Genomic DNA, 72,089 nt, shown 5'->3' on the forward strand with positions numbered 1-72,089 from the left:
GTGGCCAAGTTTCCCGTGGTCCCATAAAGTTTGTTTCCAGCCACCAGTCCTGGCTGTCAGTGATCTGTGCTGTTGTTTAGCTGTAATTTACCCATAAATGTCTTCCAAGAGCCCAGTAAGCAGTGAAAGTGTTGGTAATGCTGCTAGACAATGTTGACCTCCCATGGTTCAGAAAATTCTCTCATCTGGCTCCCTTTAGGTCCTGAGGGTGCCAAAGTAAAGAGGTCTAACCTGTAGCATTTACTGTCTCTGGTTTGCTAGGAGACTCCATCCCATCCTGATGAATGGTGTCCTGACCTCAGTTATACACATCTCAGTCACCTCTCATCTGCGCTACAGCAAGGCACTGCAGCCTGGGCATGAAGCGTTCAGTGCTCAGGAAATTCCAGGTACTACAGAATGACACATCATATGATCCTAGCTGCACAGACTACCGGAATAATGTCAGACCAGTGCCCTGTTATTTGCACTAATTTCTCAGATGATACAGAGCTGGGGTCTTGAACTCATGGCTTGTTGGACATCTACAACCTAAGAATTTTCACAATCTGGCCCAGGAGTCCCTGCAATCCAGAGGCATATCCAGACCTGTCCTCCAAGTCCCACCCCCACCCTGCCCTCTCCCCTCCATTTCAACCCTTTCCCCAGGCATGCTCCCCTGAGGGACACAGCTTTGGGGATTACTGTGGGGAGAGGCTTGGCATGGGGTTGGCAGCAGCAGGGGTTGGCCTCCCCACATTTATTGCACTGTGACTCTTCCTCCCCAGCCAGCCCTCAGAGTGACCCAGAGTGTGCCGCGTGGGGCTGCGGTGGCAATTTAAAGGGCTCTGTTAAATAAAAATAAATAAATAACCCCTAATCCTGCCAAACCATAACACTGCACACACACACTTTCTCACCCTGAGGAGGTGAGGAAAGAAAACAGAAACTTTATATGAGAGACATGTCCCATAACATAGCACTGGAAGGCAGTTGGATGAAGTGAGAAAAGGTGGTTTTAGAACCTGAACAGAACAGCACAGAATCCAGACAGTAAAGCTCTCCCACAATGCCCAGCAATGTATTTTAACGCTTACCTGAGGGGACTGTCGGCCACGTGGAAAAGACAATTTTATCTCTGTGAATAATGCCCAGCCTCTTCTCAGACTGCCCCCACATGTGAGTTCAAATATTTGTTCTTTATTACAGAAATGTCTGTCTGTTAAGAACCAGAATGAGACAACCGATTCACTTCACAGAGGCCACTGAACAGTTTTTGGATGGTCTGTGACTCTGCACATGGGCTGGAAAAGAAGTGTAACTTAATGAGAGACTCTTTATGACATTGCTTAATCCCTCGTGCCCTTCACTCCCCCCGGTCAAATCATTTTAACACTTCCAACAAGAAAAGATGCTAATGAAAAAAGATGGCTCTTGGTACAGTAATTTTATTTCCCATCAAAGGGGGTTGTAATATTTTGTAAAATCTCTGTTTTTAACCACATTTTGCATTAACATTCATACCTCAAATTATTTATTGCTCAAGCAGCAGCTTAAGTCATTTGAACAAATTTGTGAGCAATAACCTTTACCTCATATCTTCAGATCTTTGCAGTAATTTCATAGGTGCTAGTTCTTTTCATTATTTTCTAGCTCATCACCTTTAGTATCATTTTGACTCAGAGCTCATTTCTTTGATGTACAATAATTTGTTGTAAGAACATAGAGTATCAAGACACAGGAAAACCTTCATCATTCACCATGAAGTGTGAATTGGATTTGATGATCAGAGGGAAACCAAAAAGAATTATTTATGGTGCCTCTCAGCTACTTCTCTTGCCCATAGGTCAGATTGTTACCATTTAAATTATAATGCTAGATTAATTTAGCTCCAAAAAAAATGCCATTTTGTTTAATACCAGAGGAGGACAAGTATGGTGGGTTCATACACTGAGCACCCATTCTGGTTCCACTAAAGATATGGAAATTTTAGACCCTGTTGGAAGCAGGATTGGGGAATGCGTGTGTAAAAGCTATTAGATGTGGTACACAGGTGGATGTCTGTACTCATGTGTAGCGTGAAGAAGCTTCTCTGTGTTTTATTAAAAAAAAAATCTTATTTCCATAATGTCTCACTGCCAAAATGTGCTTTGCCTGCTTATGTAGCGTGTGATAGATTTGAGGGTAGAACACCCCCATCTTTGTATAGTGAGGAAGTGTCAATGTCCCATTTGTCCGTTTCTCTCCTTCCCGACCCAGGCCTGTCTCCGCCCCTCCACGTAACTGATACGCCCTCCTATTTTCAGTCTGCCGAGCCACTGTAGTTTCTTTATGCAAAAACATCCTTCCCTAAGACTAATTTCTTCCTCAATGCTCTCAAAAAGTTGTTCGGTTCCGTTAGCGTCTGCTCTTCACAGGGAGACGAAAATTGCTGAAAACTTATTTTGCACCACTCACCATGCTGCAGTGCTCCCCAGCCTGCCCTCTGAGTCTTTAGGTGGAGTTACTGGTTTTGATTAACAAACCCCAAACTGGACAAGGACTTTTCTATTGGAGAGACACTCTCTTTCTCTGCGCACAAAACTGTCGTGGCTGAGATCGATGGGTGCGCTCAGGGTTGAGCTCTTTAAAAGAGAACTAATGTTTCTGTGACATCATCATTGTTGTCATGCAACAACCCACACTGAGTAATTGCTTGATCTTCCCGCGGTAACCCTTGTCCTCCCTCACCATGTTCTGTTCCCCTCCCAGATATCTCATCGCATCTAAAAGACAATTCCAAGGACATTAGGAGACTGACCGAGTTTTTCCATGGCTTGTGTGAAATGTGTAGAACGCAGTAGGGTCTGCAAAATAAAGGGTAATAATAATAATAATGAACAATAGACAGCCCCACAAGATTCTATAGGTTTCTGTTATGAACTGGGGTGCGCACATGCACCCACATTTAGGCACACAAATACAATAGGAAAGGGTGAAATGTAAAACCTAGATAAACACAAGGCGATACATATGGAATTTTTCAGGCGAAAGAACCATCTTTTAAGGGAGATTGCATGTATTTCAGTGAACCCTTGATTTAACAGACTAATGGGGGGGAGGGGTGTCTGTTAATACTGGAAGTCCATTAAAGTCCGGAGGGTGATGCCAGGTTGGAAAGCAGGCCATGGAGGGTACCTTTCCCTGTGCTCCGACTGGTCGGGGCCAGGTTTCCCGACATGGGTTCTGCATCCTGGCCACTCCCAGCCTCTAGTTCCTAGGTGATGGGCAAGTAGGATGGGACCGAATGGGGCTGGGGGGGGCAGTTCACCAGCTCATTTAAACACATGGCCCTGGGACCGGATGGATGCTAGGACACTGCCTACCTGAGGGCGCTTCTGTGTGGCACCATAAGTCTTTCAGCGAGCACCTTTCCAAAAACCTAGCCACTCTATGCCATGTGCAGCCCCGTTGCCTCACCTCCCCATCCTAGTCAGCCACCCTAGCAGCACATAGTCCAACAGCTGCAAGCCCCAGACCCTCCCCATCTGTAACAAACCCAATCACTGGGCAGCAGCCACTCACAGGCCTCCAATCAGCATCCCCAAAGGCCCTTTTGTCACTGCAATGAGAACAAACCAGCGCACCCGAGCTGAGGAGTAGACACACAACAGGGGGCAGGTCTCTCCCTTAGCACCCCAGGCTCACTCCCTCCTGGCAGCTTACCTGAGGCTGTGCTCTGCACTCCTCAGAGCTGGTACTCACCGTGCAGGTCCAAGAGCTGTGGGACCATCACTCCAGTGCAGATCCAGTGCTCCAGCAGAAACACAGCCTTCAGGCACTCAGGGCCAGATGGCAGCAGATGGGCGAAGCCAGGGTAGGGGAAGCATAGGGATGCCCCAAGCGAGTACAGGGATCATGCCTGCCGACTACTACACGGGCACAAAGTCCCGCTTCAGAGAGGCCCCAGCCAAGAAGGTGCCTGCGGTGAGAGTCTTCGGCGCCACCTCAGCACATAAAGGACCCTTGCTGTTCCCATGGGTGCTAGGCCCAGTCACCAGCCCATCACAGAGCTCACTCTGAGATTCAGCCATGGTGTGCACCTCACCTGCCACTGCTACCAGCCTCACCCGTTGGCCACCAGGACCATGTGGGAGCTGCTCTGGGTGATACCTGCCTGGAGCCAGCAGGGAGCACTGGGTCTCCACAGACAGCAGCGTCCAGGCAGCTCTCTCCAGGCTGCTGGGTGGGTGGGGAGGGAGCACTGAGAGCAGGATCAGGATCTGCAGGTGCAAGGATGAGTGGGCAGGCTTGTGCCTGGAGAAAGTAGGAAATCACTGCATTTGCACTGCTCACACGGGAAGCTGCTCTACACAGGCTTGTGAACCACAACTAAACACAGCTGTAAAAAAAAAAAAAAAAGGAGATTTGTGAATAACCCAGGCTGTGAGCTGGTGCGGTTTGGCTCTTTAAAGAAAGACAACAGAGCGGACAATAGGGGATGGTTTCTCAGTGGCCAGACAGCATCAGCCCCAAGGGACAGTATCCGTTATTTCCAAAGTCTGTTAAATCAAGGTCCGTTAAATCGAGAGTTTACTGCAAATGCCTTTGAAACTATTTGGTGTGCTTTTGCATGATATTTTATACGTTATCCAAAGTCTAATAAAATAACCAAAAAATGAAACTGTGGGCCACTTAGTTTTAATGTCACGGACAGAATGCAGAGTATTGCCCTCTATGAGTCTATAAAGACTGATATATACATATGTATTTCAAGTGTAACAGTATTCCAAACTGTTCTTAATATATTACAGAGGCTAAAGGAAGTAAAAACTGTCACCATTCTGGCTCATTAAACACAAAGGAAAGAGCTCAGTGTACCTACAAGTCAGCTCCTATGTAAAAGTTACTTGTTACAGCTGCATAACAATTTTGGAGCTAAGTGAAGCACAAAGATGTGCTTATTTGCATATCAATATGCGGCATACTCATCCAGGGCAGAGCAGTTTCTCAGTGCTGGCATCTGAGCTTTGGAAACAAACTGAGGAAAGGTTTGGGTATTGCTGAAAACAATGAAACTTGAGTAATTTACATGTTACTATTTATAGGACTGCATTGGTAAGGGCACATAGAAAATACTAATTCTAACAGCAGCCATCAAAGATTAAGGCTGAGCTTGTGTATAATGCAGCCAACTCTGGAGCTTCTTTAGATTCATAACAAATAGGCCTGAAAAAAAAAACATTTTGTAATAAGAGATGGGGAGGGATAGTTCAGTGGTTTGAGCATTGGCCTGCTAAACCCAGGGTTAAGAGCTCATTCCTTGAGGGGGCCATTTAGGGGTCTGGGGCAAATAGATTCAAAACAAAAAATCTGTCAGGGATGACAATAGGTCCTGCTGTGAGAGCAGCAGACTGGACTTTATGATTTCTCAAGGTCCCTTCCAGCTTTCTGAAATGTGTGTATATGTATCCATTCATTGTTTTCTGTGTTCTAGCATCCATATATATATATATATTAATATTTTGCAATTATTGGATATCTTCCATCCAGATCTTAACCCATTTTTCAGACTATTCTCACAGTACCCACAAAACATAGGCTAATAATACTATTGCCATATTAAAGACTGGCAAACTAAGGCACAGAGAAATCACATGACTTTCCTGAGGTCATGCAGGAAGCCTGGGGGACAGCTGTGATTAGAATCCAGATGCTCAGAGTCCCATGCATATGTTTTAACTACAAGATCTTTTGTTTTTAGACTTCCTGTGAAATGAAGGGCTTTTTATAACTCTTCCAAGCCAATTATGTTAAACTATGGTGTCATAAAAAATGCCAAGCTGCCAAATAATTACTAGAGAAAACAGTAGTCCTACCATATCAGAAGTTTCAAGGCATCAAAATCTTTGCCAAATTAATATACTTCTCAGGGCCTCATGCTGTTCAGAGGCTACTACTGAAAATGAACAGCCTATTCTACACACATTTCTCAAAGACCTGAAAGGGAAAGTGAGTGGATGCATCAATGTTTATAAAACAAAGAACATTTCAAATCACATCTAGCTAAGAGGAAACTTAACTCGAAAATTTTTATACTTGACTCTTCAAGAGTATTTAATGAGGTCATTATTGCACAGGAATATTTACTCCTCAGTCAAATTGCTTTCCGGCTCTGCCATAATAATTTCAAATTGAAAAAAACAACTGTAAACTATTTTTTAATTAATGGTGATTCTTTATTCTCCACTCCCCACTTTCTCTCCCACTGTGCTTTTCCTTTAATATTAATTACAGGGAAAATAATCATATTCAGACATTAAGCACCCAGAAGGGCATTCAAAGGTTGCATGTCAGTTTATAACAAGTTGAATTTTGCCTCTTCACACAAATTCAGAGGAAAAAATCAAACTCTATTTCCCTCTCTCTCTTTTCTTTAAAGCAATAAATCTTCAAAGAAAATAGAAACTGAGGATATATCTTGTCATTCTGCAGCAGCAGGATAGTGGTGATGCAGTAACATAGTGCAGTTATAATTCAAGAATGCAAAACTCTACATGGCTAGTATACTAAATGCTACTGTCTGTTGAGAGTGTGATACCAAGAGAACATTGAAAAGGAATCCACCGTTTGCCAGAAATACTTGTATACCTCATCCCTTTCCAAGAAGGATAACTAGATACAAAAAGAAATCTCTGGCAATATCTAGCACTATTTTTTGTGATAAGATAAGAAATTCATCACAGTGCTTCGTTGTCATCACTACTTATCTAAACATCGCTATTAATAATTCTTGATCATTTTTATTTATTCACATACTTCTACAGCAGTGTATTACACTTTACAGATAAATAAAAAAGCACATCTCTACCCAACGGAAGATTTCCGTCTACATGTTATTCATTTAACAGAGGATAATGAGATACATATGTATCTAATCACTCTACAAGTTAAATCGCAAGAATAAACTTATGAGAAAGTAGACCGCTCTTCTGATTAAACACTCGTCTACTTCAAGGTCCACGAACAAATCTGTGTCAGGAGAAAAAACCTCCTTGTTGAGGAGGAATGTGGTATTTACTGTACATGCTTTCCCCTCTGTATCCATCTTCAACCTCTACAGATGCTATAAGAAGGCAACAAGACCTAAAGGGGAAATTTACTTATTGCAATCAGATAGCCAGTCTCGCTCCCTATTTAGACCCATTCTGATTGCGTCAAATTTGCAATTCTGGCTTGGCAGTTTCGTGTTGCAGTCTGTTTTGAAGTTTTTTTACAGACAGAGCCCGGGGGTAACCAAAAGTTACCTCTACAGGCAGACCCAACAAAGAAAGCAACAGAGTGCCACTGGCCATTACCTACAGCTCCCAGCTGAAATCTCTGCAACATATCATCAAAGATCTATTGATGATCCCTCACTCTCCCAGACCTTGAAAGACAGGCCAGTCTTCACTTATAGACAGCTCCCCCACTTGAAACATATACTCGCCACCAACCATGCACCCCAAAACAGAAACACCAACCCATTAGCCAATCTCTGCAAAACCCATTGCCAAGTCTGTCCAAATAGTTACCCTCGTGACACCATCATAGGAGCTAACCGTATCAGCCATGCCACCAAGAGTCCATTCACCCACACATCTACTAATCTGTTAAGTGCCTTCATGTGCCATCAACACACCTTTGCCAAGTACATTGGACAAACTGTACTGTCTCTATGCAAATGGGCACAAGTAGACATAAGAATGGTAACAAACAAAAATCAGTGGAAGAACATTTAACCTCCATGGACTCACAGTTACAGACTTGAAAGTTGCCATTCTCAAGCAAAAAACCTTTAAAAACAGACTGTAATGTGAAAGTGTTGAGCTGGAATTCATATGCAAATTTAACACCATCAGAATGGGTCTGATTAGGAACTGGGAATGACTCTCTCATTATACAAAGTAATTTTCCACTTTGGGTATTCTCATCTTCTTATTCACATACACCCTGATTGAATTAATTCTGATGTGACACTTCCATCACTGTATCCCTACCATCTGTTTCTTTTTCTTTCAAATCATGCATCTGACTAAGTGAGCTGCAGCTCATGAAGGCTTATCCCATAATAAATTGCTAGACTTTAAGGTGCTACTGGACCCCTTGTTGAGTTTGGGGTCCTGCTCTGCTTCTCAAGAATCTTCCTGAGGTTGACTCTTGGTCATGAACCACTCCACAGAGCATGATACTGTCCAATCTACTTTTGAACATGTCTGTGACTGACTGAAGCAGGGTATGAGGTCTCCCCGACTTCTAGTGAAGAGAGGGACAAGAGTATGTAGTGGCCAACTTTTTTTGCATTGGTTGACCCACCATGCCTGAGTATTCAGTGTGATGGGGCTCCTTTGTCCAGCTGATCATTTTTGGCTGATGATGGGCCACAAGTCATTATCCTTGTTGCATGAATCTAGGATGTCAGGACTGTGCTTGGCCTCCCCTGACTGAGGGATCCACCCTCAACTACGGGGAGACGGTGCCAGAGCTGAGTGGAGCTGAGAGCAGATAGGGATAGATACTTGCATCTTGTGGTGTAGGCCCTGCCTAAGGGTCCTAGAGACTGGCAGATCCTTTCTCTCTCAAGTGTGCAGTAACAAAACTCATTAAGACTCAATTGAGCATTTTGTTGCAGGCTAATAGAGCTGAAATCACTGGTAACCAGATCCAAGTATTAGCACTGCTTTGGGACTGTGTCTCTGTTTCAAGAGACTGGCCAGTCAGCACTAAAAGAGAGGCTCCTGAACTAGCAGCTGAACCACTGGTGATGTGGGGGACAAGGAACAACATGCCCCCCCAATGGTGTGGTCAGGAAGAGCAAGGGGCCAGAGCCTCTGGGCAGCCCAGGGGACTAGTAGGGGAGCTGGCACTGGCAGTAGTACTCAGACCCTCCACAGTGCGGAGAAATGTAGTAACCCGGCTCTGCTCCACTGCCTGCCAGCCACATTACTCAGAGGAGGGGTGTTCCCGCACCTGCTCCCACCGGCCCCTGCTGCTGCTGGTGAGTGAGGGGAGGAGCAATCCCTGCTATAAACCCCAGACCACCCCACCAGTCCCTCAGGATTCATCAGTCTAGGGAGGGGGCTTAGTGGAAGAGGCAGGGCAGGGACAGAACAGAGAAGGGAAGGAAACAAGCGGGATAAGGGTGGAGCCTGGGACAGAGGAAGTGTTGTCCCATCCCTCCTGCTATGGCATAGGGAGGAGACATATGGAGAGGATCACATGGCTGATGCCACCCCAGGTCCTTCCTAACCAGGCACCCTTGAGCTGAACTCATTGAGAGCTCTGTTAAGTGGTGAGACTGCAATTCACCCCAGAGGGAGCAGAGCAGAGGAGGGTGGCTGATGGACCAGTGGGGGCAGAGTAGCTGGCAGAGCACAATGGACAGCAGGGAAGAGCAGCAGACAGCTGGCAAAGCAGTTGATGCTGGAGCAAACAAGATGCACTTCCCCACCGCTACCAGGGTATGAGAGGAACTCACAGAGGTGCACCTCTGAACTCCGGACCTTCACCGACCAAGGACAACAACTGTGAGTAAGGGGGGGTTGGAAGAGAAGGAAAACGTACATTAGAGGAACGTTCAGTCTTTGGGCTAAGAACGTGAGGAAAAAGGACGCTGCCCAACACACTTTGGGTGCATGTTTTGCGCATGTTTTTATGCTTATTAATCCTGTCTCCAGCATTTTCCCACATTAATGCCAGGTTGTTTTCTCCTTTTTCATTAAAAGTTTCTTTTCTATACTCTGACTCCATGCTTTTGAGGGGGGGAAGTATCACCTCTGAAAGGGGCCCAAAGGGGGATGTGTAAATTGCCCCAGGTTCCTGGGGTTGGGGCTTGAGGTCCTAGGAATTGGGTAAGGGTGGGTGTTTAAATTAACAGGGTGACACCTTGAGCCCTACGGATTGCATGCCCCTGAGCGTGGAAGGGATGAGAAATTTGTGCGGGTAACAACGCCGTGTGGAGATCCACTCCAGGCAGCTTGTGCATGGGTGCATTGCAAGCCATTCTGGGTGGGGCACCGTGCCGAGAGCTCTGGACAGGGCACCGTGCCACACAGAGAGCCACTATGGGCCACTTGATCATGACCACGGGCTGGTCTGGACAGGGACACCATGTTACATGGGAAGTCGCTACGGCTGGCTCTTTCATGGCCGCACCACGCCCCTCTCTGGGTGGGGTGCCACATAGGGAGCCGCTCTGGGCAGTCTGTGCATGGCTGCACCACATGCCTTTCGGAACAGGAGGCCGTGCCGCGTGGTGACCCACTCTGGGCAGTGGGCACTGGGCGGGAGAGGGGAGGAACCACCAGCTGCTCCCACGTGGGACGGAATGCCAGCTAATTAAGAAGTCCGTCTGTTTGAATACCAATTAAAACAGAGTTTACTGTAACTGGTTTTGTCATTCATAGCTGATTCAGAAACTGAAATGCATTTTTTTGCCACAAGATGGCACAGTCTAGCCTCCCATGGAAACACATAAAAACAAAAAAGCAGCCAAGTAGCACTTTAAAGACTAACAAAATAATTCATTAGGTGATGAGCTTTCGTGGGACAGACCCACTTCTTCAAATCATCTGTGTATTCATGAATAGTTCAAATGACTGTCAAATGATTGTTGTGCAGGCTTTGCAGAGAATACCCACTGTAAGAGAAAAGCAGGAAAGAAACAGCCAGGGGCCTGATTCTCCATGGACCTGCACTACAGTCTGGATCCTAAGTTTAGGAGAGTCAAAGACAAAACTCCCCCTAACTTCGGTGGGTGCAGGAAAGAGCCCTGTGACAGCAGCCCTGATCCTGCATTCCTTAGCAGCCAAAAACATCACCGACTCCTACAAAATTTTTGAATATCCAAGGAATGCAGCATCAAGTTCCTGGAGATATTCTAATGCCTATCTGAGTTTACTAGAATGCCTCAACTGATTTCAGTGGACTTTGGATCAAACCCCTTGAGAATATCTCCCTTACTATTGCTGTTCACAAACCCTGACCTAACTCAGGCTTCTTTGGTACGCTCATGTTTTAAAAAGTGTGGCTCTACAGATGATTAGAGAAAAGCTATGTCATACTGAGCCTCTAGGAGGACTAACATTATGCGAAATACTAGGCTAAAAATGATGTCATTTAGATACGCACCAGCAAATGTCTCAAGAGCTGAAAACTATCATTTGTTTTCACATAATCACCTGATGGTGCAGTATTTGCAGAGCCACAAGAGGAGCTGCGGGGGACATGACAGTTCCTTGAGAACTAGATTGCTGTGGGACATATAAGCTGCGTCTACACGTGCACGCTACTTCGAAGTAGCGGCACCAACTTCGAAATAGCGCCCATCGTGTCTACACGCATCGGGCGCTATTTCGAAGTTAACTTCGACGTTAGGCGGCGAGACGTCGAAGTCGCTAACCTCATGAGGAGATAGGAATAGCGCCCTACTTCGACGTTGAACGTCAAAGTAGGGACCGTGTAGACGATCCGCGTCCCGCAACGTCGAAATTGTTGGGTCCTCCATGGCGGCCATCAGCTGGGGGGTTGAGAGATGCTCTCTCTCCAGCCCCTGAGGGGCTCTATGGTCACCGTGGGCAGCAGCCCTTAGCCCAGGGCTTCTGGCTGCTTCTGCAGCAGCTGGGGATCTATGCTGCAGGCACAGGGTCTGCAACCAGTTGTCAGCTCTGTGTATCTTGTGTTGTTTAGTGCAACTGTGTCTGGGAGGGGCCCTTTAAGGGAGTGGCTTGCTGTTGAGTCCGCCCTGTGACCCTGTCTGCAGCTGTGCCTGGCATCCCTATTTCGATGTGTGCTACTTTGACATGTAGACGTTCCCTCGCTGCGCCTATTTCGATGTTGGGCTGAGCAACGTCGAAGTTGAACATCGACGTTGCCGGCCCTGGAGGACGTGTAGACGTTATTCATCGAAATAGACTATTTCGATGTCGCAACATCGAAATAAGCTCTTTCGATGTTGGCTGCACGTGTAGACGTAGCCATAAACTAATTCAAGGTTGTCAACAGCATTCACAGAGCAGCTGGAGATAGGGGAGTGCTGGTTCCAGGCCTGAGAAACAAGCACAGATTGGTAGGACCTCATTGTCATGCAGGTTTGAGATGAGCAGTGGCTGTAGACAAGGGTGACTGGTGAAAGGGCACATGGGGGAAAACCAGCCATGTGATGCCCCCCCACAACCCAGGGAGGGGCTGGGGCAACCCCCATCTTTCTCAAGCCCCACCTCTCCCCACACCTGCCCTGCCCCCTCCACCCCCATCTTGTCCCCTAAATGAGGGGCCACAGGGGACTAGTATGGCCAGGGTCTGGCAGCAGCAGTGGGGGTCTGGCTCCTCCATATACACTGCAGTGGGGGAAGTACAGCAGGGTGGCCCCAGTTCTCTCTGCTCCCCTGGCCATATAGGCCCACTCCCTGCCAATGAATGTGGGGACAGTCACCCCTGCCCCGATCCACACTGCTGGAGGAGCAGAGTGAGCTGGGGAGGTATTGTTCTGCTTCACCTGCTGATGAATGTGGGGGAGCCACGTCCCTGCTGTAGGCACCAGGCCCCCACTAATTCTCCTGCTCACTCCTGGCCAGCTGTTTGCGGCTCCTGCAATGGCGTCTGGGAGCACACGACCCACCTTCCCCCACATGTTGCCTCTGGCTGCAGAACTTTCAGATGCACAAGGCCACGTTCCTGCCTCTCGGCTGAACTTGCCCCAGCCCTACACTGCAGGGACACAAAATGTGAGCTGCACTGACAATGGTGAGGTGAATGGTGATTGCACCATGGAAATTTGCAATATCAAATTGCCACCAGTCAGGCAAGAATCAGTTTGGAAATCTAACACAAGGGCTGTTGTCAGACAGTTATGTGGGATCATTAATCACCTCCGATGCAGGACTGACCAGCACCATCCCTAGGATGAGGGTGCAGGGTCTGGGGCATCCCCCTTACCTCAGACCTTGCCCCTACCCCACCTCTTCCTGCCCCTTCTGTGCCCACACCCTCCCACTCTACCCTGATCTGCTTTTTCCCACCCCTCCTCCACCTTCTCCTGCCTCCATTGACCCCTCCCCACAAGCCCTCTCCCCTGAGAGACAAGACGTGGGATATTGCCAGGGATATTGTCAGGCTCCCCTGTACTCACCACAGTTTGGAAACTGGAGCAATCCAGAAGCCTTCTCCTCTGTGCCACCATCTCCCAGCCAGGTTGCTCCGCTTCACCACGGCACAGGGAGGGGGAAACCAGCCCATTCCCTCAAGCCCTGCATTATTTGGGGGAGCATAGAGCAGTGGGCTGGAGCTAGGGCACTCTATTTGCTGCCACCACGGTGAAGCAGAGTGACCTGGCTGGGAGATGGCCGCAGAGCACAACAGGCTGCTAGGGTCACGTTCCATCCCGCGGCTCCCACCACCACAGTAAGTGCAGGGGGTGGGGTGAACTCTGGAGCCGCACTGCACTAGGCCCTCCAGGTGACCCTGGTCCCTGTGAATGGCTGGGGCAGCTTCTGCAGGGCCCCACAAAGTGCAGGGTCTGAGGCAGCCACCCCAAACATCCTCTGGATGGGATGGCTTAGACTGTGACTTTGAGCAATGTGCAGGACAGAGTTGATGGGTTTAGAGCAATGAGGCTGCAGGACTGCAGTGGGGAGGGATGGCACATATATCCTTATTTTAGTAACAAGCCATCTTGCCCAAAAGGGCTTCTTTTCTATGGTACTGGAAACACTGGTGGATCACTAGGGACACTTCACCAACAGCCATACTGGTCAGCCAGGTGCATGACAAGTATATGGTTTAGACCACAGAACTGTTGCGCAAACTGCAAGCAGGAGCTAGGGTAGTGAGCTGAAGAAGGGAGCCTGTGACCTCTAGAGTGGGACTGGAGATGAAGAGTTTGGGGAGAGGCATTTCACCCCATTGCAGCCATGAGTCCCTGAGCAAGGCTTAGTGGTCCCCACACAGGGCCTAAAGGGAAGCTGCATTGCTATGCAGCTTAGATGCAACTTAGGTCTATGGGCTTGTGATATGGTATCTACCCCTCCCTGCTATGGGGAGTTAACCACAGCAGGGGAGATGAGTCCTCTGAGCAGGCTAGAATGGCTGCATGGTCTGCAACCAGAGAGGGATTGTAGGGACCAACCAATTGAGACTCAGCAGGGCTCAGAAAAAAGGAGTTGGAAGGCCAGAGTCAGGCAAGTCATGACTTGGGTCTCCCAGAGTAAGGACTAATTCCTAGCAAGAAAAGACACTGACACCATGGAAAGTGCAATTTCTGGACAGAAAATGGGGAGAGAGGGGGAACTCCTAGCTGTCTGCAGGGTAGTAGAGGCCCTGAAGTAAGAGCAAAGACAATGCTAGGGCCACAGGGAAGCAGCCTGGGAAAATATACTGAACTGTTGGAAGGGGTGCAGCAAGTAGCTGCTAACTGCTGGGTCTCTGGTTCAGGACCTGGAGAGGTTGGTGGGCCCAGTTCCCTCTCACTCATTCCTAAGAAGTGATAGATAGACTGTGAGGTGCTGGGCCCAGAAGAAGGAAACAGATGGTGACATGACCAGTGGCCTGAGTCATGAAGAGGACATAGAAGCTCCTGGAAAAACTGTTGGCAGAAGCAAGCTGAGGATGGCAGGGCATCATCCTTGAGCAAATCCCCAGAGCAATCAAGATGAGGTGCCATTCCAGCAGGGAGCTGTAAACTGTGACTGGCCTGCAGAGGGAAGCAAGCATGCGGTTCTTGTACCTACAGGTCTACCACAGTCTTCAGCATCTTTCTTTGTTGCCTGAGAAGCCCCTCTATGTTCTGGCACATCTCCCTTTCTTTTTTCTGATTAGACTCCTGAGGCATCTCCACACTTTCCTTCTCCATGTTGCATGCAAGAGTGATCCTCTAGGCCCTGGTAATGTTCTCTGACACAGCATGTCCTGAAACCTCTTCATTCTCTTCCTTCTCGGGTGTTCTGTGGGTATTAAGGGGCAGGCCCTGAAGGCCATAATAGTAGCATCTGGAGATACACCATACAGAGGTACCATTGTGTAGCCAGACAAAATCTCTCCACTACAGACCAGCTTTTGCCTCCCCTCTAAGATGCCTCAGAGCACACAGGGCACTGAACAGCAGTTAAAGAGCACAGTCTTTGATGCCTTCCTAAAGGGGCCCAGATGTGCTGGCTCATCGTGACCCTGAGAAACAGAAAACACAGATAGAGGGCTAGCAGGCTAACCGTTAATGAGGGGGCCTCAGGAAATTACCCCAGCTGGCATTGATGGATTTGATGCGCCCACACAGCCATCCCAGAAGAGAAATCTCCGCCCTTGTAAAAGAATGTCCTGTACTCCCAAATTCTTTATCTCCTGTCTTACAAGTGCAAATTAAGTAAGAATTGCCCTTGTAAAAACTGGCATCACAAAAGACAGACCAGTACGATCTGACACCATAGATAAGAAAGAGAATACGTGAGGGGTATAAAGATGGGCCCAGCAGCACTCTAACTCTGAGTGCATTCCCACCAACTACCTGCTGGTCGGGTCAGGTGATTGCCTCCCGAGGTCCGCAACTGGGGACACCCAACCTCGTATTCGTCTTTCCGCGGAATTGAGTGACCGATCCAGGCTTGGCTACGCTGGTATCGAGAGACGCAGGGAGGGTGAAATATACTCATATTAAGGAGGGTAAGATGTACCCACATTAAGGTCTCCTTTTGGTGCGCACAGTTAAAGAATTAGAGCTCTATAGATAGATGCTGTTGCATTAAGATGTCGTGGTATTGAATTGTAATGTAACCTGTTAACACCTGTACTCTGCTAGCATATAAGAAGTAGACAATAGCCTTTTGTAACCATACGCTTATAACTGTAGCTTAATAAACTTGTAACTAGTTAAGATCTAAGCCTGATTGCTGTCACTCTCTGTCACTACAACACAGCCGGCACAATAAAAAGAACTTTAACCATTTGGTTACCACAGCCTGGCCATAGGTGAGAGTGCTAGTTGCTCCCTGCCTAGCAGTGAAAGACTCAGGTGTCTAGGACCCTGGGGCATCCATCAGTCTGGCCCAGACAGCCCGCTGCGAAGGAGCCCTGCGCTCTAGCAGTTGAAGACTCAGATGGTAACAAGGGCATAGTTGGTACCTCACCGCACATTACCCGGCCACCGGCTAACACATTGTCAGTGTTTTTATGGCAGAAATAAAAACTTAGGATACTGAACTTACTCCCCTTGATCCCCATAAGCTGTATTCACTTCTCATTGGGATGGATACAGAACAGCACCAATAACAGCACCAGCCCTGGTGAGTATGATCCTCAGGGAGGCTAAGGGCTCAGGGAAATGAGGTGGAGATAGCTCACAGTTATGCGTATAGGTGTATAAGGCAATAGAATTACATTTTAGGGGATACTTCACTCCTCAGGGTAGCAGAAGGAGAGAGAGCATAGCTGCTGCTTGAGTCTCAGTGCCATCCAGACCCATATACTGATAGCATTTGTATTGCAATAGTGCCTGCTTAAGTAATCACTGAGTAGGGTGAGAAGATGTCCTGCTGAGGTGAAAACAAGACAGCCATCTCCAGAAGCCTTCAGCAAAGGATTGCAGAATACCTCTGGGATGGAGTGTGACTCATCGCTGCATCGCCTCCTGCTGGCTGTCCCAGGAATTAGCTCTGTTTACCAATGCACCCTCTTGTGCTGGAGTCTTGCTGCTAACTCTTCTGCTTCTGGACTCAGATGACTCCAAGGACCATAGCATCCTTTCTGGGACACAGCCCTTCATCAAGGCTTCACTCTGTGCTCTCCCCTCCCAGAGGAATGTCACAGTCCTCTCATCCAGACACTTCCTGAGTGATAGGTGGGGTTGGGGACGTGGACACAGGCTCACCAACTACTCTGGGTCCCAGCCCAGGGATGCTGTAAATGACAGCTGCTTATGGTGCCCCCTCCAACTCCTGGGTATATTTCCCTGGGCCACTTGCCTGCTGCATGTGCACCCTCTTCGCCCTTGCCGCAGGGCCTCAGCCTCCCAGGAGCTGCCATTAGTTTCCTGGGTCTCTCTACCTGCAGCACTGCTCTGTCCAAGGTACTTCCTGCCCTCTGCTTGCAAGGCAGCCAGTCCACCTCCCTTCTCAAGCTCCCTTCTTTATATAGGCCAACCCCGCCCTGACTGGCTGCTCCTATAAGCCTTTCTGTAGTTGGTTGCCTCCTGTGTAGCCTCTCTAGGACTCTATTAACCCCCCAGATCCCACATAGGACAGGCAACCCATCACAACCTACATCAAAGTTTCATTGTAATCTCTATGGAGGATTCATATCATGTCTTCATACACTTAAATAATTGCTCCACTTGGCCCTCTCTGCCTAGTTCTAGAGAGGAACAAACAGCGATAGAAACTCTACCTCTCTTGGTTATCCCACTCTCTCTTTTACCACCTGTAAAACGGCGTAAATCGCCAGTACATCCTGCTACTTTGTAGGTCCCATCCCTGTGATTTCAAAGCCAACTGCATACTTAGCAGAGGTTCCTTCTCTCTCTCACCTGTGCTCAACAGGCAGGGCTGGCTGGATTCCAGCAGACAGAAAAAAAAAAGATACTGGCTCTTTGTCAGCTAGATCCCCTCATTGCCTGTCCCCATCCTCCTCCTCTTCCTTGTCCACATGCTCCTCCTGGACGTTAACTGCAGAAGCCTATGACTGGGGTTCCCCCGAAGTATCCTCAGGGCACTTTGGGGTGCTGGTGGAGAGGTCTCTGCTAAGGATGGTGTGAAGCTCTTTGTGAAGGTGACAGGTCTGTGGCTCGGCTCCACATTGATTGTTGGTTCCTTTGCCTTCTGGTACACTTGCTGCAAACTCCTGTCATAGCACTTCTCCTGAAGGCCCTGATCAATCTGCTCATGGATGTCTCAGGGTGGATCTGCATAGGCTCTTCTCCTTACAGACCCAGGAGATCCAATGCCTGCTGTGTACTCCAAGCCTGTCTGCATCTGCAGCACGTGGCTGCCATCCAGCTGACAATTGCACACAGTGATGGAGAGCTGCTATGCTTGGCTGTCAAGCAAGCAACCAGGAATCAGGATTTCAAAAAGCTGTAGGACTTTAAAGTGGAGGGGCAGCTTCCTGTCCTCCTGGTGCTGAGCCAGCAGATTTCACAACCGTGACCAGACAGAGAGCCTGACAGATTTGCTGGGCTCCTGGAGAGGGAGAGGGAGCGGGCTCCATGCTCCCAGAAGCAGCAGGATCTGGGGCAGAAGAGGCCAGGCTGGCACAGCCAACCCTTAATATGGCCCAGAGTGCACTGTGCTGGCCCCCTCAGTCCCTTAGCCAGCCCTAAGAGCTGCCTGGAGTGCACCATGGAGAGCTCCAGTGGTGATTTAATTGGCTCACAGCTGTGTCCTCTACTACTCTTATGGTAACAGTGGCAATAGTCAAGAGCCTTGGGCCCTTTTCAATCACCAGTTCCCAAGACAACTGCTCCCTTTACCCATCCATCCCTTCATTGGTAGGCCTGTGACCAAAACAGTCACTCTGGAGCATTGTGGGACAATTCTTGGAATCCAGTAACAGTTTGTTTACATAATGCAGTGTTACACTGACACTGCATTGGGATAAGTGCATCTAGATTGTATTATCCAGTTATAGCACTAATCCCTGGAGCTGGCAAAAACTGACCTCTGCCATGCAAATAACTTTTTGTAGTTATGTCCTCAGCAGCCCTGACAGCTGACGTGGGCCCTGGGGCAAAGTAAGGAGAAGGTCAAGAGCAGTCAGCTCTTGGTGCCACACAGACCCCAGCACTGCCCACCCTCACACCCGGACAGCCACGTGCAGCTGGAGTAGCACTACTGTGTCACTTCAAAAGATCTCAGAGCTCCAGCCACTGCTGCTGCCTGGGGTTACCCTCTTTGCTGCCCTCCCCTGCCCCCATTGGTGGACCTGCACGTCCCATATGATGGCCCAGTGAATCAATACCAGTGTCTAACCAACCGCATGAGTCACAATTTTATTGCATGGTTCCAGAAGAAATTTTAACTCAGACAAAAATGGGGGAAATGCAGTGGCCTGAATCCCTGCTTATTTTGAATTCTTGTAATTATTCCAATTAACTGCACTTTCCAGTGATTGCCATCTACCAGCACTAGGCATAAAGAAAAGGAGCTCTCACAACCCTTACTTAACCATGGATCAGAGACATGGCAAACAGCTGATCAGGGATGTGGAAAGTGTTTACAGATTGACACATTGATTCATTTTGTTTGCTTTGAAGTATTTTCTTTCATCCTTTTTGTCCTATCCCCCTTTCCAAAACTTCTCACTAAGTTCTACAATAGGAGTTCATCCAGAAGGAGTCCTTTAGTTTCTTTCATCGAGAGGTGAGGCATGAATGGGATAGCATGCAGAGTCGTACACCACACACCCTCCTCACACTGATTTGCCACTTTGTATTGAACAAGCTCAGCAATGCTGTTGAAGCTGGCTGCCTTGACTCTATGTGCTCCCCCTATCTCCATCAGCAGACAGGAGCTACCTTTGCTTTGAGGCTCATTGGTTCTCAGCTATTTCAATGGGGAAGCTAGTAAAGAATGTTGTGTGATCTAGATAATAGAACAATGGATTGGGTGCTAGGAGATCTAGATTCTGCCACTATCCTACCGCATGAACTTGGACGAGTCATTTGACTGATCTGTGCCTCAGTTTCCCTGTCTGTAAAATAGGGTTAGTAATACTTGGAAAATAGTAAATCTTTCTCACAAAAGGATTTAAAACACACCAAATATATTAATGGAGTTTTTTTCCAGGGAGGACAGAGAGAAGGGTTTCCCTGTCAAGGGCACCACCGAATTCCACTGTATTTTTTGGGGAGAAAAACACACGTGATTTTCAAAAATGTAAAGAATTTTGAGTTTTCAGTTACTTTCAGTTTCCCCACACTACAGCCCCAAGTCCCTGCATACTGGAGTAGGGGATTATATCTTCAGCAACACCTGGAAAATGTGTGACGCCCACAACATCAGTTGGGAACTTGACCGCCTTTATTTCTTAGCTCCCATCATTTGATATGGCTGAAGGTTGCAGAAGGTTAAAATCTCTTTCCTGTGCCAGCGTGTCTACTGACTGCGCTGCCTGCTGCTACACCTGGCTGTCCCTAGTACAAACTGAAGGGAGGAGGAGGCTGATTGTGCTCCAGAACAGCACTAGTTGCCGCAATTTTCAAATCCGCATAGAAAGCAGCAGGGCGAGCTAACCCGTGAGACTACAAATCCCAGCATGCAATACGACACACAGGCCGACGTGATCCAACAGGCGCTGGAGCCAGTAGAACCCGCGGATCCCAGGATGCGCCGCAGCCTTTTGCAGCGGCGTCTGCCGGGAGCGGCCGCCTATTTGCGGCCCCAGTGGTTGCTGGGATTTGTAGTCTTACGCTTCTCCGGCTCACTGCCGCCTGTCAGCAGAGAGGCCCGCGGAGCCGCCTGGCGGTGCAGGGGGAGGGCCTTTAGCTGTGGGTGGGGCCCGGGCTCGCTAGTCCCAGTACCCGCTGTCGGGCCAAACCCCACAGTTACCGGGCGTTACCCCGCCCCTTTTCCCGCCGGCGTGGGCCTGGCCCCGCCTCCCTGTGCGCGGGATGGGGGGAGGGGCAGCTGGCGCGTCGCGGCCAGGGCGGCCCGAGGGCGCGCGGCGGGGAGCAGGTGAGGAGGGGTCGGGCCCCGGAGCACGCGGGCTCTCTGCGCTGGGAGGGAGCCGAGCCCACCCCCGAGAGGTGGGGGAGCGGGAGCGGGAGCGGGAGCAGGGCAGACCCCTGCGCGCCGGGGAGGCAGATGACCGGTACTGCGCCCTTCCGAGCCGACTGGTCACGGAGCCACCTGCTATGGGCAGCCCCGGCACCTCGGGCGGGGACCGGGGGGTGAGAGGAGCCAGGATCCAGCGCGCGCTTCCCGCCGCAGATAAGCGGCGCTCAGAGCGTTGCTGCTCCCCAGAGGTGGCTGCACATTAGCGGGGGGAGGTGGGAGGCGGCTGAAACGTATCCCCTGTGGGAGTTACCCCCCTGTTGTGCGCCTCGGGGGCTGAGTCGGGGCTGGGACGTCCGATCTCGCAGCGGGCGTGGGGTCGCGGCTTTGGGAAGCCTTGCAGGTGGGAGGCGCACGTGGGGACTGTATAGTCCGTAAAACCCTTGTTGTTTGGTTCTGCTCCCGTGGAAGTTTTGCCATGAACCCAGTGGGCTGGAGAAAGGGCTGATAACATAGGCCAGGTGTGAAGGCCTCAGTCTGGCGATAGTGCAGGTGATGTAAATGCCAGGTACTGTTTTTTAAAATGAAAGTTACATGCATTATAAAATACTCAATTGGCCTGTATCTGATGTGTTTCAGGCAGTGGTCCACACGCCTCTAGGAGTTTCCAGACTATGCCTGAGATTTCCAGAGGCATGTGCACCTCCACTCAAAATGTGTTAAGGCTCCACAGGTGAAAAAAGATCGAAAAGTACTCACCTGTATGCTATTATCCATAAATTATCTAACAAGAAAATGTTCAAATTACCAGTTTCCAGATAGTGGAGCATGCTGTGATAGGGGGAGGGGAAGTTTTTTCATGTTATTTTCTTGTGCTGTATAATTAGAGGCATCTGTTATGCATATTCATCTCAGATTTGGAAAAATTAATGCTAAAGGAAAAAGAGCAATCTGCACATGATTGGTATAGTAGAATTTGGGTTGCAGCACGGTGTCAAATATTCATTTGCTTAATGTTTGGGCACATTTTTGAAATGTGTTCTGAGAGTTTTTGAGTAATACAAACTAATGAACAGTTGTCATTGGTTGGGTAAAGGGATAGTTGAGATTATTTGGCTTTTAAAATATTCATATTCATGCTTCAGAACCATTAAGACATGAACACAGTCCATGTAAGTACACTTCTTTATTGCTTCCACCTTTTTCCTGTTGATTAATAATATCCTGTATGTTTTTACTGTGCTTTGCACAACTCGCCTGAGCTTCATTGGGTATCTGTGCAAAGTAATAGATGGTTAAATGGGCACTATTCATTTAAATTTAGCCCCAAATTTAGTTTTTGTTAGAACAAGCTTTCATACAGGTTGAACCTCTCTAGTTTGGCATACTCTCATCCAGCAATATCCATAAACCAGCATGATTTTAGTCAGCTGGACTATCACTTATCATGGGTATGTCCAAGTTTCCTGTGATCCCATAAAGGTTGTTTAAAGCCACCAGTCCTGGCTGTCAGTGTTCTGTGCTGCTGTTTAACTGTAATTTACCCCCTAAACCTCTTCTAAGAGGCCCAGTAAGCAGTGGAAGTGCTGGTAATGCAGCTAGACAATATTGACCTCCTGTGGTCTGGCAAATTCTCATTCGGCAGCAGTCGGGTCTCCAGGGTGCCAGACTGGAAAGGTTCATCCTGTAGTAGCTGAGCTCTGCAGACATGTTCCTAAATTTTAAAAATTCCAGTGTTTTAATTCAGATAACCTTAACTGAAATTGACTAAAACAAAACTGACTTTATTGTCCAACTAGAGAAACACTAAAATTAAACAGAGCATAAATAGTGACAGGTTAATGTGTTTTTTTTTTTAAACCGTCAGTCTAAGGTTCTCAATAAAATTTTGTTTATAATATTGATTTGTTTATAATGTATGATTATCATTTTTAATCATATTTGTTGGTTTTGGCTCTAATTAAAAAGATGCAGATTTTTAAATTTAGCAGCATCCACATAAATACAGACATTACCACTTTATGCTGTGTAGAACAGTGTTTCCCAAATGATGTTCCGTGCTCCACAAAGTGAAAATAAGGGTTCTGCAAGAAAATGATCAGGGGTTGGCAACCTGTGGCTCCGGAGCCTCATGCAGCTTTAAGGTGTCATTTGCAACTGTGGACACTGCCACGGCTGAAACAGTAGACTTAAATTTAATTGGTTTAATGGCCAGCAGGACAGAGGGAGGGATCCAGCCATTAAACCAACTGAATTTAGTTCCTTTATTTCAGTGGTGGCAGGACAGGGACTTGCAAAGAGCCCCTCACTTGCAGAGTAGCTGGTGTGCGTGCAGTTGGAGCTAGGCAAGGGGAGCCAATGGCTAGCCAGAAGGGGAGCCAGGTGAGTCCTGCGGTTACTGCATTATCCTCACCTTTCCTTGGCTGCAACTGGCCTCTTGCATTGCCCTAGGGTGGCCAATGAAATCAGGGCCTCGGGACTAGAGTCGAAGGACCAGCAGTGGTTGAGGAAGGTTTGTCCACCATGCTGGGTGAGGTGACGGGAGGAGCTAACGTGGGTGGAGTTTGTTCAGGTGGGATTAGGCCAGTTAATACTGGGGTTGGGGGGATGAGTTTGGGGCTGAGAATAACCCCTGTTGTTAGAGGTTGGGCAACATTATTTCAAGTTTAAAAAGGTTCTGTGGCCAAATAAAATTGGGAAACGCTGTTGTAGAGTTCAGATCCTTCATTTCCAGAAGAGAAGAGATGGGTGTTGTAAATGTGTACGCGTCTTTGTTTTGATGCAGAGATTCTGGAATCCAGTTCTTTTGTGGTGTTTAACAGTTTATCATTCTCACCCACCTTCAAGGGTGACTGCTCTTTCTATTTAATTCTTTGCTTGCTGTTGAGGTTGAACTAGCCCAAGCAGAGGTTTGGAGGAGGAACAAATCTCTTCTGAAGAACATGGAAATCAAGGTCTGGATAAGATGGAGAAAAGTTGTTTACTTTGCTGAAGCACTAAAAAGAATGCTTTGAACTTTTTAATGTATGCATTTATGAAGTGGCAGTGGTGTAACAATTCCACTGCTTTATTGTGACAAAATGTGTTTTATTCAATTTTAATTCAGTAGATAGATAGCTCTTGTAAAATGGTTTTTAACTGGTCATTGTGGCTGCATTAGTGTGAGTCTCTTACCTGTCAAAACACTTTTAGGCAACTATCAAAATGATTTTTTTGTCTCTCCCCCACCCTTCCTTTTCATAAGATCTTTTAGTCCAAGTAATTGTATAGCAGAGATTAGTACTGAGTTGAGATCTTGGGCTGTTAAATTTACATTGTTTTCCTTTGCTTATAATTTGGCTTCTGTACAAAGACTCTAGTTTTTATTGTATTATTGAACTCTGCCATTAGCAAATCATGGTAGGTCAATGCTTTTATTGTTGAGTACTTAAAGACACATACAATGTGCAAGAACACAGTGCTTCATAGTTGTTCATGTTATAGTTTTAAAGTGCCTGAAGGAGTTGTTATGCAAATTCTTATTGTACTTAATTGCTTCCAGCTTAAACTATGTAAAAATGTGCCCAAGTAACTTATGAATGCCTTTATAAATGCCTGCAATATGATATGTACTATACGAAAGCATAATTTCAAGCTCATAATTCCTTTGCAAGGATACTTGTCATATTTTAGTGCATATGAAATATATGCAAATGAATCCTCCATTCCAGCCACACCTGTGGGTTATTGTCTTTCCTTTGATTCATGGTATGTAAATCATCATAATTGTTAGTATGGATTTGGTTCATATTGTATGGTTCTTAAGCCTTGCAAATCTTGTAATTGGAAACAATTCAGGAGGGAAACTTCAATTATGTTTATGCTAAAAAATTAGTACAGTAAGGTCTCAGAGTACGCAACCCTGTTCTTACATGGCTGACCCGGATTCCTACAGTAAAACCTGGAAATGCACAATTTCTAGTTGCGCTTAACTCACTCCCCCCACAGCCCTGGCTCAACTCCCCCTGGCTCCTCATGGCCCCGGCTAAGCCCCCCACACCACCCTCGCCTCTGACTCTAGCTCAATGCTCCTCAGGCGTGACTCCGGTTCAATTCCTCTGCCGGCTCACTCTGCGTCCCTGCGCCCGGCTGCGTCTCACCACCCCCATGCACAGCTCCACCCTTTGCCCCCCTGCTGCCCTAACCCACCCTATGCTTAGCACCCTGCCTGCCCACCTCCCATGGCCCAACTGACCTCCAGGCTTAATCCTCCCTTACTGCCCCCTCACCGCAGGACTTATCTTTCTGCTGCTTCCCCAGCTGCAGAATGTGTGTTCTGCTGTGGAAAAAGCCAGACCCCACTTACATGAACTCACGCGGAATGGAACACTTGCATACTCTGAGACCTTACTGTAATTACAAAATTGAGGTTGTATGTTGTTTTAGGTATCAGTGTAACCTACAAGTTTTTTTAATTTCACTAGCAGACTAGTTGTGCAATGGACAGCTGGGGACGTTTTCCCTTGGGGAGACTAGCACCATGCCCTACTTCTTCCAGCCAAGGGGCCATCTCTTGATTTTCTGCCACCTCCCTTTAGGTCTGGCCAGAGCAGGTAGAAGCTAAGAGCTTGGCCATGGTCAGGATCTCTGCTAGCATTGGCAGAGCCCCCTTCCCTAGCTAGAGCCTAGAGTCTCTCCCCTGTTCCACCCCTTTCTACACCCTATTCTACCCCTTCTCCTGCTATTCCACCCCTATGCTGCCTCTTCCCTTCAAGATCTTGTTCTGCTTGCTCCATTTCCTTCCTCACCTCTCTTATGGCCCTGAGCCTGGAAAAACTCTTTACCCCTAACACGGCCCTGGGGCTATAACGGGGAGTGAGAGCTCCTCCTGTCCTGTGATCATGGCAGGGGAGATTTTTCCAAGAGTTCCATATCCACCTGTACTCTTCCTTTCCTGGCAGGATGAAGTTTGGATAGGTTTAGCCTCCCTCCAACCTCCATATTCTGCCAATCATGATGCAACATTATTTAAATATATCTTTTCCTTTGGTTTTGCACAGTGTGATGCAAGTCATACCAGAACTATCCATTCAGGTTTTAAAGACTCTGAGAGGTGGGGGGGACCTCTCTGACAAAGTACCTTTTAAAAATTAAAGATTAGGTTTGAGAGACACTTAAAATGATAGCGAAGTCCATATAATGGTGTTTTGACTTATCGTAATGTAATTGTGGATTTCTCCAAATAACAGTATTTTAATTTTTCATTCTTTGTAGAAATATTAAGAAAGATGGTCACTTCATAGTTTTCTCTGTTTCCAGATGTTGCATTCTTGAAAAGAAGAGAATGAGCCTTAAACTTTTGGACTGCGAAGTATAAATTTGCAGAAGTTTTCTAATGAAGAATGGCAACTCCCTATGTTCCTGTTCATATTCCTATAGGAAATTCTTCTACCAACTTTACAACAAACAATAACCAAAGAAGTTCTTACTTTCGGAGCATCTCAACAAACTCAGATTCTTCAAGAGGGCATCTGGAGGACTCTACCCTTGGTAGTTTTAAAAAGATGAGTGTGCCTGACCAAACTGGCTCCACATCATCTGTCTGTAGTAGCCCACTTGTTAGGACTAAATTTATAGGTGTGGATACATCAATTGAATATTGTACTCAGCCTATCGAGGACATTGAGCAAACTACAGATTCTGGGAGCTGGGAAGATCGACCTTCTACGCCTACCATACTGGGTTATGAGGTGATGGAAGAAAGGGCAAAATTCACTGTAAGTTTGACTCAAAGAAGTGGAGTTCCTTCTATAAAAAGAATGAGATTTTATTTCCTAATGCTTTTTCATTTCAATAATGAAATCTTCTACTTGGGTATCTTGGAGTTCTTTACAAATATTAAGTTAGCTTCAAAATACTACTGTGAGGTGGGAGAGGAGTTCCCTTATTAGGAAAGAAAAGCTACGTGCCTTGGTTTCCCAAGTCATAGACACTCTGCAGTAGAACCAGTCCACTGCTGTATAGACTGATAGATTCCAAGTCCAGAACTGGCCCTTGGGATTACCTGTTCTGACATCTTGTATAACACAGGTCCACTGAACTCACCAAAAATGATGCAGAGAGTATATCTTTGAGAAGAACATTCAATATTGATGTAAAAATTATCAGTGATGGAAAATCTACCATGAGCTTTCATAAATTATTCCATTGGCTAATTAAATTAGTCACTGTTAATAACACCTTTTCCCTGTTTGATTTTGTCTAGCTTCAGCTTCTAGCTATTGAATAATCTTATATCTTTCTCAGCTACATTAAAGAGTCAATTATGAAATATTTGTTCCCCAGGTAGATACCTAAGGTACTGCAATCATCAAACCATACCTTAATATTTTTTATAAAGATAAATACACTGAACTTTTTGAATCTCATGATAAGGCATCTATTCTGATCCTTTCGTCATTTATGTGGCTCTCTGAACTCTCTTCCAGTATGTCAACATGCTTTTTGAATGGTGTTCATCAGAACTGGATGCAGTATTCCTGCAGTGGTCGTACCAGTGCAAATGTAGACAAAACGTGACCTCCCTATTCATACGTGAGAGTCTCTCATATATGCATCCCAAGTTGCATTACCTCTTTTGCCCAATTGGTAATTTATGTTCTTCTGATTACCCACTGGAATTCCAAATCTTTTTCAGAGTTACTGCTTTCGTGTTCCCCCACCATGGGAACACCTGCACTCTTTGTTTGTAGAGGTTTACATTTAACCTATTAAAAGGCACAATGTTTGCTTGTGCCCAGTTTACCAAACAATCCTGATTGCTCAGAGTCAGTAATCTGTCCTTTTGCTTGCTTACCACTACCCCATTTTTTATTTGCGAATTTTATCAGTTTTTCTTCCAGATGATGGATAAAAATGTTAGTTTAGGGCCAAGAACCCATCCCTGTATGACTGGATCTAGGAACACACCCACTTGATGATTTTTTTTTCTGTGTACAATTACATTTCGGGACCATCATTCCAGTTTTTCCACTCACAATGTATGCTACCAAGTTAGAGACCTTACAGAAGTGTAACCGTATCAAAAAAGTGATCAAACTGGTTTCATAGGATTTATTTCTCCTAAACCCTCATTGGTTTAAGTTAATTGCAATACCTTCTTTGAATTTTTATTCAAATTCTGTATTAGCTGCTCCATTATCATAAGACCATTCTTCCTCCTTTCAAGTCAGAAATTCCTTACTTGGACAGAAATACCAAGCAAGTGATATTTTGCTATTTGGAGAGATTCTTCACATTTTAATGTCTGAAAAATATTTTTTAGAGGAAAAAAGCATTAAAAGACAGACATGGTCTTAATCTTTACAACTGTTAAGTAACTTGGTAAAATGCCACAACTACAGATTGAACCTCTCTAGCCTGGCACCCTTGGGACCTGACTCATGCCGAACAAGAGAATGTGCCTAGCCTTGGAGGTCAGTCTAGCAGTATTACCAACACTCACACTGCTTATTGGGCCTTAAAAGGCATTTATGCGCAAATAACTGCACAGAACACTGGAGACCCGGGACTGGTGGATGTAAACAAACTTTGAGACCGTGGGAAACTTGACCACACTCAGGGTAAGTGGATATCCAACTAACTAAAATATTGCTGGACAATGGATGTTGCCAGATGAGAGTGCTAAACAGAGAGGTTCAACCTGTATTTGTTTTGTAGCTTCTGGTTTTGCCAGTGTTAGCCCCTTTAAAAAAAATCTGTTGTTTTCCAAACACTTCAATGTGAGTGCAAGAACAATAAACTGCCAACAGCTATATCTGGCATTTCATGTCAAAATATCAGTTAACTGTTCTGAATGTGTCCAAAGCTGCCAATTGTAACTTATGACATCCCTTTTGAATTAAACAGATGAAGAAGGCATTTTTCTTCAGTTGGTGAGGCTCTTCACTTTCCTGAAGATTATGGCTTCTAAATGGAAAAAAAATCACTTGTGTTTTGAGGCTAGTGTTACACCAAATGGGTGTATTGTACATGTAGCAATGATCAGGAAAATAATATTAATCACAAACAATTAGATGGAAATTATATGGGATTGGAAACTGGTAAGTGGAGATGTTTGTCTCTAATTCAGCTTCTGTTGATTTCAGGTTAATCATGACTAGAAGTCAATGCCGTCTGACACACACACATTTTTAAAGGTGAAATTTATGAAGCTCTTTATGCAAAGTTGTTTTCTACTTATAGTACTTTAAAGGGAGTTAACATTTATTTCAGTGACTTCATGTGTTACTCAACTTTTAATGTTATCCTTGCAATTATTCTAAAAGAACAACTTTAAGATGTGTCCCATATGTATTAGCTTTTTGGCAAGAACAATGGGTGTCCTGTGGCACTTCAAAGACTAACAAATGTATTTGGACATAATCTTTTGTGGGCAGGCACCCACCTACACCAGCTTCAAAACTGCAATAAAGAATGGATGGTGTTATGCTAACAAGTCAGTTTGTCTGAAAAGGTGCTAACTGTGAAGTTGTTTTATAAGAACAACCATACTCACTTCAGCTTCTTTTAAAATGCAAAGATAAGATCCTCAAATGCAAAAAGATGAAGATATAAATAAATGCCTCTGTTCTGCAAATACTTAAAGATGGGTTTAATGAATTTTGGATAATCCTAATTTCAGAGGAGCTACTCTAAGCATGTGTATATTCACAGCATCAGGGCCAAAGATTTTTAAAAGCACAAACATGGGAAGCTAATAAGAGATTAGGCTTTGGACTACAATAAAACTCTTAGTTTGGGAGAAGAGGTATCTGATGTGTGCTCCAAGTATTATATTTACACTGGTACTTTCATACTTAATTTTTCAGGATTTTTGTTCTTACTCAACACCTTGCTTCTCTTCCTATAATTGTTGCATTTGAAAATGTACAGTGAGGAACTGTTCAGTGTCTGTGTTTCATATTTTCACTTAGTTACTGAAAACAGAGTTATTTCTATATATACTGTAAACAATAAATAATCATTGAATCAATTATCCATCAGTTGCATCAACAATCAGACCTGTGAACCTTAAATAATAAGGCGCAAAGAAGAAAGAGGGAAAGATAAGAAAGTTTAATAAAACTTGTTGAAAAGTTATTGGGAAGAAGACTTCTTGCTGTAGTGGTCAAACACTGTGGTTTTTAATGTCTGTTTTTCCTAAAATCTAAATAGCCTTCCATTTCCCCTTGTTACAGTTTTGGAATGTAATGACTCCTGCAAGGTTTGCTTTGAAAAGTTAATATTTAACTCTTATTATGGAAAACTTGGCTTGTAAAATTTGGTATAAATGTACTGAGGTACTTACTGTTAAGTGCTTGGTCTCATGTAGTGAGGTGGCTGAGCCCAATGTTTATTTTATATGTAAATCTTCTCAGCTTAACAGTAAAGTTATAAGCTAGTTATCAGTTGGAAAACTACATGAGTTTGCAGAACAATATAGGAAATCACTGGGAAAGTATCACTAGCTTTGGAAGATTTGAGGGATCTGAGATTTAACTGAGTTTCTTGGAAGATGTTGACTCGGAAAATATTCAGGAGGTGGACAGATCCATTATTTTCTGCATATATGTCAGCAGTCTGTCTTTTTTTTTTTTTTTTTTTTTACATAACTCTGACTGCAGATCTCTAGTATTTTAAATGGCTAGGTGGACCTTATTCTTGTGCTTGTTTATTTGCTTGATGACCAAAAACTTTCATGTTGTTGTTTGTCTGCCATCTCTAAATATGTTGAAAATGCAAACTGTCAGTTACACTATAAACAGATAGTAACAAAGAGGAAGCCGTGCTAGTCTATACACTATCAAAACAAAAAGCAGTCAAGTAGCACTTTAAAGACTAGCAAAATGGTTTATTAGGTGAGCTTTCGTGGGACAGACCCACTTCTTCTGGTCTGGCTATGGTCTGAAGAAGTGGGTCTGTCCCACGAAAGCTCACCTAATAAACCATTTTGCTAGTCTTTAAAGTGCTACTTGACTGCTTTTTGTTATAAACAGATAGGTGTTTATATCTTTCCTAACCTACAGTTCTCCACCTTTGTTTTGTGGCATCAGCAACTTGTTTGTGTCAGTGTCTTGGTTTTGTAAATTAATATTGTATCATGAGTCTGAGTTTAAAAGATATTTCAGACCACTGAACAATGCAGCTTACATAAAGTGGTTTCTATCAGTCTCATTGAGAGTTCTATAACTCCTCCTCCTCCCTAACTTTCTTCAAGTAAAGTTATTTAATGATTATAATTCAGTCCGGTTGGAATTCTGATACTGTTGCATAACCACATGGTCAGCAGAGAAAAAAACAAAGCTGACACATACCAGTCAACTGCATTTGGCAGTGTGTTGGGCTGTTTCACTGAGGTGTGGACTTCTGGGCTTGTGCTGGAGCCTGAGCTCTGGGACCCTGAAGGGTGAAAGAGTCCTAGGCACCAGCTCTGTCTGGAGCCTGGAAATCTACACAGTGGTGAAAGAGCCCCATAGTCCAAGCCCTGCTAGCTCAAGTCACTGTTTTCACATTAAAGTGTAGACATATCATAACGATCTGTTTGTAGATGTATATGAGTGTTTTCATATCATCCTGGTTATTTATTTTAAACTGTAGTACAACTGTCTACAATTTTACCTTTATGAAAAACCAAATGGGTGAAAAGCAGTTTAACTCTGTCTGAGGAAGATGCATGTAGATTCCTCAGCAGTAGAAGGATCAGCTACTGAGACAATAGTAGAAACTATTTCCCTAAAAATTAAAAATCTGTTATAAAAATTTGAAATATTGTGTTTTAAAAATGGGGGGGGGAGATGGTTAAGGAAAATGAAAGAAACAGTATGAGTAGAGTATCCTGAGGAGAAATTTTTTGCAGGTAAAATTCCAGAAATTTCTTCCTTTTTGTCAGTTTAACCAAATAACTGTATCAGCCTGTATTGTGCAACTCCCCTTCCCCTAACCAGTATTAACTAAGCTTTTCATTACTTTTCCTTACAGTGGGAAATCAAGGTTGTCATTTTTGATTACTGGAAGTGCCTTCACGTTGCTTTTACTGATAAGCATATGCGTTCTTGGTTGACTGTAGACCTTATGTACTTAGACACTACCTAATATAGATCCATGATACTCCTGTTGTTTTCTTTTGGATAGTGCTTAATATTTTCTATCAGTACAGTAAACCCTTGACTGAACAGACAAATGGGGGGAGGGATGTCCGTTAATGCTGGAAGTTCGTTATATTGGAATGGTTATATTGTATGACGATGCATTGACCTTCCTAGCCCATTACTCACTCCAGTCCTCTGTCCCCCTGCCTTCCCTTCTACCCTCCTGCCCCATTCTTCACCTCACACCTCCATCTCCCTCTCCCAGTTACCAGGAGAAGAGGTGAATGCCAGCCTGGCTTCTTCCACCTCCTGCAGCTCTCAGCGCTCTAGCTCCTCACTGCCTGCACGAAGGTCGAGTGTGGCTGCCCCTAGCCTGCCAGTGGGCAGCACTCTCTGACACCATGGCAGCTGCTCAGCGCCCTTGCAGGCAGTGGTGGCCGGGTGCTGACAAGCTCCATGCCCACAGGGTTGGGGTTGGAGAGCTCTTGCGCCCTACTGCAGCCCACCCCAGGTCCTGTGGCCCCAGCTATTGTAGTGGCCCTTCCAACTCTGGTGGCCCCAGCCATTCTGGCAGCTCTTCAGCCCTAGCCATGGCTCGGGAGGGTCACAGCATGGGCGGGACATCTGGGAGGCATAGACAGCATCTTTTAATTCCAAAGTCTGTTATACCTGGGTCTGTTAAATCAGGGGTTTAATGTACATATTTAGCTGCATGATGGTCATTCATTTCTCTATACCATTATCTCTACCTCTTGTCACTTTCCTTCCTTCTAGGCCCAAAAAGGCTGAGTGTGTTAATCACAGTAAAGGATAGAAGAATATTCCCCTGTTGACTTTGTGGGGGGCGGGGGTACACTCTTGAGCAGCCTGCAGGGGAAGGACACTGTCCTTTGCGGCAACATGAAAATTCACGCATGGGTGGAATCCCCTTTCCGTGCCTCAGGTCTGTTGCCTTGCCATTGGGTTGGCATGGTGGGAAATAGGCAAGGCAGCTAGCTCTCGTGGAAGTCCCCCTTTCCTATTTAAACGTTCCTGGGCTTTCAAAGCTTCTTCCTCCATTGTAGATAAGGCTAAAAGGGGACCGACTTCCAAAACAGCAAGACCTAGAATTTTGCTGGCGAGTGGGGGCTGGAACACATGAAGCTGTCAGAGTACAGTACTCTTCTGATAACTGTTACTCTGCCCGCTTCGCCCCAGGAATAAGTAGAGTGAGTCAGAGCCTGCTTGATAGCATCAATGGTATGTGTAAGTGGGTATTTCGTCTCACAGATGACCGAAAAGTAAAGCTGTAGTACAAGCTTATTCCGACTGACCTAATTAGTTACAGCATATTTTATTGATGTGTCTTTGGTAGCAATGCCTTCGACTTCTATGGAAATAACTTGGGGGGAAATCCTGGCTCTGCTGACGTCAGAGTTTACAATTAACTTCGCTGGAACTGGAGTTTCACCCTTTGTTCTTAGAGAGAAAGGAGTTCCCTTTCCAAATTAGTCTTCTGTTCCTTAGCTTCCCAGTTATGATCAGGGGATGTTAATTTCCTTTTTTGCTGAGGCCTACTAAACTTAAGGCTTTTTAATCTAGAGAATACCTTTTAGCTAACATTTTTGTTTAAACTTTTTTGATTTCTGTCATCCTTCCACTTTCTCTCGCAGGAGTGTAGTTATTTCAAACTTCCAGTTGTCTGACAATAGTGGGAAGATGCCCTGCTTGTACCCTTTTTAATAGTTATACTGTTGATTTTTACATAATAGGTTTACAAAATACTGGTAAAGAAAAATCCAGAGGAAAGTTGGGTGGTTTTCAGAAGGTACACTGACTTTTCCAGGCTTAATGACAAGGTGAGTAACATGTTTAAACTAGCCAGTTCTCAAATGATTTGTCTGACCTTTCTATTTCTTTTGTTTCCTTTATTTCTGACTTTGCATATCTTATGTTGTCTTCTGCTTTTTAATTCCTTTACCCATATAAAGAATTAGTTTGCTTAGGCAAATGACTGGAAAACACTGGGAATTACCACTTTTAGAGAACAGATGGAATTTTTTTCAAGTGAAACTGTTCTAATGCTTTGTAATATACGAAATGTATGTACTTGAGTGCAGGGTATTTAACTCTTATCCAAGTGTTTAATTAGTAAAATTGGTTGGTTGGCTAATCCTCTAGGCTTCCTGTATAACGGGCGTCAAAATACAATAGATCTTGAAAGTGCTGCAAGACTGCTAAATGTAAATTAGTTGGTCTTCCTGAACAAATACCATGTCCTTAACCCTAGGCAGGTCTAAGCTAGGAAAAAAATCAACTTAAGATCTGCAACTCCATCTGTAAAAAGAGTGTTGCTGGAGTTGACGTATCTTAGGTTGACTTTCTCCGCTGCCCCCACAGCTGTAGGTTGACTGGAGAAATGTTCCTGTCAACTTCCCTTACTCTTTGTGATTTGTGAGATCTAGTGGGGTTGATGAGGATGTCCTCAGTGTTCTATTTAGTGCACTCCTACTACATACACTAAATCGAACCCTGGAAGATCAATTAATGCTGCAGTGAGTGTAAACATATCCTCCATCTTCCTCTTACTAGAGCAATAGAGTATTATTTATGTAGCCTCCTCATTTTAATAGTACCTCTAACACAGTAGAATCATATTGATTGTTCAACAGTATGATCCGATGCTCCTGATTTATATGAACACCTAAAGTATGACATATATTTGTGGGAAATGCTAGTCTTCTATGTTTGTCTTCAGAGATTTGGGAGTTAAGGTTCCATAAGGACTGACTTTTTTTTTTTTTTTTTTTTAATTACAAAAAGCTGACATAAGTGAAGGCTAATACTGGGGAGAGCAGCAGCTTAACTTTGAAGTTTATGGAAATAATGTCCATTTACAGTGAAATTCTGGTACTTCTGCTGGACATGTTTGTTCAATGTTTGTAGAACACACATTTTCACATATTCAACCACATAAGAGTCTACAAAGAGAAATTGTGTCCTCTTCATTCTCCAGAATAACTGCATTACATTTTGCCTCTTGCTGTTTGGCATTTCTGTTTCCTCTTCGTTATGTTCACTGATGAGTCTTTTTTTTATTTCTAAACACATTGTAATTTTGTCTTTTCATCCTTGTTAGTCTTTTCACTTGTTTTGTTCTTTCTTTGCTCTTTTTTTTTCCTGACTACCCAAGCAAGAGACTATTTAGGAACACAGACCCAAAGAAGTTTGTGTGCAGTAATGAGTATAACCAATGTCCTGGTTCTTGTCTTGCAGTTTAAGTAACAACTGACACAGTACACATATATAACATTTTTCTTGTGTGTGGGTTGGTTGGTTGGTTGATCTGCAAGCCCACCTGTATAATAAGGTGTCAAAATGCAGTAGATATTTAAACTACTAGAGGACAACTAAATGTGAATTGGTCTTCCTGGACTAATTTCAGAGCCATAACTCCCTCTTTCTCAGTCTGTGCAGTGATTTGGCACTTGCTAAACCAGATCATACCCTCTACTTTCTCATTTTCTTTTTCCTTGGCTGAAGTGTTGGTGGTTTTGATTCAGTTGCTAGGGGCCTCATCATCTATGTGACAAATAATGTTTTGTTCGTCAGACCATGGCAAAAGCCAGAATTGCTAGCCATAGAGATTTAACTCCACATTCTTTTCCAGGTCAAACTGATTTGTTTTGGTGGAGAAGCTGGCTTTGCCCCCAACCCTGGTATTTAAAAAACTTATGTGGGACAGGCAGCCCTGGCTGGTGATCCTATGGATGGGACTCCCTGTCCCACATAAGTTTTTTAAATATCTGGCAACCCTAGGTGAGAGAGATTTAAGCTTGGGGGATGAGTGGTCCTGAGAGGGGTTTAAGCTGGGGGACAGGGAACAGTGTTTTGGGGCTGAGAGGGGCTTAAGCCGAGGGTTGGTGCATTTTTCCCAGGGGAGAAACTCCCCCATCCCCCACCCCCTTGTTTTGAATTGCATTGGGTCACAAAGTGTTCTTGAGCTGCCAGAATGGCTCCCAATCTCAGACAGGTTGGGAATTGCTGAAAGGAATCAGCACAAATTTGAACGTGAATATATAACATATATTATCCATACCAAGTGTACGTTTGTTCTGGGCCCACCTTGTGCTTAAATCCCTATTTAGAAAGCACACACGATGAATGACCCCCCTTGTGATAACTCACATTAATATTCAGTTCAGGACCATTGTGCGTAGGTGAATAAATAGTAAGTTCATCATTTTGAACATTTATGCATGAATGACTTCTGTTCCCTTTCATACTTGTGCTATTTTACCAGAATATAAAAAGTAGAAGTTCTAGTTATCCTGACATTTCAAAAACATTTTGTTGTGTTAATATTCAGCGAAATACTTAGCGTTGGAATTTTGCTCCAGCTGTGTATCTTGAAATATTAATGCTCTATGCCAGAAGTGCCTCATGTATGTGTCAATAGTGCTTTTGATTGGTTGGCCCAAAAGGGGGTGACTTGCATTCTTCTGGATTTGTAGTGGTTTTTATACTTTATTTGTATAGCCCCTTTCATTCCAATGAATCCTAAAGTGCTTTCCAAACTGTATGTAACACCAATAAAATATTAGGTTCTATACTACTTCACATTTGCATAGTGCTTTATCGTTCCTAATGGTATAAAAATGAAAGCATTGGAACACAATCACAAGGTACCTCAAGGTCTCATCTTTCAGATGGAGAAATCAAGAGGTCAGTTGACTGTCCAGGGTCAAACGGTGAACAGCAAAACTGTGATTAGAACTTTACACAATAATGTGGATTAGTCATTTTATGTATTCCAAATATTCATGTTGCTTAAAACTCCACCATGAAGCTTCTAGGGGTTCCATTCCAGTCCCAAGCCTGCATGAAGCAGGAGGGTTGATCAGATGAGTGGTGAGATGAGTGTGCAAGAAAAATATGAATGAAATCTGATGCCAATACAAATAAAAGATAAAAGATGCTGGCTCAGACGTTGCACGAATAAACAAGGTCCGTGATAACAATTGAGTGATCAGGGTTGGGTCATTAAATTGGCTACCAAACGAAAATTACAGCTCACATACATACTGTCAGTTGGAACGTGGAACATCCAAACACTGTGGGCAACTGCAAATTAGAGCTGCTTCGGAAGGCGATGGAGGGATACTGATGCAATATACTTGGACTGACGGGGATGCGTTGGGCAATGTCAGGAGAGAGGTGCATTTGTGAAGTCAGTTGGTCAAGGAATGAAATGAAGAATGAGGCAGGAGTTGGATTCCCTCTTAGCAGAAGAGCTAGAGGAGCATTTTTAGGATACAAACCGGTGAGTGCAAGAATGATGGTAGTGAGATTCAGAGCAAAAATGTTCACCATCTCAGTCATTCAGGTGTATGCACCCACACTGGACAGTAGGGAGGAAGAGAGAGAGTTATTCTATAAAGACTTGACAAAGATGCTGGAGGAAATACCGAAAAGAGATGTGTTTGATTATTGGAGGAGATTGTAATGTGAAGGTCGAAACAGATAACTAAAGTTGGGAGAGAGACATGGGAAGGCTTGAGTACAAAGAAAGGAATGAACAAGGAGAGAAATTAGTAGAGTTTGCTACGGAGCATGAGATAGTGATCTGCAACATGAGATTCCAAAAAAAGGAGTGTAGGAAGTGGACATGGTGATCAAATGATGGGGAGTCCAAGCGCACGATAGATATGATTTTGATAAGAAGATGGGTAACATCAGTACAGCAGTGCCGAACTTTCCAAGGAGCAGGTATAGACTCAGACCACAGCACAGTGATTGCAAACATCAAGATGTAACTCAAGAGAAAGGGTAAGACACAGTTTAAGAAAAGATGCGGCGAGGCTAGGTGAGAAAGAAATAGGAAATGCATACAAAGCACCGCTGGAAGAGAAGATTAGGAATGCAGCTGCAGAGGGAGTCCTAGGTAAGAGAGTTGAAGGGATAGCCATGGCGATAGAAGAGGCAACTGAGCAGAGGAGGAAGAGAAGATCAATAAGAAGTGGATTATGCAGGAGACCCTGAAGTTGGTCTAAGAGAATAGAGTGTTGAAGATCAGAAGGGATGTTTCTGAGAGGGCAGAACACCAATATAGGGTGAAATGCAGTGAGGTAAGGAAAGCAACCAGAAAGGATAAAGTGAAATGGTTAGAGGAGCAGTGTGAAGATATAGAGAGATATTATGACAAATGTAAGACCATGGGGATGTAGAAAATGATTAGGAATATTAATAGGAGGTGGCAGCTGAAGCAGATGGTGATCAAAGACGAGAACAAAGAGATACGAATGAGCGAGGAGAAGATTGTGCAGCAATGGAGGAGATAATGCACTGATCTATACAAAGTGCAGTTGGACCTGAATGTCTCAGAGAGACTGATTTGAAGAACTGAAAGAGAGATCGCCACTGAGCATCGAGAGCAAGATGGATATTTCAAAGGAGGAAGTAGAAAGAGCAGTGAAATGCCTAAAGAACAACAAGAGCCTTGGAAATGATAAGAACATGGGAGAGATGATCAAATACAGTGGAGAAAGTATGATTCTGGAAATATACTGACTGTGTAGTATAGCATGGGGAAAAAAGGAAAGGCACCTAAGGAATGGACAAGATCCGTGCTAGTGACGCTACACAAGTAAGGAAGTGCATTGGAGTCAAGAACTAAAGAACAATTGCCCTAACAGGTCGTCTAGGCAAGGTTCTGAAGATGACAGTGACGGAGAGACTAAGATTGCAGATAGAAGAACATCTAGCGGATGAGCAAGTAGGGTTCAGGACAGATGGAAGTACCATACAACAGATGTTGGCGCAAAGATTGATAGCGGAGAAAGCTCAATGAAAGAACACAAACGTATGCATCTGCTTCATCTTTTTTTTTTTTTTTTTTCCTCAGAAGGTATTTGACAGTATAGATCAGAAAGTGACTTGCACGATGGTGGAGTCATATGGAGTGGATAGCAGAATGATATGGTGGGTGAAGGATATCAATGACAATGTGGAGGCTGCAGTGAGAACATGCAGGGAGTTGGGAAGTTGGTTTAGAACGAACAGAGGTACGAGATAAGGAGATCTGATATCACTGAATATCTTCACACATCAAGAGTGCGATGGACAAGGTCAATGGAGAGGTAGAAGGGATATCTGTGCATGAGAAAAGAATGAACAACATGAGGTTCACGGATGATACAGTTATTGAGGAAGATGAGGAGAAGCTAGCGAGAAATTGCAGGTGCTAAATCGGGAAGGGAAACGGTATGGACTGATTATGAACATCAGTAAAACAAAAACAATGGTATTTAGAGATAAGGAAATAGGGAGGAAGATTAGTGTAGGTGGGATTGAATTAGAGAGCACAGAGAAGTTTGTGCCTGGGGAGCAACATAACATGATCTAGACTAAAAGAAATAGAGGCTAGAATAGCAAAAGCAAGAGCGAGTTTGAAGGCAGTGGTTAAGATCTGGAAAAGCAAAGTGATCATCTTAGGAATGAAGCTGTCTCTCTCAAGTGTATGCATTCAGCAGCATGTTGTACAGATGTGAGACATGGACGATAACACAAGATTCAAAGAGAAGAATATTGGTGTTCAAGAGGAGTTGTTCTAGAAGGATCCTGAGAATCGGATGGATGCAGATGGTCAACAACGAAGACTTAGAGTGGAAGATACAGCTGAAAGAGAACCTTCTGCATAAGGTTATACAACGCAAGTTACAGCTATTTGGGGATATTTTCAGAAAGAGCATCAAGTGAAAAGTCAAGACCGTGGTGTTTGGCATAATGGACAGTTTGAATACAAGAGGCAGACCCCACAGAGAATGGATAGATGATATGGTAGATTGGTGCGGAGCTAGTCTACAGAAACTAAGCCACTCCATGCTGGACTGGGAAAGATGGAAGGAAATAGAGAGGCATCAGACACTAATGGGTGCTGAGCTCGCGGGTGGTGATCATGTTGCTTAAATTGCTGGGATTGTGAAGGAATTTGATTCTAAGTGCGGGGGAAGCTGTTTAGTAGTTCATGTAAATGAGTATTTCAATAGGTACTTTTTGTAATCCTTCATTTGTTTTTGGTTTCAATTTCAGTTAAAAGATATGTTTCCAGGCTTTCGATTGGCCCTTCCACCAAAGCGCTGGTTTAAGGATAACTATAATCCTGACTTCTTGGAAGATCGACAGTTGGGACTACAAGCATTTCTGCAGAACTTAGTAGCTCACAAAGACATTGCTAACTGGTATGTGTGTAACCCTACCCCCCCCGCCCCCCCACACACACATAGTCCAACACCTGGAGATGGCCCATCTATCTGAGCAGTGAGGTGTAGAATTTTGTTGGCAGTCTGGTGAGTTGGGCACTGCAGTAAACCAGTATACAGATGTTACTACATCTTTTTTTAGACTTTCTAAAGAGGAAATTATGGGATATTTGATTTTAGATGGTTAATTTCCTTCACATTTAAAAATATTAAAGGTGAGAAAAATACAAAAGCATGTTTATTCTGAAATAATTTCTCTGTGATGAATACAGAATTAATATGTTTCAATTTTAATTTAGATTTGAATGAGAGAGTGTTAAGCTTTCATAGTTTTAAGGTCCTTCACTCTACTCCATAGTCACTTCCTATAGTGTAAAGTGGCCGAAATAGTCATTTGCAGCTCTGGATGCTGCCACCACTGAAACAATAGAACCAAATTCAGTTGATTTAATGCCCAGCAGGCAATTAAATAAATAAATAAAAGGGAGGCATTCCCTCCCACCGCCCTGCTGGCCATTAAACCAACTGAGTTTAGTTCTGTTGTTTCAGCGGCGGCAGGGCAGGCATCCACAGAGGAGTCAGTGGTGGGCAGCATCCAGAGCTTCAAGTGACTCTATTTTCACTCTGGGACAGAGCAATCTGGCCCCAGAAGGGGGCACTAGAGTGGGAGGTTCTGCATCCCCCGTCCTCCACATTGGCTGGCTCCCTCCACCCAGCCAGTGTAGGTCAGCAGTGGGGTGGCATGCCAGGTAAGGCAGGCAGATCTGGATGCTGAGAGAGGAGGGGAAGGCAGAACAGACAAGGGGAGATGGAGGGGAAAATGTCGCTGCTGGGTTTCTCGCAGGGGACTCCTGTGCAGCAGCCACCAGCCCCTCTATCTGCCATTGCTGCAGGCAACAAGTTCCCCCGTACCCACCCCCCCGCCCCCCAGGCAAGGCCCGGCCGCAGAGTTTGCAGGAGCACATGGCAGCCTGGATCCAGGAGGAGCACGTGCCCACATGTGCTGCCTCCAGTTCCTGGCTGTGCTAAATGCCAGAGCCCCAGCCAGGGTAGGTGCTTTGTCTTCACCATATTTTTTACCTTGGCACAGCTAATTACTCTGATGTGAAGCTCCTTTTTTTTTTTTTGTTTGTTTGTTTTGTTTAAGCTTTGAAGACAAAGCTTTAGGTCTTGTCCACACTTGAAATGCTACAGCACAACCATGTGTTAGCACTTCAGTGCAGTAGATATTACTTACGCCATGCATCTGTAGACATATCGAGGGTCTCATCTCAACGTCTGTCTGCACTAGCTTCCAACTTCGAAGGGAGCATGGTAAGTAGGGCTAATTAAGCTAATTCTCCCCCACAGTAGCTTCGAAGCCGCAAACTCCTGGCATTCATGTAGCCACAGCTAAGCCGCGGGCACTTCAAAGTGCCCGGGCTACTTCGAAGTCCCTTTTACTCCTCAAAATCTTGGAGTAGAAGAGACTTCAAAGTAGCCCGGGCACTTCGAAGTACTGGTGGGTTACCTGTGGCTACACACACGCTGGCGCTTTGAAGTTGCCAAGGGGGAGAATTAGCTTAATGAAGTGCTGCATGTGCACCCCAGCACTTCATTAATAATCTCCCGACAAGCTACTTACCATCCTCCCTTTGAAGTTGGGAGCCACTGTAATTGCAGCCATTGTGACTCATATTGAAGAGGGCTCTCATCCATCTGAGAGACATGTTCCACCACAGAATATCCTGTAGTCTGGTGGAATGTATCCCAAGTCAGGAGACCATGAGTTGTCTCAGCTCTTTCGCTGACTGCTGTTAGTTTCTGTATACTTCAAAATCAATATTAACTGAGATTTCCTGCTCCTGTTATGGGGGCAATAATTATTATTAGCATACCTGATAAAGTGTACAGGATCACATCAGGCAGAGCAAAAATAGAAATCCAGTCTGTAAACTGACAAATCCACTTTGCCACCCTAAGTTGCAGAAGAAATATGCCAAATGATGTGGTTTGATGCTACTTCAGGGGTGGGCAGTAATTTTCCCAGATGGGCCACTCTACTAATTTTGGTACTGGTGTTGGGTCAGCTCTGGGCCCTCCAGAAGGGGCGAAGCCTTGGACGGAAGAGTTGAGGCTGGGGACTACAGAGACAGAGTGCTGTGGATTTGAAAATCATGGACAATACGTATTATGACCCCTTGTTAAGTTAATGCCATTCTTGAAAGGAATGGTTGGAGTGGTTGGGTGTATATCGTAAAACATTGTTATTTAGAAGTGAATTTGTGTGTTTTGTCATATCCATTTTAGTATTTTGGTTAATGAGAGATTTCTGTTGGAGAAGGGGTATTGTTTTGGAGTGTTTGTAGAGTGTATTTGAAGAAGACCGAGTGTGTCAGTGTCAGAGATCTTGCCTTTTCTCTACAAATACTTGAAGATCCTGTCGCTGTTAGCTCCCCAAAGTTTAGAATTTGATTTAATAAGCTTATTTTTCTAGAAAGTACACCTTGCTCTTGGAGGTGTAACATTCATCCAGACTGGGGGACTGGATGTCACGTGGCATTACTAATAAGCTAGAGAGCTTTCACTGGTTTGAATTTTTCCCAGCTGAGCTAGAATTTAAAAATATTACCATTGAATGGCTATTTGGAGGAGTCTGGATCTCAGTTCCAGCTTTCTCATCACACCAACATGTTGCTGAATTGCTGAGAGGCCAAAAACTGCATGTTCTTTTGAGAGGAAGTCTCTTTGCTTCTCCTTTCTTGCCGTATTAGAGGGTTGAGACATACTTGCAGAACAACGTATGGGAAACTTTCCTGCTAACTGGACTTCATTTACTAGGGTTCTGAAGGTGATACCTTTCACTAGCAGTGAATTCACACAGTAATTTAAAATGGAACTGTATGGTGCTATGGAAGTTATTTGGAAATATGCAAATTAAGTCTTAATTTTAATAACATGTCACATGGAGCAGCACAAAACTTAGTAGCTATGCATCTCTCGTGATCATTTTCCTGGTGCATTTGAGAGCTAGACCAGCTTGAGGTATTCACCTACATAAGATATTCTACCAATCCATGTAATGAGGCAGAAGGCAGAAAGGAGTGTCACCTGTTAAGTAAGGGATTTTGCTGTGCTTTGTTCTTAAGAGGCACCAGCATCTCTCTTGTCCCTCCACCTACGCTAGAGGGAATCTTAAAGGGAGGCAGTTTCCTGCTGTTGCTTTGTAGGATAGTGTCACATATGTGGTTGCTGCTTCCTCTGCTGCTAACTGGATGCAGCATAATCTCCCTCCATCTTTCATTTGCCACTGCTGCCTTTTTCTGTCTTATTGCCTGCTTGTAAATAGGCAGGTATTAGCCGACTCCAGGATTTGGTAGCTAAGATCCCATGGGAAGCAAGTCTAAGGGGGAAAGAGAGCTCAGGGAGTTGGCAGTTTTTCAAAGAGATGTAGGAGCATAAGAGCAAACTATTCCCATGTGTCAGAAATATACAAAAAGTATGGTCAGAGACCTCCCTGGCATAACCAGGAAATCTTCAATGATCTGAAATGCAAAAAAAGTCCTACAAAAAGTGGAAACTAGGTCAGATTACCATGGATGAATATAAATAGGTCCCTACCAAATTCACTATTCATTCTGGTCAATTTCATGGAGGGTTGTCAAATTGGTCAGTTTTCTAATTTCATATGTGTATATGTGAAATTTCTTGGTGTTGTAACCCTGCGGGTCCTGACCCAGAATGGAATTATGATGGTGGAGTGGAGGAGAGGCAGTTTGCAAAGTTGTTTTGGGGAGGGCGGTCCAAGATAGCCACTTTTTAGTCTATTCTGCCTTCAGGGCAAGGCTAGAGGATGTTCCTGGAAATTGCCAATTAGTTGGCCCCCTGAGAAAAATGGGTGCCTTAGCACCAGAAGAAGCCGTAGGGGGTGAAGCCCCTACACAGTCACCTCAGCGGAAACCATTGCGGGGGAGAAGAAAGACCCAAACTGCATGCCACAAGCGACAGCAGGAGCCCTGAAGAAGGAGGGGGCAGAAGCCTGGAACCTGGCTAATGTTCCTTTCTAAGAAACCGCCCTAATTTTTGCACTGCCTCTTAAGTGGCCGTGCTGGGAAAGGAAAACTCTGGTCCTTAGACAGCCTGGACAGAATAGCAGCTGGGAGCCCCAGGCTCCTAGCAGCATGAGAAGATCAGATTTCATGGAGAAGAGCAGATTTCCGTCTGTGACACATTTTTGACAGCCATGAAATTAGTATGGCCTTAAAAATAAACAAATAGGAGACTGTACAAAGAAATTTAGAAAGGCCAAGGCACAAAAGGAGCTCAAACTAGCTGGAGGCATAAAGTATAACAAGAAAACATTCTACAAATACATAAGAAGCAAGAGGGAGACCCAAAGACCGGGTAGGCCTGTGGCAGGAATGGAACAATAACGGAAAATGCAGAATTGGTGGAAGTGCTGTATGACTTCTTGGTTTCATTTTTCACTAAAAAGGTTGTCGTCATTGAACATCTAAGATAGTGAATGTCAGTGAAAATGAAGTAAGATCAGAAACTAAGCATCATAGGGGAAGAGCTACTTAAAAATTACCTGTGGCTTGTCTATACTTACCAAAAGATCGATACACTGCTGTTGATCTTCAAGTTTGATTTTTCGTATGTAGTAAAGATGCAGCAAAATTGACCTCTCTGGGCTTGTCCATCAACCCCTGTATTCCATGCTATCATGTTGAGTGAGGGACATTGACTCAAGACTAAAGTGGCTTGGACTTCGCTAGGGAAGTAAGTTGATCTTGATATGTCAATTGTAGCTACACAAATGCCAAGGCTAGAATTGCGTATCTGAAATTGACTTATTTCCCTACTATACACTTAGCCTTATGGAAGTTAGATGTGTTCAAGTCCTGGGTCTGAGGAAGTGCATGACAGAATACCCAAGTTGCTAACAAAAGAGATATCTGAGCCATTAGCAATTGATTTTTGAAAAGCCACAGGAGAGACTCCAAAGGACTGGAAAAGTGAAAATGTAGTGCCCATCTATAAACAGGAAAGTAAGGATAACCCAGGCCATTACAAATCAGTCGGTTTAACTTCAGTACCCAGATGGACAATGGAGCAAATAATTAAACTGTTAGTTTACAGGCACTAATTACCTTATCTTCTAGGTAACAATGCAGATTTGTCAAGAACAAATCCTGTCAAACCAACCTCATAACTTTCTTTGACGGGATAACAAGCTTTGTGGCTAAGGGGAAAGCTGTAGCTCTGTTATATCTAGAAAGGTTGTAGAACATTATCATTGTCTAACGTGCTCCTAAAAATCTCCAATACGTAATCCTGCCTTCAGGACTGGACTGGATGGCCTCTCCGTTCTCACATTGACACAGAATCATAGGACTGAAGAGACCTGGAAAGTCCCCTAGTGTGAACTGGAAGTGTAGAGATAAAGGAAAGGGAAGAAGGCTCTCATTTCACTCTTCCTCCTCCCTATAGTTCCTGTTTGGAGGGGTAGATGGGGCAGTGAAATTAAATTTAAGCACCATAGTAATACAAATAAAAATGTATCCCCAAGGAAGTTACAGTCAATGGTAGTCATAGTTTTTAATTTCTTCTGTGAATGCAAAACATAATGTACATTTTTTGTCGTTGACTCTGCCAAAAAACTACAGTAAAAAAATCACAGGACAGACTTTCAAGAATTCAATATAACCTATTGTAAATAGAAATATTTACTTAACAGACTGAGTACTTACAAAGGATTGTTATGCTTTTTGGTTATCCTGGTTCCAACACAATAAGAGCTTTACACTATTTGTCACCTTATTCTAATCCCACATTTTGTAGTGTAATAGAATTACTACTAAAATCATGATGAAACTGAATACTTTAAAATTCTTTGGATTGAACTTTGTCATATCAAGGGTGAAGATATTCGAAGACCATGGTGAACAGCAATGCTTCTATGTAATAATTCTTCCGCATTAGCCATATACAGTCTCATTCAACAGAGCTCCCGTCTTATAAAAAGACTGGCTCAACCAGATAAAGATGGATTATAGAGCCATGTTAAGAGGGTCAGCTGTTTAAACAAACAATCGACTGAAGGTATTGACATGCTGCTCTCACATGGTGGTTTCTGCAAAAACGAGTCCAGTGGCACCTTAAAGACTAACAATTTTATTATGGCATCATGCCTGCTAACAAGGATTAGGGGGTGCTAGGGCCTGGTGATACTAACGGGTGCAGAGCTCCTAGTGCTGTATGTTGCTCCCAGAGCACTGACAGCTGGGGCTGTCGGAGTGTGCTTCAATCTGGGTGGTGCTGAGGGTTGACTGTCCCCAGTCCCTCCTCTTGTTCCCAAGGCTTCTCCCCTTCCAGGGCCATGGAGCAGCTTCCTACCCCCACCTTGGCCAGGGATCTGGTGAGGCTGTTGGCTGTACTGTATGGAATAAGCTTTCATGAGTGGCAACCCACTTCATCAGATTCATGAAGTGACAGAAAAACAAATAGATAGCAGAGATGGGAGTGTTCCATCAGAGCTAATTCAGTCAGGTTCAAAAAGACCCAACTTTGTGTGGTTGAATAACTATTTGACATGTGAAAAATGTTGGGTGGTTTATTTTTTTTCCTAAAAAATGAATTATTACTCTGTAATCCAATCAGTCATGGCTGGAGCAAATCTAAAATTACCAGTTGTATTAAATCCAGTCACAATTCATACAATTACAGAGTGATTTTAAGTTCTGTAAGAATATTTAGGTCTCAAAATTCTTAGGAAAAACTGTTTTTAATTTCAGAAAACTAAACGAATAGTTTTATACCGCTCGTAATTTGAGTAGGAAAGAAATTTGAAACTTAAGTAATGTAATAGAATTCTGGATGCAATTCTAACTTCAGAATTAATACTTTGCCTCTTATATGCGTTCCAACCTCGACTTAATCTCTATAGCAGCCAGCTGACTTACAAGAAAATAATTGTTTATGGTGGTCCTAAGGGATACTGTTCCCTACTGTGATTAGAAAGTGGAGCACTGGGGCAAGTGAGAATTCAGACAAAATATTGTCAAAAATAATTCCTCGGAGCAGGAGTTCACTCAGACAGCAAATTGGAAATACCATCATGTAGTCATTCAGAAGTGAGCTGAAAATACATTTAGGAACATACTCAGTAATCCAGGACCTTTTTGTGAGATTTGTGGATTGCAGAGTAAAAAGCTGAAAGAGGGAAAATAACAAAATTAATGGTTACGCATAGGGTACACATAGGGTAGAGAGTGTGTTTCTGCATTTCTTTTGGTTGCCAGTCTCAATTAAAGTTAATTTATTAGACATGGCAGCTGAAAAAACTTGTTCCTGTTAAGTTTTATATGTTCTCTTTCTTTCATAACTGCTGAACTTCTGTTCCTCTGTTTCAGACTTGGGTATGAAGGTAGGAGGTGGAAAATGGCATTCTTTGCAGGCAGCCTGTAGGGCAGTGGTTCCCAAAGTTTTCAGCATCACACCACCCCCCCCCCTTTTGATTTTTTGAGAGACCCTCACACCGCCCCACCCCTCTCTTACCACGGGCCAGACACCCCAGCTGCCTGCCTGAGAACTTCTCCCTCCCCCAAAACCAGGTACTGGCAGCCCGTCCCCTAACACCATCTTCCTCCTCCTCCCCCACAACCCACACTCACACACCTTTGCAGGAGACAGCTAGTTCCACATGGGCCTTTGCCGGCTGCCTGCTTTTTATAGCGGCTGCATTGGGTCACCCACCTGAAATGGCAGGAGCTGAGAGCTGGAAGCAAGGACCAGCTTTTTCTTTGGGTGGGGAATGACTGGGGGAGGCTGGGATGCCTTGCGCCCTCCCCCCTCCCCGGAATTTCTTCATGCCCCCCCCCCGGGGGAGGCACACCCCCCCAGTTTGGGAAACCATGCTCTAGGGAAGGAAGAGGGGGAAGTGAAATAAGGCCCCCCAGACTTGTTTCTACTGCACTGGGTCTAGCTTTAGATGCTGAAAGAGTGTAAGGGGTTGCATTCTTAACATAGGTTTTAGTTCAAGTTAATGATGATGCTGTCTGTAGCAGAATAAACCTGAACTACAGAAGTCAGGTCTTGGTAACTCAGGAAAGGAGGTAGATTTGAGAAGATTTTTAAAGAAAGCATTTGTAACTTAAAATCTTTTTTTTTTACTTCAGTAAATGCACAAAAGCTATTTAGTACAAGTACTATGGTGCTCAAATTAATAATTACATACACAAAGACAAAGGAATGCTGATATATTATCTATTGCTGTCAACTTCTAGCTTCTGTTTTTTAACACAAGAAATGTCTGATTTGAAAGATCAGTGTGTATTAGTTACAAATGTTGTCTATAAAATACAGGTTTTAGTAAGGCCATAATATCCACTTGCATATAATTCTTCTGTGTAAACCCAAATTTGGTAGCTGCCTTAAAAAAATATTTACAGGATAACAGTTAATGGATTTGGATTTTGAACCAAGATCCTGCAGATAGCTCCATATTGGGGCACTCTCGTGTCTGTGCAGAGCCCTACTGATGTAGTTGAAGAGCATCCCCAGAGTGATCCATGTGTAGATTCTAGCACTTACCTACTGATCTAAATAGTACTGTGATGATCATAGGTCCCCTTTTAATATTTATTAAGTTGGAGAAATTTACCATTTAAATATTTGAAGTTCCTGGGACATAGCTTGTCAAATTGTAATCAAAATGACTAGATTCTCTCAAGAAGCTCAGAAATCCTTGTTTTAATCTAGAAACTCCCCTGTATATTTTTAATTAATAATTTATGCATGGGTACAAAAGCTAATGAGAAATTCTTAGCGTTTAAGTACTGTTACTGGCCTAACAAATAGGCATAGCAACATAAAGAGTAATACATGAACACTCATGTGTATTGTCAGGAATAAAAGGAAAGCATTGGTTCCTTTTATGAACAAAATCATTTGTCCCTTGCAGAAACCCTTCAGCTGTGTTCAACTTTAAATGTTATTGCATGTTTATTTTACACTTCAGCTCTATGTACATATGTGTATGTTTACATATATATATTTTTGTTTGTTTTTTTTGGTTAAGTCTTGCAGTGAGAGAGTTTCTTTGTTTGGATGACCCACCAGGTCCATTTGATAGCCTAGAAGAGAGCAGGGTAAGTGTTATATAATATCATGAGATAAGAACAGATAGATACAAAACAATAATCATGTTTGTTTTTAGAGTAAAGTAAACTACTGGCAAAGCAGAGCAGAATATGTCAATAAAGACATTTTTGTTTAACATCAGGCCTTTTTCCTGTGTAGCTGGGGTAGGCTTTCATTCATTCTTAATCAGAAAGCAGGGTTAGTGCTATATAATACCATGCGACAAGAACAAGCATAGCAAAACATTAACATGCCAGAAGTAGTAAAGATTCACATATCCCTTCATGAGTCGGTCGTCATTCCAGAAGACATGCATCCAAGCAGATAATGGGTTCTGCTTGATAACAATCCAAAGCAGCGTGGACCAAGTCATGTTCATTTTCATCAGCTGAGTCATATGCCACCAGCAGAAGGTGATTTTCTTTTTTAGTCATTTGGGTTTTGTAGTTTACACATCCCAGTATTACTCTTTTAAGATTTTTGAAAGCATGCTCCTTCTCGAATTCTGGATGGAACTTCAGATTCTTAAATCTTGGGTTGAGTTCTGTAGCTATCTTTAGAAATCTCACATTGGTACTTTCATTTGCATGTTGTCAAAAACTTAGTGAAGATGTTCTTAAAACAACCAAGACTGCTGTAACTGAAATATAAATATATGACAGAATATGGGTAAAACAGAGCAGGAGGCACCCAATTGCCAAGGATTTCAGTCACTAATTAACACATTTTTTAATGAACATCATGAGTGTGGAAGTACAGTAGACTCTCAAGTTATGGGAGGGTTCTGTTCCACACACCCTCGCGTAACCCGAATTTCACATAAGCAGGGTCCGGCTTTTTCCCCAGGGGAACACACACTCTACAGCTGAGGAAGTAACAGAAAGGTAAGTCGGGGGGGTGGGGGGGGCAGTTGAGGAGGGTTAAACTGGGTGGTGGGTTGAGGGTGTGGGAGGCTGGCAGCGGGGTCTAAGCCCTAACCCACCCCAGGCTGCAGGGGGGCAAGGGGTGGAGCTGAGCTGGAGCTATGCACGGGGGTGGTGAGCTGAAGCCCTGCTTGGGTGGTGAGCCGAGCTGCAGGGAGTTTGAACCAGGCCAGTGGTGGGGGTGGAAGGGGGTGAACTGGAGCCGCACAAGGGGAGTTTGAACCGGGGCAGGGGGATGGAACCAGAGCTGTGAGTGGGGTGTTTAGCCTGGAGGGGGTGGGGGAGAGGTTGAAGTGGGGCATGACTGGGGCAGGAGGATGGAACCAGGGCTGCACACGAGGCGTTTGAACCAGGGTGGGCGGGGGGTTGAGCTGGAACTGCACACGAGGGGTGAGCCAGCAGGGGGGTGTGGCCAGGGAGGTTGTGCCGGAGTTGTGCCGGAAGGGTGGTGAGCTAGAGGCGGGGGTGGGCATTGAGCAGGAGCTATATGCAGGTGATCAGCAGAGCTGGCGGGGGGAGGGGAGTGCTGAGCCAGGGCCGGGGGGGAGTGAGTTAAGCACAACTGGAAATCATGCATTCTAGGGTTTATTGTAGGAATCAGGGTCAGCTGCGTAAGAGCAGGGTCGTGTGCTCTGAGACCTTACTATATGTCCTTTGGAACGGTGGCCAAACCATGAAGGGGCATGTGAATGTTTAGTGTATTTGGCATGTAAATACCTTGCAGTGCCAGCTGCAAAGGTGCCATAGGAAAACCTATTCTTGTTTCAGATGATATTGTAAGTAAGAAGCAGGCATTGTCATCTCCCATAAATACAAACTAACTCACTTCTCAGTGATTGGCTGAACAAGGACTGGGCCTGAGTGGACTTGGGAACATTGTTTTGTTTGAGTGCAGTTGTGTAACAAAAAAAAAAAAAAATCTACATTTGTGAGTTGCAGTTTCATGTTGACAAGCTGACACCATAATACTTTTATGAGGTAAATTGAGGAAAAAAATTACTATTCCTTTTGTTCATCACCTTAATATTGTAAATATTTGAAATAAGCAAGAAGTCATGTGGCATCTCCTAGACTAACAGCTGTATTGCAGCATAAGTTTTCATGGGCAAAGACCTGCTATGCATCTGAAGAAGTGGGTCTTTGCCCACTAAAGCTTATGCACCCATATATCTCTTAGCCTATAAGGTGCCACAGGACATCTTGTTTTTAATTGGTATTCTGTTGTTTAAGTGTGATTAAAACTGGAATTAATCATGATTAATTTTTGAATTAATCACGTGAGTGAATTATGATTAATCGACAGCCTGAACATTGACCAGTTTCTAAACCCTGAAAACTCTAACCTTTTGCGAAATAGAACCGAAGCCACATAATTGACTTTCTGAAATGAAATGCTTGGTTAATTGGAATGGTTGTTAGTTCACATAAAATGTTCACTGTGAATGATTAATTGGGTGCCATGTGTTTCCTGAAAGACTCTTTTTGCTATTAACAGGTCTGAATAAAAATACTAATGACCTCGATAAATTAAGATGAATTTACGGTAGTGGGGTGTGGCAGACTTTGGCTCTCTCCCCATCAGTATAGTTCACTGGTGGGCTGCAAGACATTTTGCAGATGACAGTCCGCAGGCACAGCCCCCTGCAGCTCCAAGTGGCCACAGTTCGCTGTTCCTCACCAATGGAAGCTGCTGAAAGTGATGACCCAGCATCTTCAACCCACCCAGCTTCTGGCAGCTCCCTTTGGCTGAAAACAGCAAACCACTGCTTCTGGGAGCTTGGCGGGAGGTTAGGTAGGAGAAGCACGGCAGACTGTCAATGTCAGCAAAATGTCCTGCAGCCCTCCAGCAGATTACCATGACAGGCAAAAAGCAAAAGATTACCTATATCATAGTCAATAAGATGAATTAACTTTTAAACTGTGAAATAAATGTAAAAATCAGAAATGCCTTTGAACTGGGAATATCTTGTGTTCTGTTTCAAACCTATAGTACTGAAAATATTGCAACCAATTTAATTGTTAATCATCAATGGACTTGCATGCTGAGGCAAAATACATTGTTTTTCCAAAACATTTTTACAAGTGACGTTTAGCCCTCTGAAAAGCAATAGAAATGTAAGTGCTATCTTACTGTAGCATAGCCCCAACTTCAGTAATATGAACCATATTACTTTTAACTTTAATAGGACATATCCCTATCGAAAACATTCACATTTGATAAGTCCAGTGAATCTATGGTTAATTGTGTGTAGTATTAGACCAAAAAGTTCATCTCTGATTTGGATGAGTTCATTATTTAAAGAAGACACATACATTATTAATCAGAAGTACTCATTACTGGTAGCAGACTTACTGCAGACATTAATAGAAGAGTAGGCTAGATGCCAAGACTTGTAGCATCTCCTGCACTAAATGGATATATTGCAGTATATGTTAGCCCTACACAATAAAATTGGAGAGAGGTTCACTGTGCAATTCAGTGGGGCATATATTCAAGGATTGCCATGCAGTACAGGGGGCCTACTTTGTCAATCTTGTGTTTATTTTGCAATTTGCTGCATGAATGCCAGTGACGTGACATGGCAAAAGTATTTCATTTTATGTCACAGCATAATAAATGATTCAAATTCAAGTTACATCTTATTAAAGACATAAGTACAATTTTTACAGGTCTTTAAATAATTCTTCAGGGGATCAGTACAAAGAAAATCAACTGTAACCCAAACGAAAAGCAATAAATGCAATCCACTGGAGTTACTGGAAACTAATCTTGAAATTTTGTTTTAGGCTTTTTGTGAAACTCTGGAGGAAACTAATTATCGTCTCCAAAAAGAACTTCTTGAAAAACAAAGGGAGGTGGAATCACTGAAGAAATTACTAAGTGAAAAACAAGTTCATATAGATACTATGGAGAAGAGAATTCGGTATGTTGTGGCTTTAGTATTTTAAAAATTTCGCAGATTTGTTTGGTAGCTCTCCAGATACATCAGTCAAGTGACTGTGCAGAAGGCAGTGTTTCAGGTAGTGCTTTTTTAGATATTGAAGGGACTAGCTAAGGAGTTCTGTGTTTGGTTTTTAAATAATCTTGTCAGTCATTCTCTTCTGTCTCCTCTAAGATGAGAGAACAGATAAGAATGTTAAATACAGTCTTATCTTTGCCTCTGTAGGCCTGGGTGTATAGGATGCCTTCCTGGAGGTGAGAGTGGTGGTATGTTGGATTTGCTTTAGAAGTTAAACTTCCCCTCTGTTTAAAAGCCTTTGGCTACATCTACACGAGTGTCTTTTCGAAAAAACTTGGGGAGTGGCCACACTAAAAATGCATTCTGTTGACACATGGCACTTTTGTCACCAGGCTTGTGCCTATCCCCTGCAAGGCAGAACGCCTTTCTCGACAGAATCTGCCAACAAAAAAGCTGTGTGGACTCTCTGGGAGGGCCCCTAAGTCAATGAACAGGACTTGCAGGTCACCAAGCAGCCCTGTCTGCTGTGGTTCCATTTGGCTGTTCTGTCGAGACAGGGCTGGACAGTGGCCACTCTGTCAACAGAGCGGATCGCTTTTTAGATTTGTTTTGGTGCATGCATGCATTCCGTTGACTGAAATTTTGTCAGAATATATCTTCTGAGAGTGACTTCTGTCAACAGATAGCTGTCGTGTAGACATAGCCTTTGACATGGCAAAATGGTTTCATGGTGTGTTCTTGTGGTTTTATCTCTTGTATTTCATGTCTGTTTACGTTTTTAACTTGATTGTTCTGGGGTGCTTGGTGTGCTGCAACAGATGGACAAATTCGCAGTGCCATTTCAAAGCTCTTTAGATCAAAGAGAAGGCAAAAAATCGTTAAAAAGTTTTTTTTTCGGGTGCATACCTACTAAAGTGTGAGTCCGACCCAGGGTGCTCTTGGAATATAGCAAGCCCCCGCTTTATGCGATTTCAACATACGCATTAATTGTATTAACATAAATGTTGAAATCCTGGGCTCCAGCCACCTGCTTCCCCCACCTGGCTTTCCCCAGGTATGCATAACTCAGTGTTTTACCTGCTGAATCCTTCATTCCAGAATCTTATTTGGAAAGGAATGACTCCGCGCAGCCATGTTGGAAGCTTTAATACCTCTTAGGATGTGTACTATGGCATATACAAGTTCACTGAAACAATAAATAGGGTATTGGATGTGTGTATTTAGTAATTAGCATAATATGAAAATAGTTTGAGGAAATATTAGTACGGCTATTGCAAAAAAGACAAACTCACAAACAAGCCACCTAGTCACAATAAATGAATATAAATATTATGCTCTCTATAGATTAAATTTCAACAAACCTTAAGATTGTTTTCAAGTGAATTTTAAATATTTCCAATCCAAATCCAGTTCCTTAATTTTATATAGCACTCTACTTTGAAAACAGTTTTCCTTTTTTAAGTAAAGTTAAGGATTGGAGGAGGTGTTTCTTTGGATAGGACAGTAAAAATAAATTTGATGTAGAGAGAAGAGAGGGAGACAAGAATGAAAAGGGAATCAATGAACAATGTGGGGAAAAAAACACACACATTTGTACTTCATTCACAATATGATCGAATACCAGACAAAATGTGCTCTGGCCACAATTCATATTCTCATATAAAAATATCCATACTTAAGCAGGATCTATAATCCAGGAACTTGTCATTAGCCTAGTAACTTTTGTCCCTCCATGCTTTAAGAAAGACCCTTTGCCTCTCTGTTTCATTATTAGCGGAACACCATCCTTCTTGGGCAGACTTGTGAAAAGAACTGAGTAGCTGTTATATCCACCAATACCACTTGTTCTCTACCACTGGCCATTTTCTGTCCAACTAGATTGTCACAGTGGCCCCTTCTGCCCTTTGTACCTGTGAAGAAGAATCTTGAGAAATATTGTCAAGTGTTCATTTGCAGTTGCTGCTAATCTCTTACCTGAAGTCCCAGTCCTCTGTTTGGGACATCAGAACCTTTTTGTGATTTGAAGGACAGAGAATTAGCTTCAGGTGAGGAATAAACTCTGAAACCAAGGCCCTGTGTAAACAATGAAACTTTTTAATAGTAAAAGAAACAAGGAGGAGGAGTAAGTACAGGGAATAATAGTTGTTCTTAAATAAAAGATCCAATTTAAAATGAAACATTAATTGCTTTTCAAGTGCTGATTGACTAGTGAATATTGTATCGTAAACATATTTGTTGTATTTTACATAAATGTGTCTCTTTAATTTGCTGTAGGGATTTGTCTTTAGGAAAACTACAAACACGTAGAATGTCAGGAGAAGAAAGTGAGTGCAGTGGCGAGGTGGAGTCTTCTGCTGTAGAAGCAGATCAGGGTGCCTTGGGAGATGACAGCTGGTAAATACAACTTTTTATATTTTTAACTTAAAATGTAGTAAAATATTTGACTGTATAGACATACTAATCACCTTCGTGGCACAAAACTGTTCACTGCACGATGTTAACTGCCATACAGGATGTTTGGTGTGGACCCTGGAGATTAGGAGGTTGTAGACTTGGCTGTGGATAATAGAATTACCATGTTTTGCAGAGGAGAGGCATGAAATTAATATGGAGCAACGAACTGGTTTCTGTATGATGTACTTACTGATCTGCTTGTTGCAGCTCTGACAAAGAGACTCATGAGGCGTGCTGGAGTGGCTCATTGACTGAAAACTCTGTACCAGAAATTGAAGTTGCTGAAGTTGCTTATACTGCTGATGAAGAGGAATAAATTAGCAGCAGCAGTCATTACCTTCTAAAGTTTCATAATGCTTGGGACACACTGAGCAGGCAAAAGCATGCAATAGCTGTAAAGAATTTATGGCAAGGAGCAAGAATGTACACATTGATGGTTTACATAAACAAATCCTTACCAATTATTGACATAGGAAATATACTGATTGTTGCTTGTAGTTTTTATTCAGCCTTTATATATTTAATATATTACACAATTGAATTATGGCTAAATTCAGCTATTCCTAGACTCTTAAGTACTAAAACAGAAAAATCATGATGATTTTCTTGTGTAGTGACTAAAGCTACATATATATATATATATATATATATATATATATATATATATATATATAGCGCCACTGATCACTTTATTCTGATGTGACATTTTATGTATCGCATGGTGCTGCAGATGTGATACATTTAATGTGTCTGTCTGGTATGTTTTTTCATTCTTGTATAGCCATAAATTAATGCTCATTGAAGTAAAGATGTATGTAACATGGGTTTAATAAGATTATATTACCTACAATATTTTTAAAGTTCTAAATGAAAATCATTTCTCTGGAATTTTAATGCAATAAAATAAGATAGTGTCAAAAGAAAAGAATTTATGAAATGGGATTATGACTGGATATTTTTTTAAAAAAAAAAAAAGCTTGTAGTTGTTGCTGAAAAGGACTGAGCCATGGGAACCCAAAACACATTGTATATGTTCACCCCAATATGCCATGTTGTCATAGTTGATTTAGTGCAGTAATACGTCTTTAAAATCCTACAACATCTTTGTCACACACCCACGGAAGAAGAAAAATTGTAAGTTTGCCTTTTATCCAGAACACTACCTCTTACTGTGTTGCTAATGCATGCGTACTTTGGTGTTTTTTTAAAATAATGCAGATTATATGGTGATGACTGAATGACTTGTTTAAAAAAAAAAGCCATATTTTTTCTTCATTCATAATTAGGTTGAATCGAGTTACAATGTATTTTTGTTTCAATATATTGTATACATAGGAATATTACTTACAAAACCGTCTACAGCCTATTTTTCAAAATGTGTTAAACCAGTGGATGCACTTTATAATAATAAAGACTCATTTGTGCCAATTTGAATTGGCTAATTTCTTTTGAGAAACTGGAGTTGCAGAGGAGGAGAGGATTATGTTGTGCCTTTTTGTATTTCATTTGTTCATTGTTAGAAATTTGCTGTAGAACTGTGGGTCAGCTTTATGAAATCTTTAATACAGCCTGTTTCTGTTCTGTACTTAATGAAAGTGCCTTGTTTTCTTCTGTTCTTCTAGTGGGAAGAATGTTCTTTATTTCCCCATGTCTCAGTCACTTCTTTGTTTTAATGCTGTTAATATTCATTGTCAGTGTGCTGTAGTTTTTTCAAAGCTAACTTTGTGTTCCGGGCTGTATATATAATGTTTATGCAAAACTGAACGAACCCTTCTGGGGAAATAAAATCATGGACATCATATCAACTTTCTTTATCTGTCGGTAGAAAGATTATCGGTACCTTTTGTAGAGAAAGGTATAAAAATCTATGTAAAAGATAAATCCTCTGTCTCATTATCATACCATTATTCAACTTCTAATCTAATTTCTGTCATCTCTATACCAAAATTTAATGTCTGTATGAAAATGTGGGATGCTGCACAGCATATCAGAAAATTTCCTGTGCGTCTGTTGAAGAAAAAATAAAAACTGATTAAACAGTTGGAATACATTCCTGGGATAGCTTTATTGGCATTCTGAGAATTCAATAAAATCAGACTTCTGGTACAATTTACAGTTACATTTTTTTTGATAATTTGTCAACTCCCAGTATATATCATTTATATGTACAAAAAAAAAACAGGCTGAACTAAATATACTAAAATAGTATTGGTTTTAAGATTACAGGTGTTTTAAAATATATCTTGGGGGAAAAAAATTCACTGAACATTTAGAAAAACAATGAGGAGTCCTGCAGCACCTTAGACACAGATTTACTAGGACATAAGGTTTTGTGGGTAAAACCCACTTCAGCAGATGCATTGGAGTGGAAATATAAGCACTCCTTGTTGGTTTTGCAGATATAGACTAACATGGCTATGCCTCTGAGATGAACCATTTGGACAGCTCTGTTGTTAAATTCTCCACCTATGTTAATTTGTTTGCATTTACTCATTTAATTAATATTCACCTAAATACAAAGATTTTTCAAAGCAACTAAATGGGAGGGAGTGCGGAGTCCGATCTTTTTGTTCTTCTTCGAGTGTCCCTGTGGGTGCTCCACATTAGGTGTTGGGCTCACCTGGCACCGCAGATCGGATCTTCCAAGCAGTTTCTGTCGGACCGCGCATGCGCCGGTGCGCGCCACTCCCTTGCGCGCTCCTGGCCACGTGCGTGATCTGGTCCCAGCCAGGTCCTCTTAACCGCCGTTGGCTGCAGATGGAATCTGACTAGGCTACGGCCAAGTTAGCGTATTCAATGGTTTTTAGCTGTTTTCTTTAAAGTTTTCAAGTTCTTAGTCAATTGTTAAGTTAGCCAGTTGTTATTTTCAAAAAAAAAAAAAAAAAGTGGGACGGAATTCAGTCCAGTCCTACTAACAAGCGGAGCACCGGAGGCCAGGAGCCTAGGGCCATTAGCCCTCCTGCCGCGGCAGGCTATGGGAGAGGGGGAAAACAGCACAGAGAAGGTGCTAAGTACCCCATTAACAACTAAAAGACTCACCAACAATGTCCTCTTCAGGATTCAAGAAATGTGAGTCTTGCCGAGAGGCAATGCCAGCGTCTGATGGGCACAGTCACTGTATAAGGTGCCTTGGGGAGTCCCATGTCACGCAGAAATGCTCCTTCTGTGCAAAATTAACAGCCAGAGCAAGGAAGGACAGGGAGATGCGGCTTAAAATGCTGTTATTCGACAAGGCCCTCCAGCCAGATGTGTCGGAGTGGCCGCAGCAGGAGGGACCCTCCAGGGCCCATAAAAGCAAAGCTGCCTCCCTCACCCCATCAGCGCAAAAACGGAGGAAAGTCTCCCCAACCCGATCCCTGCCAGCAGCAACAGCGAGCAGGACGGGAGGAGCGCACAGCCCCCAGCCACAGCAACAGCTGATCGGCAGTGGCACGGAGAGCCACGTGGACGTGGCTCAGCCTCCGATGATCAAACAGCCGCCCCTCACTGCAAGCAGGGCAGCGGCTAAACAAGCGCTGGTACCGGCGGCACCACAGGCAGCAGCACCGACCCCTGGGGAACCGGCGGTGCAGAGCGCGCAGGCAAGCAGCCTGCAGGCACCGGAGGACACCGCCCGCGCGGCACCACCCAAGAGCGGGCCAAGCGTGGCGCGGATGGGGCTGAGATCCCCTGCACGTCAGGGGGCGGAGCCACCCCCTCAAGGGAGGGGGAAGGCTGCACAGAAAACAAGGCACCGCAGCCCCTCTCCAGACAGGGCTGCAGAGTTGCTTTCTCTCATCTCTCCACTCATGCTGCAGACTCCAACTAGAAGGCAGGGGTCCCCCCATGCCTACCAGGAGCCCCCATCTCCATTTTTACAACCAGCCTCGCCCTGGCTGGGACCACCCTCACCCTTCTTGGGGTTTGAGCCGCTGGAGTACTATCACAAATCGCTCTCTCCAGTGTCCCATGTCTCTCGACGATCTCGCTCCCCCAGACGCAGGGGGTACGCACCAAGGGAGTGGTCCAGGTCACCTTCCCAAGAACAGTGCCCATGCTGCCATGGTCGTCCCTATCACGCGGGGCATAGACACCACCGGCATTCTACCAGGGAAAGATCCCCACAGACGGTCCCGTATCCCCGAGGGCAATCGTGAATGGGGACAGAGACTCAAGTATCTCAGGGGGAACTGGTTATGGAACCCTGAGATTTTCCCTCGCAAGCTTCCAGCGAGCGGATGTACCATCACCAACAGGAACCGGAAGGGTCCAGAGAGGCGTATCCTAGTGGTTCCTTGCTCTCCTCCCCGGATGAGGCTACGGCCCCGGGGGACGTCCATCCTCTGGACGATCTCAAACAGTTTCAAGAGCTGTTTAAAAGGGTGGCCTTCACGCAAGGCATCCAGACAGCAGAGGTGCAAGAGAAACACCATAAGCTCCTCAAAAATCTGAGACCTCCGGCCTCCTCCAAAATAGCAATACCGCTTGACGAAGCAATCTTGGAGTCCGCCACTACGATATGGCAGACCCCTGCGACTATTCTGCCTGTCCACAAGAGAGCGGACGAGAAATACTTCGTGCCAGCGAAGGGCATGGAGTTCCTGTTCAGCCACCCACAACCAAATTCCTTGGTGGTAGAGTCGTCGCAACAAAGATCAGACATCTCAATTCAAGACAGGGGGAACAGACAAAGATGCCAAGAAGCTAGAGCTGTTCGGCAGAAAGGTCTACTCCTCCTCCACACTACTGTTGCGAATGGCAAATTACGCAGCGCATCTAGCGAACCACAATTTCGACAACTACACTAGGTTAACCTCCCTCATGGACTCGCTTCCAGAGGACAAGAAACCGGTGCTCAAGGCCATCGTGCAAGAAGGCTACGCGGCCTCGAGGACGGGAGTTCAGATCGCCCTGGATGTTGCGGACACAGCAGCACGCTCCACAGCTATGGCAGTGGTGATGCAAAGGGAGTCCTGGCTCCAGACTTCGGGTATACCGCGGGATCTGCAGGCAAAGATCGTCGATTTTCCCTTCGACACGCAGAAGCTGTTTGCTGAATCAACTGACTCGGTCCTTCATTCCAGTAAAGATTCAAGAGCCACACTTAGGACCCTGGGGATTTACACCCCTCCATACAGAAAGAAAAAGTACTACCCTCAACAAAGACGGTACCAGTACCAGCCACAGCGTCCCCAGTACCACAGGGGTTACGAGTAAGGGCGACATCAACAGCACCAGCAGTACAGAACTCCCAGGTGACGTTCCCAACAGAGCCGTGTGTCCTCGGGGCAGGGCCAAAGGCCACAAGTTTGACACACAGATCCAGGGCTGCGCCATCACTACCATCGCACAAGGTCATCCGAAGCTGTTTATTCCACCATCGCCTCCAACCATTCTACGACCAGTGGCAAAGGATCACCACAGACTGCTGGAGTGCTGGAGATCATAGCCACAGGGTACGCCATCCCCTTCCAGTTGCTCCCACCGCCACAACCTTCACCCAGGCCCCACCTCCAGGAGGCCTCCCACGTAGCGAGGCTCAAGCAGGAGGTAGACCATCTCATGCTCATAGGGGCAGTGGAAAGAGTGCCGGAGCAACTGCAAGGGAAAGGGTTCTACTCGAGGTACTTCCTCACAGAGAAAAAGACAGGAGGCTGGAGGCCCATCTTAGATCTTCGAGGCCTCAACCGGTACCTGCGCAAGCAACGCTTTCGGATGATCACAATCGCCTCCATCCTTACGGCACGGGACGATGGAGATTGGTTCGCAGCCCTCGACTTACAAGACGCGTATTTTCACATAACTATCCATCCGGCTCACCGACAATTCCTCCGGTTCATGGTAGGCAAAGAACATTTTCAATACAAGGTCCTACCGTTTGGCCTCTTCTCGGCCCCCAGAGTCTTCACCAAGCCCTTGGCAGTGGCGTCAGCCTACCTGCACAGACAGGGGGTATTTATATTCCCGTATCTGGACGACTGCCTACTCAAAGGGGCCTCGAAGGAAGAGGTACTACGCATGATACGCGTCACAGCAGGCACGTTCTCTTCGCTCGGCCTGGTTATCAATCTGGCAAAATCAAAGATAGACCCCACACAGGACATAGAGTTCATAGGGGCACGCATAAATTCTATTACAGCGAGAGCGTATCTACCAGAGACACGCTTTCGGGCCATCAGCTCCCTCGTGCAAGTCATCACCTTCAGCCCTACGGTGCCAGTTCTGACGTGCTTACAGCTGCTGGGCCACATGGCAGCAGCGACGTTTGTAGTACAGAGCGCCAGGTTACACATGCGCAGCATGCAGCACTGGCTGGCGATCGTATACAAACCGGCAGCACACACCGTTCACAGGGTGGTGTCGCCCACGACAGAGGTGCGCAAATCCCTGCAATGGTGGGTAAACCCCAAGAACATGCTAACAGGGGTACCCTTCCACCAACCACAAATATCGGTTTTTCTTACTACAGATGCCTCCCACATAGGGTGGGGAGCACACATGGGCGAAGAGGTGACACAAGGACTGTGGTCCTCCACGGAACAGTCACTGCACCTAAATATACTGGAGCTCAGAGCAGTGTTCAATGCCTGCAGACACTTCCGCGACCATATACAAGGCAAAGTAGTCGGGATCAGTACAGACAATACCTCCACCATGTTTTATATAAATCGGCAAGGAGGAGCTCGGTCCCATGCCTTATGTGCGGAAGCAGTCCGGTTGTGGAACTGGTGCATCGCCAACATTATAACCTTGAAAGCCTCGTAATTACCAGGTGCTCACAATTGAAGGCAGACCAGCTGAGCAGGCGTTTCGCACTCACGCACGAGTGGCAGATCCGTCCTGATCTGCTACGACCGATTTTTCACGCATGGGGCTTTCCCCAGATAGACCTGTTTGCCACTCAACACAACCAGAAGTGCCCACGATGCTGCTCCAGGGCAGGACTGGGACGGGGGTCCCTGGGGGACACATTCGCGATCTCCTGGAGGGCCCCCTGCTTTACGCTTTTCCTCCCACAGTGCTGATCCACAAAGTCTTGCAGAAAGCCAGGAGGGAAGGAGCCCGAATGATCCTGATAGTCCCAACGTGGGATCGACAGCAATGGTTCCCCCTACTCCTGCGCATGTCGGACCATCCACCGATGCCCCTTCCGGTGGCGCCGGGTCTGCTTATGCAAGCCCAGGGGTCCATAGTGCATCCGCACCCCCAAGGCCTGCAACTACAAGCGTGGTTAATCCATGGCTCAGCTCCCTGGAGAGCACATGTACGGAGGAAGTGCAACAAGTCCTAGAAAGTAGCAGGAGGACTTCCACCAGGAAGACCTACAAGCAGAAATGGACTCGCTTCACGGAATGGTGTTCTACCAAACAGCTAGCCCCCCTTTCGGTGCCTATACCTGTAATATTAGAGTATTTACTGGACCTCAAGAGAGGAGGACTCTCACTATCCTCGTTAAAGGTCCACCTTGCCGCCATTTCGGCGTTCAGACACGAAGAGGAAGGGCACACGGTGTTCGCCCATCCCATGGTTACCAGGTTCCTCAAAGGGTTGGTAAACCTATACCCCCCTCGGAAACCGCTTCCGCCTTCGTGGAACTTGGACCTGGTGCTTAATGCGCTAACGGGACCACCGTTCGAGCCTTTAACCACGGTTTCCGTCCGCCTCCTTACGATAAAGACGACCTTCCTTCTCGCAATCACGTCAGCTCGCAGGGTGAGCGAGCTTGCGGCAGTTATGACAACGCTACCCTGCACTGTTTTTTCCAAGAAGGCGGTAACCATACGGCTGCATCCAGCCTTTGTTCCTAAGGTTTCTTCAGAGTTTCATATTAACGAACCTATTGTTTTACCCTCGTTTTATCCAAAGCCTCATAACTCTAACAAAGAGGCGTGCCTACACCTCCTGGACATGAGGAGGGCACTAGCCTTCTATATAGACAGGACCAAGCCCATCCGGAAAACGGATAGACTCCTGGTCTCTCTCGCTCCCAAATCGAAAGGAGAAGGTCTCTCTTCGCAGAGAATCTCGAAGCACATCGTATCCTGCATAAAAATGTGCTACGAACGCAAGAAGACTCCTTTACTGGCCCTGCCCAGGGCTCGCTCCACTAGGGCGGTGGCGGCATCAACAGGCTTTTTCAAGGGCGTTGCGCTAAAAGACATTTGCAGAGTGGCATCCTGGTCATCCCATGACACCTTCACCAAGCACTACGCCCTTCACAGGGTATTCCAAGAGGGTACCCAGCTCTCGACAGCGGTCCTCTCGGGGACAAGCTGCACATGATCCGATTACCCACCTCCTATCTTGGGTTACTGCTGGGTAGTCACCTAATGTGGAGCACCCACGGGGACACTCGAAGAAGAAAGAAAGGTTACTCACCGTAGTAACGGTGGTTCTTCGAGATGTGTCCCCGTGGGTGCTCCACCACCCGCCCATCCTCCCCGCTTCGGATCTCTGTTTAGTGTTTTGCAGGAGCATCCGAGGCGGTTGGTCAAGGAACTGGCGGGGACCGGATCGCGCACGTGGCCAGGAGCGCGCAAGGGAGCGGTGCGCACTGGCACATGTGCGGTCCGGCAGAAACTGCTTGGAAGATCCGATCTGCGGCGCCGGGCGAGCCCGACACCTAATGTGGAGCACCCACGGGGACACATCTCGAAGAACCACCGTTACTACGGTGAGTAACCTTTCTTCCTGCTCTCCATAAGGACTGTAGTGCAGTAGAACCTCCATTACAAACACTAGAGTTATGAACTGACCTTTGAGCCACAGACATCATATCTGAAACCAGAAGTACTGGAACAAGCAGCAACAGTAACAGGGGAGAGCCAATACAATACAGTACAATAATGTGTTAAACACACAAACTACTTTAAAATATAGAGGGAAAGTATAGAAAAGAAGTTGACAAGGCAAGGAGACTGTTCCTATGCTTGTTTCATTAAATTTAGATGATTAAAAGCAGCATTGTTCTGCACAGTAAAATTCCAAAGCTGTGCTAAGTCACTGGTCATTTGTAACTTTTTATGGAACCTTAACATTTTATTCAGAGTTATGAGCAACCCGCATGCCGGAGGTGTTTGTAATTCTGAAGTTCTACTGGACACCTGTGCTTACAAACTGGGCTTTCATTGCCAGATCTCGAGGGCAGCCTTGGTTCCATTTGGCACCTCCTATAGGCTATGTGGATTGACGCAGTAGGCTTTTTCATCAGCTATTGATTCAGTTTATTTGAAATGCACTAACTAAGGCTTTCTCATAAGAGTTAGATGTCATTCAACAAAAAGTGCGGCTTTGTGGGACGGGTGCTTCATATCTCTTCATATACACCCACATACCATACACTATGGCACCACAGTGTAGTTACATCACTGAGACCTTGTCTACGGTGCCTGGGACTTAATCTACTCCAGCTACTCAAATAGCCTAGCTGATGTTGACAGTCACCGCCATGTTTTGTGTGCACTGTGGCAGCATGTGTTTCCTGTAGATTATGGTGACTGGATTTAAGACTGGCGTAACAATTTTAGACAATTGTGGCCTAGATTAAAGAGCAGAAACTATTTCTCGCTTTAAATTTGCCTCCTATTCCTAAAGCAGTTAAAACTTCTAAAGTTTCCAAAACCAAACACAGAGGCACACCTGTTAATCAGCAACAAGATGGCCTTTTGTGCAGGGCACCCAGGCTTCAAGCAGAAAAGGCTTTTGAAAGGAGGTTTTGAAGTGTCATTTAAAGGTGACAAGAGGCTTCACGGTGGCAGTGGAGTAGGTGGAGCGAGGTGATCATGGTATGTTGAGTGTAGCTCTGCTAAATAGCTCCTGCTGAGTGTAAATCAAAGGGTGTAAGTGAAAAAAAATTTGCACCCATTGTCATTCAAAGATCCAAGGGCAAGGATAGTTTAAATTAGCTTATGAAGACCAGCAGCTCGCTTTAAAATTAAGATTCATGCTCAGCAAAGTGTGTGTAGGAGGTGTGTAACTCAAGCCTCCTCCACAGCAGGGCTGCTGCTTCTGCCTCACCACCCCCCCCCCAAGCACAAAATAATCCAGGTCATCTCGCTCATCCCTCTTATGCATCTGTGTGGGTGTGGGTGTGTGCGTGCACGTGTACCAAACTCTCAGCTACATACCTCTATTGTGTGACACACCAGGTAATAAGAAGTCCTGTGGCACCTAACAGACTAACATATTTTGGAGCATAAGCCTTTGTGGAAAAAGACCCGCTTTGGCAGATGCTTGCAGGTCCTTGCCCATGAAAGCTTATGCGCCAAAGTACCTGTTAGTCTGTAAGCTAATACAGGACTTCTTGTTGTTTTTGAAGATACAGACCAACTTGTCTCCCCCTCTGATACTAGACCAGGTAGCAGCATTCTTGCTTTTTTAAACTATTTACATCTCTTACCCACTGTTTGTTAGGCTAGGCGCTGCAAACAGGACAATAGATGAGTTATTTGTACTGCAAAGATCCTGCTGTATGTTGAGGATATGTAGAAATTATCAGAATGGTCTTTGGAAAGAAGGGGTCAGACCAAAACCAAGCCCCTGGATAGCTGAAATGGGGAAGATGTTCAGGCCCAGCCAGCCTGAAGTGATGTGATGAGAGAGGCCCAGCTTGCCAGGGAAATGTGACTCTTGTCTTTTCCCATCCTGTCACCATTAGCTGTGCCTGCTTTGAGTCAAGGAAAGATGTGGGAGGGAGGCTGCTGGGTGATTTTTACCCTGATTCTCCATCACAGAAGTCTGCAGGGCAGCCTGGAGTGAGTGCATTCACCCCTGGCTGACAGTGATCCACTTTTGGCCTTGTCTGTACGAGGGACAGTTGATGCTCTCAGCCCCATGCCAAACACTCTAGCTGGGTCTACATGTGAGTACCCTTTCAAAAGGGCAGAAATCGACATTCAGCGGTCCAAATAGCAGCCATCGAAAGGGAGTACCTGACGCTGGTAGCGGATCGACATTTTGATCCACTCTTTCGAAGTGCTGCCGCAGGTCTTTTGAAAGAGCTTGTCCACACAGCTCCAAGCCCTCTTTTGAAAGAAGGGAGCAGGAAACGCTGCAGAGGGGGTCCCAGGGTTGACAAGCCCTTCCCGGGCCACGGCCAGCTGCTCCCTTTAAAGGGCCCCACTCTGTACAGGCCGAGTGCAGCCCAGCTTTTCCCAGCCCAGCAGAGCCCACTCGTGCCCATGATGGAGGCCCAGCGACAGCTCCTGCAGGAGGGCACCCTCATTATTGACACCCTGCTGGCAGTGCTGTGCACCATCGCCGCAGCTGCACCTGATCTCAGGGGGTGGCTGGGTGTTCCCCACAGGGCTCCCCCACCCAGGGCACTGCGGGTACCCCCCCCCGGGTGCCTCAATGCCTCTGGACCCAGCCCAACAGCACCGACTGGTGGGAGCACCTGGTGCTGGGGGGAGCGGGTTGAGGAAAGGTGGTTGCGGCACTTCTGCATGTCAATGCAGACCTTTGAGGAGATCTGCCACTGGCTCACCCCCACACTCCGGCACCAGGACGCCTGCATGCGGCCAGCCCTCAGCCTGGAGAAATGGGTTGCGCTCGCCATATGGAAGCTGGCCACCCCGGACTCCTACCGTTCTGTGGGACTGCAGTTCGGGGTGGGCAAGGCCACCGTCTGGGCCATACTCATGAAGGTAAGGTAGGGCTGTGTCATGCATCCCCCATGGGTGGGGGGGTCTGGGGCGAGGGGAACCCACTGCTGCAAGGGGCCAGATGGGAGGGGGGCAGGGGACTGTCTGAGGGTGGATGGGAAGGGGTCGGGGGGGCCAGATGGGAGCGGGGCAGGGGACTGTCTGAGGCTGGATGGGAAGGGGTCGGGGGGCCAGATGGGAGTGGGGCAGGGGGCTGTCTGAGGCTGGATGGGAAGGGGTCGGGGGGCCAGATGGGAGCGGGGCAGGGGACTGGATGGGGCTGGAGCCGGATGGGAGGGCGAGGGGGCTGGATTGGGCTGGGGTCAGTTAGGGGGGTGGGCAGAACAGCCTGAGGCGGGGCAGAGACGGCCGCCACACCTGCACAAGAGCACATGTTCCCCTCTTCCCCATGTAGGTCGTCAGAGCCATCAATGTGATGCTGCTCCATAGGGTCGTCCGCCTGGGGGAATCTGGACAACACCGTCACTGGCTTCCAGGACCTGGGCTTTCCGAACTGCATTGGCACTTTGGCTGGCGCGCACATCCCCATCCGCGCCCCGCCACACAGTGCCGGCCAGTACATCAACTGGAAGGGCTACCAGGTGGTGCTCCAGGCCCTGGTGGACGCGAGGGGCCGGTTCACCGACATTTATGTGGGCTGGGCTGGGCCGGGCTGGGCCGGCCGCACCCACAATGCCCAGGTCTTCTGGAACTCCAGCCTCTGCCGGCACATGGGGGGCCGGCATGTTTGTCTCCGAGCAGGAGATCTTGGTAGTGGAGGACGTCACCATGCCGCTCTGCATGGTGGCAGATGCAGCGCACCCCCTGCAGCCATGGCTCATGAGGCCCTACACGGGACAACTCAACCACACGCGGGGGGCGTTCAATCAGCGCCTCAACCTCGCCCACAATGTCATGGAGCAGGCCTTTGGGCACCTAAAGGGATGGCGGAAGGTCAGGGTCCTGAACATACCCCAGGCGGTGGGCGCCTGTTGCGTCCTCCGTAATGTTGTGGAGGGAAAGGGGGACGCTTATGTCCCTGGGTGGGGGGCCCTCCTGCCGGTGCCAGCTATGAGCAGCTGAGCACCACCCCCATCCACCAGACCCACTGAGATGGCCACCGCATATGGGAGGCCCTCAAGTAGGCATTTGCCAATGGCCACCTCTGATCTGCATGCACACCCACATCCCACGCACATCTGCCTCCCACCGTCCCCAGCACCCCCGCCAGCACCACACCCATATATCCACCACCCACCATCCCCTTGAGGAGCACAGCACAGCACAGGATGCTGAATAGCAAATAAACATTTATGAGGAACTTGAGTATGGTGAACTAGGTACAGGTGTGGGGGGGGAACCTGAACCTGGAAGAGGGTGGGGGAGGGGAAGACTCATTCCAGCACCATGGTGCTGGGCCACGAGCCCTGTAGGCCCCGGAACGCCTTCCTCCCTGGGTGTGGGATCCCCAGTGGGGAGAGCAGAGTGTGTGTGGGGGGGGGGCCACCAGCAAGTAAGGCCAGGGAGTGTGGGGGGGGGGTACAGTGGGGGATGGGCTCAGCGGGGGGGGGGGGGCTGCTGGGGGGGGTGGGAGGTGGGCAGCATTGGCTGCATGCTCTTGAAGGGTGTGACCATTGTCCTACAGGGTGGTCAGTAGCCTCTCCCAGGCCGCCCTCTGCCATGCCATCTTGGCCTCGGCAAGCTACCAGTGCCGCTTGGCCACCTCAGCCTGGCGCTGGCTGGCTGGGTCCTCCTCGGCCTGGCGGGGGACCCTCCAGCCACAGCCCCAATGGGTCGCCACGTGGGATGGTGTCCAGGTGCTTCTGAGGTCTGCCGGTGGGGGCGGGGGGGCTCTCCGGGACAAGGGACAGCGCAGGACTCTCCTGGCCCACGGATGGTACAGCTGTATGGAGAGGGGGACAGCATGTCAGTAATGTTGCCCAGCCGCAGGGGACCTGGCCATGGCTTACCTGCCTGAGCCCTCTCCCGTGAGGCCCCTGCCCCGCCCCCAGGGGCACCAACCTGTCCCCGTCCCCATCCCCCCATGGACTTGGCCTCCCGGCCAATGAGGCGGGGGGGGGGGGGGCGGGTGCATCTAGGGGTCTCTGGCGCAGGTGTGCAGGCCCCGGGTGCTGTCCAGCACTGACTGGCTGCCATCCCTTTGCGGCGCTGTCCACTGAAGGCACATGCTGGGCATTGTTGGTGGGCCACTGTGGGGTGCCACATCCCACGTGGAGGCTGGCCTGTGTGCGGCCCAGGCCCACCGGTCCTATGTGCGGGCGACTAGCCATTGCACTGCCACCCCTCCCCCCCCCCGCGGAGCAGGTGTGCCCCCCTCCCTGTATGTACTGGAGGGTCCCTCGACGACATCCAGGGATGCCTGGCTCCCGGTCGCCTGGCTAGAGGAGCAGGAGGGGATGTATATGGCGAAGTCCCCCTCCTCGCACGACCACACCGCAGTGCCCTTGCTCTCTGGGGGTCTGCGGTCCAGGCTGCTGCGCCTCTTCCGGCCGCAGCTCATCACCCGAGGTCTCAAGGAATGCCGGGGGCAGGGAGCTGTCCCAGGGCCCCAGGATGCCCTGGAGCTCCCAGTAGTAGGGGCATGTGGCTGGGGCTGCCCCGGAGTGGCTGGCCTGGTGCCTGGCCCAAGCATAGCCCTGCCACAGCTCCTTGATCTTGGAGTGTACCTGCTTTGTGGCATGCTCTGGCTGGCCCCTGGTCCGGAGGCCCTGAGCCAGGCAGCCAAAGGCAGCGGCAGTGCGCTGCTTGACCCCCATCTCGTGCAGGACTTTCTCCTCCTCCTTCCACAGGCCAAGGCAGTCCCGCAGCTCCTGCTCTGTCCAGGAGGGGGCCCTTTCTTTTTTCCTCCCCCTGGGAGCCCTGTGGGGGCTTGGAGGAGGGGCCATGGGGCTCATGCAGGGGCTGGCTGCTGGCCATGGCTGTGGCACTGGAGCGTGGGGCTGGACCACATGCAGAGGCTGCTCCTTAGCACGCTCTCAGCTGCCTGCCATGGGTTTCCTGAGCACGTGCAGCTTTAAGGCAGCCCGATGCAGGGCCCATAGAGCCCCGTTGCTGCCAGCTGGCGTGACCCTGCACCCCAGCTGAGCGGCGCCATGGAGGACCCTTATTTCAAAAAAGCGGACGGTGGAGTGTCTACACGTGTACTCTTTCGATTTACTATCTCAAAAGGGGCCGATCTTCCTGAGCTGGGATCGGGGTTCGGATTTCGCCGTCTGCGCCCCGCTCTTTAGATTTCCGTTCGAAAGACGGCGTTACACGTGTGGACACCCCCCCTGCTCTTTCAAAAGAGGGCCACTTATTCCCACATTTGGTGCACGTGCAGACACGGCTTCTGCGTCCACGTTACTTTTACATTTTAAGCCCTCCAGAATAAGAATTGAATTGATGTCTGTGCCGCACCCACTACAAAGAGGTCTCATCGCAGATGGGGCCTTCAGGTGGTAGCACAAACTGTTTACTCAGTACTTGTAGTGCACCTGCCACCCAAGCACCTCAAAGTGCTTTGCAAACATTAGCTATGCCGCACATTGAGGTAGCAGTAACAGACGAAGAGGGAGATGGTGATTCACCCAATCTCACAGCGCACGTCACTCTGCTGCTACTGAACCTGTAGCCTGGATGGCAGTTAAAATTAGATAACCCTGATGTTAGGAGACAGCACTCTGTCTACAGGAAAATTGTCCTGGGAAAATCTTGACTGAATTTTAAATGGCTAAGTGGTCTGGCTCATAAATTATTAGTTTGTTCTGGATTTTATTACTTTCTTACCTTGCATAAGACAATTAAACTTAAAAGTCCCTTGTCTTTGCCTCTCCAGCTGGGGACGGTTCTACAGACCAAGAGTGTCTAATGAGAAAGGCCACAGGTATTTGTCTGTGATGTTAAGAATGACTCTGTAGCTCAAATACCCTTTAATTATTTCCATTCCATTTGTAGTTGTACAGGTTTGACAAGCATTGCTCATCTGGCTTGTGCGTAATTGGACTACATTGTGTGCTGGCATTTTGCCATTGCATTATTTTTACAGTATGTAAAACTTTTTAAATGGTTTCAGAAACAATTGTGAGCTATGGAAAATTCCCTCCAAGGAATCATCACACAAACATCCTAAGGTTCCATCATGTCTAGGTAATCCCAAACACACTCAGGGAGGCTCCCAACCATGTTTCATCATAGGCAAATCATAATTTTAAAGACTCTCTTCCTCCTTGTTTACTTACTATTTATATGACCGGTTTACTTAGAAGGCCCAACCATACCTATTATGTCAGGCATAGTACATGTACATAATGAGAAGTATGTCCTGTCCCGCCCTGGCCAGGGTCAGTTGACTCAGTGCTCACAAGACTCAAGCTGTGGGGCTAAAAGTTATTATGTAGACTCTCCTGCTCAAACAAGAGTCCTAGTTCTGGGATCCTTCATTGTTCGTCTCAGAGTTCAGGCTCCAGCCCAAATTTTTCAGCCCTGAAGCCTGAGCCTCCCAGGCTTGAGTCAGCTGACAGGGCCAGCTATGGGCTTTTTTTTTTTTTTTAAGGGCTTTGGTTCCTCATCTGTAAAATGGGGACAGCAGCAGAGATCGTGCTGAACTCAGCTACTACAGTAACGACAAGGTACATAAACAGACAAGCTACATCTCAGTTGTTTTGTTTCCTTTGAGGATAGGCCATGAGCAGATAATGTATTGCCATGACTTTGGACACACATCATTATCCCAGGGTAGACCTGGCCTAAAAAGCCTTGTCCAATTCTTCTCAAATATGCTTTAAAAGAGAAAAAAAATCTACAACTTTTATTGCCAAGAGCCAGAAGTGAGAAATTTGGATCATTTTAGAAAGAGTCAAAATGCAGCTAAAACTGAAAAGCTGACATAATTATGGAGTTGCTGCTGCTCTGTATTCTTCAGGGGCCTGTACCTCCCACAAGTCTGATCTGATTTACACAGTCCTAAT

At 45.7% G+C, this 72,089-nt stretch overlaps 1 protein-coding gene across 9 annotated transcripts; it reads left to right on the forward strand.

Annotated features, from left to right (window-relative positions):
• The first annotated feature begins 20,543 nt into the window (after window positions 1–20,543).
• SNX16 (sorting nexin 16) lies at window positions 20,544–57,297 on the forward strand. 9 transcript variants are annotated; one of them, XM_074987018.1, is made up of 10 exons: window positions 20,622–20,651; window positions 22,964–23,072; window positions 23,476–23,644; window positions 25,989–26,446; window positions 33,550–33,636; window positions 39,869–40,017; window positions 49,100–49,169; window positions 52,872–53,008; window positions 55,319–55,438; window positions 55,706–57,297. In XM_074987018.1, the coding sequence occupies exons 4-10, from the start codon at window positions 26,072–26,074 to the stop codon at window positions 55,812–55,814; spliced, it is 1,047 nt and encodes a 348-aa protein (XP_074843119.1). In that variant the 5' UTR covers window positions 20,622–20,651; window positions 22,964–23,072; window positions 23,476–23,644; window positions 25,989–26,071; the 3' UTR covers window positions 55,815–57,297. The 9 variants fall into 9 exon arrangements, with proteins under 9 accessions (XP_074843122.1, XP_074843119.1, XP_074843116.1 ...); XM_074987015.1 differs by lacking the exon at window positions 20,622–20,651 and adding an exon at window positions 20,672–20,787; XM_074987016.1 differs by lacking the exon at window positions 20,622–20,651 and adding an exon at window positions 20,846–20,941.
• The last annotated feature ends 14,792 nt before the right edge of the window (window positions 57,298–72,089 follow it).

Source organism: Carettochelys insculpta, chromosome 2, assembly GCF_033958435.1.
Source record: "Carettochelys insculpta isolate YL-2023 chromosome 2, ASM3395843v1, whole genome shotgun sequence".
NCBI classification, from domain to species: domain Eukaryota; kingdom Metazoa; phylum Chordata; order Testudines; family Carettochelyidae; genus Carettochelys; species Carettochelys insculpta.

Bases quoted from the DNA above. Each gene is read 5' to 3' on its own strand.
- SNX16 (XM_074987021.1), top strand. From the start codon at position 26,072: ATGGCAACTCCCTATGTTCCTGTTCATATTCCTATAGGAAATTCTTCT. The intron at 33,637-39,868 runs GTGAGTAACATG...TTTCAATTTCAG, and splicing joins TTTCCAGGCTTAATGACAAG to TTAAAAGATATGTTTCCAGG. The intron at 53,009-55,318 runs GTATGTTGTGGC...AATTTGCTGTAG, and splicing joins ACTATGGAGAAGAGAATTCG to GGATTTGTCTTTAGGAAAAC.